Source organism: Electrophorus electricus, chromosome 8 (assembly GCF_013358815.1).
Source record: "Electrophorus electricus isolate fEleEle1 chromosome 8, fEleEle1.pri, whole genome shotgun sequence".
NCBI lineage: Eukaryota > Metazoa > Chordata > Actinopteri > Gymnotiformes > Gymnotidae > Electrophorus > Electrophorus electricus.
In genome coordinates, this window is record NC_049542.1 from 23,338,749 (window position 1) to 23,409,125 (window position 70,377).

The 70,377-nt window shown below is 41.3% G+C and overlaps 5 protein-coding genes across 10 annotated transcripts; 3 read left to right on the top strand and 2 right to left on the bottom strand.

Moving 5' to 3' along the window:
• The first annotated feature begins 6,732 nt into the window (after window positions 1-6,732).
• On the top strand, window positions 6,733-25,580 carry fndc5b (fibronectin type III domain containing 5b). Of its 2 annotated transcripts, none has more exons than XM_027020003.2 (6): window positions 6,733-7,222; window positions 12,930-13,045; window positions 17,851-18,049; window positions 20,871-20,960; window positions 21,730-21,905; window positions 23,900-25,580. In XM_027020003.2, the coding sequence occupies exons 1-5, from the start codon at window positions 7,153-7,155 to the stop codon at window positions 21,867-21,869; spliced, it is 615 nt and encodes a 204-aa protein (XP_026875804.2). In that variant the 5' UTR covers window positions 6,733-7,152; the 3' UTR covers window positions 21,870-21,905; window positions 23,900-25,580. The 2 variants fall into 2 exon arrangements, with proteins under 2 accessions (XP_026875804.2, XP_026875803.2); XM_027020002.2 differs by lacking the exon at window positions 23,900-25,580 and adding an exon at window positions 22,123-23,022.
• A 2,793-nt stretch (window positions 25,581-28,373) lies between these two features.
• Window positions 28,374-39,268, bottom strand: ldlrap1a (low density lipoprotein receptor adaptor protein 1a). Of its 3 annotated transcripts, XR_003411313.2 has the most exons (11): window positions 39,066-39,151; window positions 38,090-38,166; window positions 33,872-34,014; window positions 33,578-33,690; window positions 33,259-33,373; window positions 32,885-32,957; window positions 32,391-32,486; window positions 31,715-31,794; window positions 31,297-31,331; window positions 29,848-30,390; window positions 29,025-29,071 (listed from the first exon to the last, which is right to left on the bottom strand). XR_003411313.2 is itself a non-coding variant. In XM_027019990.2 (9 exons), exons 1-9 carry the CDS (start codon window positions 39,145-39,147, stop codon window positions 28,957-28,959), a joined length of 852 nt encoding a protein of 283 aa, XP_026875791.2. In that variant the 5' UTR covers window positions 39,148-39,268; the 3' UTR covers window positions 28,374-28,956. The 3 variants fall into 3 exon arrangements, 1 of the variants encoding a protein (XP_026875791.2); XR_003411312.2 differs by lacking the exon at window positions 38,090-38,166 and having other exon boundaries at window positions 39,066-39,268; XM_027019990.2 differs by lacking the exons at window positions 29,848-30,390; window positions 38,090-38,166 and having other exon boundaries at window positions 28,374-29,071; window positions 39,066-39,268.
• A 975-nt stretch (window positions 39,269-40,243) lies between these two features.
• Window positions 40,244-47,713, bottom strand: maco1a (macoilin 1a). The gene is made up of 11 exons (XM_027020004.2): window positions 47,504-47,713; window positions 46,373-46,514; window positions 45,958-46,084; window positions 45,040-45,163; window positions 44,684-44,862; window positions 43,573-44,083; window positions 43,272-43,430; window positions 42,612-42,794; window positions 42,053-42,173; window positions 41,533-41,707; window positions 40,244-41,403 (listed from the first exon to the last, which is right to left on the bottom strand). Exons 1-11 carry the CDS (start codon window positions 47,581-47,583, stop codon window positions 41,201-41,203), a joined length of 2,004 nt encoding a protein of 667 aa, XP_026875805.2. The 5' UTR covers window positions 47,584-47,713; the 3' UTR covers window positions 40,244-41,200.
• Window positions 47,714-47,808: 95 nt separating this feature from the next.
• On the top strand, window positions 47,809-51,904 carry srfbp1 (serum response factor binding protein 1). 2 transcript variants are annotated; one of them, XM_027019988.2, is made up of 3 exons: window positions 47,809-47,894; window positions 48,629-49,227; window positions 49,463-51,904. In XM_027019988.2, exons 2-3 carry the CDS (start codon window positions 48,643-48,645, stop codon window positions 50,966-50,968), a joined length of 2,091 nt encoding a protein of 696 aa, XP_026875789.2. In that variant the 5' UTR covers window positions 47,809-47,894; window positions 48,629-48,642; the 3' UTR covers window positions 50,969-51,904. The 2 variants fall into 2 exon arrangements, with proteins under 2 accessions (XP_026875789.2, XP_026875790.2); XM_027019989.2 differs by lacking the exon at window positions 47,809-47,894 and adding an exon at window positions 47,905-48,204.
• Window positions 51,905-52,565: 661 nt separating this feature from the next.
• On the top strand, window positions 52,566-59,092 carry e2f3 (E2F transcription factor 3). Of its 2 annotated transcripts, none has more exons than XM_027019995.2 (7): window positions 52,566-53,111; window positions 54,512-54,614; window positions 55,794-56,013; window positions 56,359-56,526; window positions 57,471-57,585; window positions 57,730-57,859; window positions 57,960-59,092. In XM_027019995.2, the coding sequence occupies exons 1-7, from the start codon at window positions 52,821-52,823 to the stop codon at window positions 58,241-58,243; spliced, it is 1,311 nt and encodes a 436-aa protein (XP_026875796.2). In that variant the 5' UTR covers window positions 52,566-52,820; the 3' UTR covers window positions 58,244-59,092. The 2 variants fall into 2 exon arrangements, with proteins under 2 accessions (XP_026875796.2, XP_026875797.2); XM_027019996.2 differs by having other exon boundaries at window positions 52,566-53,102.
• Window positions 59,093-70,377: the final 11,285 nt, after the last annotated feature.

The window sequence follows — 70,377 nt, forward strand, 5'->3', positions numbered from 1 at the left end:
CAGTACAGGACTGTGATGTTTGTTTCTTCTTCTATTTGCACATATCTCATAGATGCCTGTCTCTCTGTGTGTATAGTGTGTGCTGCCCACACATATTTGTGTGCGGCCAGAGGAGGATGATCCCCCCCCTGACTCTTGGTTCCTCTCAAAGTTTTTTCCTCATGTTCTTTTTAACTTGTTTTTTCTTTCTACTGTTGCCTTTGACTTGTTCACTGGGGGCTCGGACATGTGTAAAGTTGCTTTGTGACAATGGCTGATGTAAAGAGTGCTATAAATAAATTTGACATTGACTTTGAGATATTTGGGCGAGTCCATGCCTGCTAGGGGGAATCCAAGTTTACACTTACTTGGTGGAGTCTTTGCATATTTAGTGGAGTCTTTGCATACATGAAGGAGAGAAAGAGAGTGAGTCCTCGCTTACTTGAGGGAGTCCTCACATATTTGAGGAGTCCACACATAGCTGGGGGGGTCCATGCATATTGGGGGCGTCTATGCAAAATTTGGGGGCAGGTTAATGAGGGCAGGCACTGGGTTTTTGCAGGAAGAGTGTGAATCAGCCCATCCAGACAGCGCTGCTGCAGTGGCTACAGCGAGGGCGCTTGGCCCTGCTTCCCGACAGGTAACCTTGCAGCGACTAAGCAAAATGGCTGACCACAGATGCAGTTTGCAGTTCCTCTTCTAGCTCCTCTCCCCTCTTTCTATCAGCCTGTAGGAGATTCAGTGAATGCCGGTGAGGCCGCAACCACAGATGAAGGGCGGCAGAGAGAACATTCGTCTACTTCTCTTGAGATGAACAAAGTGAAGCTCCAGGGAGGGAGAATGGAGGTCAGTAGTGATGTCAGCACGAGGCTGAACCCAGTGTTGTCTCAGCATTATTGGTGACGTCAAAAGGACAGCAGCTGATGAGGTGAGCTGAAAGCAGGTGGCAACGACTCACTGAGAACACATGCCGTCTCGACCTTGAACACCCGGCCCAGATCTGGCACCTACGTACTTCTCTCTCTCTCTCTCTCTCTCTCTCTCTTTCTCTGTCGCTCTCATCCTGAATTCCTTTCCCTCCAGCTGTCTTACCTGCTTCATTCTTCTTCCGGTTACATCTCAGTCATGCTCTGCTGCATTCACCACAATGGCTATGAAGGCCATTCTAGCTTTTAGCAAGTATTATATCGAATATGGAAAACTAAATTATTCCATAATTGAAATATATTACTAGTATAGATGCTACTATAGATTATAGATATATAACAACACTTAAAATTACCGTTATTACTATTACTATTATAAAACCATGTGACAATGAAACAGATATATGTTGTAGTTTCAGTTGGCATAGCTTCTCTTCAGGACAAAGAGTACTCAAAACTAAAAACCACTATAAGAGGCACTCACAAGCACCAGTTCCTATGGGGAAGTTTCATTGGAATGGAAATAAAAGACTTATTTAGACATCAGTATATGACCTTTAAATTTTATTCAAGAGCAACAGGAAGCAATTATATTATGTTGCCACGGTTGTGTGATGAACTTAATTACCTTACTGATTAGAGCACAGTTTTAATCAGGTAATCAGTGTAGTTCTGAATGTTTTGAAAATAACCTTCCAAGAATCTCAAATGAGGTTTGCTCTAGGCTAAAACCATGAAGTATGACAAGCATGACCAATCTCAGCATGCTTTCACAAGCATATACAAACTCACTGTCTGATCAAATGTGTTCCACTGACAAGGTGTGAAGGCGTGAACATTACAGCGAGTCCTCTTCCACTCTTCACAGCATTACTCAGTGAAACGCTTCAAATGGCTGCTTAACATAACACTTAATGGTTCATTATTAGCATAATTCCTGTCACAGTATCACAGCCATTTCAAAACAATAGAAGTATTGGATCTCCCTTCATCTAGTCATTCCAAGCAGTGATGCTTAATGAGGGAAATGTATAGAATCAGTATTCTGCCATCAGTTAGTGCTAGACTGACCAAGGGGAGGAACATGTTGTTATGCCACAGAAGAAACCCACATCTCTTAATATCACAGGTTTGACTGAATGGCAGTAAGATGCTAGAAAACATAAATATTATATAGTTCAGACAGGACACATTCATTAAAGTGTTCACGTTGTTCTCTGTTGTCATTACAATCACTCAGAGTCTCACGGTAGACTGGTACCCAAAAGGGGGGGACACGCACCCGCAGGACCAGGACCATGTCACGCACTTTCCTCGCTCACAATCACCTGTCTTCTCACAGGAGACACCTGCACCTCATTGACCTGCACGCGTATTTATACACCCACAGGTTCGGAAGGATGGCATTGCACATTAGTAGCCAAACTACGAGAGCCTACTGGAGAGAAGCTACTCCGCACCTAACTATCCACTAGACTCGGTGATGCAACGTGGAAAAGTATGAACAATCAAGAACTTGTAAATGGAACTTCGCCTCTCGCTTCCTCTCTGCCGCCCCAGTCACACAGAGACCCTGCATTTTCAGAGAAACTCATCATTTATTATGACAATATCATCTTATCATCTTATCTCTTATTATTTTTGTTGTTTGCTTATATTTTAATAGCTACTGTCAGTAAACATACAAAGTTTAGTATTAAATCTATTTCTAGCCATAATATAGTTACTTAACTTGGACCACACTGAATCACAACAGTTGGCTAATGCAGCTTGGTCATCTGACATAAGATAGACAATACATTGTTATTTTCCTTGAGGTTTTTTTTTGCATTCATTTCAGTTTTCAGATTTTAGCTGGTGGAGTTGAAAAGCTGAGTTCAGGCAGCTAAGCATCACTTTCTCCTAAGTGATGTAAGTTGCTAAAACTTGCAAGATTGGCTTCTTCTAAGTGTTCTTCTGAGAAGCACATCTCAGCGTGAATCTGAAGTGTATCATTTGCCATCATGATCCAGGGAGAATGCATCTGGCATTGGCTCTGGAGAAGGTATGCAGGGCTCACTGCCATCTCACTGACCACATGGTCCCATAGAACACAGCATGATTAGGATGCCTCCTCCAAGCATAAACCACAGGACATGGTTATAACATGTCGTAATGAATATCATGACAACTATGCTCTCTTATAAGAAGTTAACTTGTACTCAATGCAGTTTTTTTAAGTGATAAAATTATAAAATGCACCATTTGAGGTACTTCTGTGGTACTGAAGGAGGAAGCTGAGCAGAATGCAATGAGAAGAAACAAGAATGAAGAGAAGCAGTTTCAAAAGAAACATGCTGTTGTGAAACCTCAGACCTCTTTGTCTGGAAAGCATTCTAGTAAAAGCTCTAAACTGGTGGTAAGTCAGACAGATGAAAAACCTTCTTTCAGTCAGCAAGATGGGACATTATCACAGGGTTGACAGCTTAAAATCAGAAATATTAAAACCCATTTTAGAAAAAGACCTTTCACCTGTTCTCAGTGTGGGAAGAGTTTCTCTGTTAAGGAAAACCTTAATCAGCACCTAATAATTCATAGCAGTGAGAAACCACTATGGAAAAGTTTTAGAGAAGCAAGCAATCTTGAAGATCACCTGATCATTCATTCAGGTCAGAGCCCATTTGTCTGTGATAAATGTGGCAAGAGGTTCATTTTGGCATATCATCTTAAGAGATGCTTACAAGGAATTTTTCACAAGAAGATTACTTCAGAGATCATCTGAAATTACACACTGGACAAAGGGCTCATATGTGCCATCAGTAAGGGAAGACCATTACTAATGCCAGACATCTAAAAGAGCACCTACAGATTCATACTGGATAAAAAGCCTTATCTGTGTACTGTGTGAGGAAAGAGTTTTAACAAATTAGGATCACTGAAAAAACATGAAAGAGTGCACACTGGAGAAAAACCTTTGCTTTCACTTTGGGAAAAGCTTCAGCCAATTGAATGGGCTCAGAAGCCATCTGGAATGGCAGAATCCAAAATTAACACTTACAAGAAGAAACTTGACATCTTAAGTTTAATAGCAACCCAATCTGATGGCAGCCAAGCCCAGAAAAAAAAAAAGTAATAACATGCTTTCTTGAAAGACTTCCTTCTTATAACGGTTAAGTGTTGGAAAAAGATAGCTTTGATACCTGTTCCACAGCTGAATGATAAACCTACTTGGAACTGCAAAACTAAAGATATCATTATGACTGAAAGTGAAAAGCTGGTAAGTAGAATATGTGTTTGTTTGTTAGGTCTTTATATATGAAGGCTCACAAAAAGGCATTGGCATCTTACATTTAATAGGAGCTGTAGTGCCACCATTTTTAATGCACTGAAAGATATTCCTTCTGACAGTGTGTCCAGTGAATGTATAAGTGACAGAAAGGGATATCATTGACAACTGTCAAGTGTGCAGGTGTCAAGTAATTATACCGTAGGCATTATACTGAGCTATAAACTGAATAAATGCAGTTTTTTTAAATGCTTACCCCTCAGCCAAATCAAGAGGGCAGACCTATGCTAGATGTTAGATTTAGAATTATAGTAACATTAAGAGCTGACACACTGTATTAAAAGGCATCAGACAAGAAACAGTTGCTAGACTAATATGATGCTTGACTATAAAATATATAATACGTTCTGTATTCATGGAAGCTCTGTGTTAACTAAGTGTTTTTAGTTAATTCTACCAGAATGTGTGAATTTCTCACTGAATCCCCTGAAGCACATCCAAGAAGAACTTGTAAGTGATTTATGAGGTTCTAAAAAGAGAGGAACAGAACAATGATTTATTTCTCACAACACTAATATCTCAAGCTGTCAGTATTGTTACTGCAGATATCCTGAAGCAATAAGAAAATAATTTAATCTAGTCACACACACACACACACACACACACACACAAATATATATATATATATATATATATATATATATATATATATATATATATATATATATATATATATATATATATATATGCATGCTGATTGCTATGCATTCAGAAAACTAGTTAAAGAAACTTAGAAGATCAGTGTAACAGGGTGGGGGGGGGACTTATAAACAAAACACAAATGTATACTAACCATCTTGTGTTCAATAAACTGCTGTGCTACCACTGAGTATATTTTGTTGAATAGTCACTGCTATTTTGGCAAATGCAGCTGTGATCTAGGTGCTGCAGACATAACAAGAATGGTTTCCTTACAACATGTAATGAGAAAATCACACAACATATTGTAAAACATTTTTTATTAAGATTTGTTATACATACATATGAAGTTTAGATACATTATAACACAAGACACCTTTGTAGGATGTTAAAAGCAATAACATTGATTTTGTCACAGGTGGCCAGCCTCCCAGCAGGAGGAACACGCCCACTCACTGGGAGGACCACAGTACACACCTACCCCGCTCCCAATCACCAGCCTACTAACCATGTGTATCTGTCCGTTGTTTCTCCCTTCAACTATTTCAACCCGCAGGTCAGCAGGGACGGCGCTGCGCATTAGTGGATTACCTGTTGGGGAACCGACGCAGAGAACCACGACTTGCACTTACCTTTTGTTTCATTTTTGTTGCTATACACTAGTGCCTTTAGTTATGGAAAATAAAGAGCACCTTCTAGTAACCACGCCTCTTGCTCCCTCTGTGCTGCCAGCATCACAGATTTAAACGGTTCCAATGCCAAGAGGTGAATTCCTTAAAATGTGTCAGCATGAGTCAGAGTAGCAAAGGGACAGTGGTCACATGCTTTAAGAATGAGAGTCTAAGGCTCTCTCTGGTGCAGACACGTCAGCCGGGTAACACAGATTCATCTTCCACACTGCAGCACAAAAACACACTGCCTACTCTGCGCTACTTAGCAAAGTGAACGAAGCACTGGGCCTTTCTTTCAGTAAAAGAAGAGATTAAACCAAAGACAGATGAACTTACATGCATGCAGAGAGGTATGCTAACTGAAGGAAAAGCACATGATGTTTAGGCAGGGGCCACTGGGTGCCCATGTGTGACATCAGCCATATGATAATCACACTGCACATACATCTGAATCACTGGAGATGATGCATCATGGCCGGCTTCCACTTCGCAGACTGCAACCTCTGGTACAGGGACCATACTGGAGCGCATGCTGAATATTGTCGAGTGTGCTATGGAGTGCACTTGTCAGAGCTAGTTCCCCTGACAACAGAGCATGGCCCGAGGGCATTCTCCCTGCAGTATGCTATGCTCTTCTTATGTCCAGCTCTGCATGTCAGCCATGCAAGTGTGATTAATTTGCTTGTTTCTACAGGAAACAAAGATAACATTATTGTACAATGATCAGGTTATAAATTCACGGTTACTCAGGTCTGAATCCATACCCCATTAAGCACCAAACTGCAATAGTAGGCCATTTTCCTTTTATTGAAAATATGTGGGCTATATAACACGGAGTAACATAAAAAGTCATTAAGCTAGTGATAATTAGATAATTAATTAAACTGTGAAGTGATTGCATTGTGAAAAGGTAGATCTGTGCAACTCATGTAAGAGCACATGCCTCATTGTGTGTGGGGTACGGTCTGGCCCAGATACGTTGGAATAACGAGAGTTGGAAAGGCCCCCTGGCTGTAACCATAAAATTTTGTGGTTCCCCTCTGAAGGCGTAGAGAGAGAGAGAGAGAGAGAGAGAGAGAGAGAGAGAGAGAGAGAGAGAGAGAGAGAGAGAGAGAGAGAGAGAGAGCATGAATTGACTAGAATCTAGATTAAGAACATTTGATGATAAGAGTGCTTTCAGTCTGAGGTCGGGCTAGCGTTTGGATCTGAAACAGAGCATGGTTTTAATAGCAGTCTACAATCCGCGTTTAACGAGAACCAGAATTTTAAGTACTTAAACTGCTGTCATCACATCTCGGACAAATTTTTTTTTTTTTTTTTTGGGTTTGTACTCCACGTCACTCTGAAAACCGCTGGTGCGTAAAATAGCCCTAAATGCCATGCGCGCGTCTCGAATGCAGAGCTAGATGTTCTGTCCCAGGTAGGCTACACAGTCCTCTGATGTGGCGTGTCTGCGGCAACTGTGGAGTTTTGATCTGCGCTGTTCAGAATGAGAAAAACGCGCAAAAGACGACAAGCTGTTATGAGTGTTGAGTAAAAGCGGGTAGAAGCCTTACTGCGAGTAAATGGGATTCAACGTCATCCGAACAGAATGTAAAGAATTTTTTGAAGGATGGGAGGAAAAGGCATCTCTGCCGCGTTGCTGTTTCTGGGATACATCTCCGTATCTTCGGTTAATGCAGGTAAGTTTGCATATTTAGCGTGTCGGTGAACGCATCATCATTATTTGTCTCGCTCCTAACACGCCGCACAGCAGGAGAGCGCGTTGAAGCGCCGTTACTCTCGGGTGATGTGTGCGGTTTCACACATTTAGTTTTAAACCGCAGTGGTTATTAAAGGAACCAAACAGACACATGTTCACTGGGGGTGCTGGCTGAATAAAGGGTTCAGCACAACCTGTTCATCACAGCCACCGAGCAACAGTATATTCAACCGTCTGTCTCCTACTGTGCATAGCCTATTTAACCAGAGGGGCAGCAAAATTATTAGAACTTGGGCCCGAACCTTGCTTGTTGTTGTTTTCCCATTTATCCTATTTTGATTGTCATTTTGACAAGAGTAAAACACGTTTCTCCGCGACAAACAGTAAAAAAAAAAAAAGCTTGAAAGTTTACTGGGTCAAAATTAGGTCTCGTTCGAGGAGTCTCCTGTAAATAGACGTGCACCCTATGGTAGACTACTGCAAGCGCGGTCACAGTGAAAGCTTTCCATGTAAATAACCGGCTACAAATGCATTAGACAGAAAATGTTTCGATAGTCAATTACCTGTGAATTTAACGCGTTAAAAGACATAATCCAGTGCTTTGCAGCTTTGTATCCAGTGCTTTGCAGTCATTATGATGCTCTGTGTGTTATTGTTTTGAACACAGGCATAGTGGGTGTGTGGGTCTGGTAACCTGTAATATTCCTTGCAGACTAACTCAGCAGGTCTCATCCCACCCTCCCACGCTTCATTATCCACACATACTGAAGGAGATTCACTCTCAGTTGTATGCATATGTGGACATCCATAGGTGTAATAGTTAAAGAGTAGTGGATCGGAGGTTAGGCACGCAAATAGGGTTATGGACATCAAATCCCACAACTGAAAACAACCCATAAATGGGGGGATTTTTTTGTGTACAATGTTCTACCTCAACATCTGAGAATGTAAACAAAAGGAAAAGAAAAGCAAAAATAACACATGGATGTAAAGCAAGTCGTGCATTTACCTGAGCCAACATTCTTGTCTTTTATCTTAAAAATCAGCAAACAGAGAAAAACTGAAAAGCAATGAAAAGTAAATCTAAACATAATAGTCTAAAATAGATAATGAACAAATGGGTTCACCGTGATTGCCTCAACCTGTCAGGCACAGCAGCCCAACACACTGAACAAGCGCGTTCCAGTTTTCCCTTTCATGTGCACAGGAGAGGCTGCACAAAGCCGTGGCCTGTATCAGCTCTCCAATCAGGTTATGCATTAGAAAGCAGCCGACTGGGGCATTCACCAGTGACTAAGGGAATAACCCAGTTTACAGATGCTTTACTATAGAGGAATCCGCTGGGGTGGCAGGGGCTGGCAACAGGAGTGCTAGGAGGCTGAGTAACTGCTCCAGTACTGTGACAGACTTTATCACATGAGCCTGCAGTGATGAGCGTGAGTGATGGGAGACAGAGGCATAGTACTCAACTCCTCGCCCTGGTTTGCTAGATGACTGCTCTGTCTGACAGTCGTGGGAGCATGTCGTGAATATTGTATAAGTGAGAGATTGTTCTGAGAAAGATTTGCGTGGTTCTAATCCCTGTGGCCTGAGCACAGAATGACAAGACAAATCTGAATATCACACTGGCATTTTTGTGTGTGTCAAACATACGTGATAATACATAAGGCAACAAACCCTCAAGGTTTACTTGCTATTAATTTATGCGTTCATTCAATTTGAGATTTAACCCCCCCCCCCCCCCCCGCTGACTTAAGACCACTAGAAAAATGTGACTAATGCCATCGCTAGCCCGTAACCAAAGACACAAGAGCCAGGAGCACGGGGGGGGTCATTCAGCTCTAGAAAGACTCCACTGTGGAGTCGCACTGTCAGACCTGAGAGACAAGGCAGGACAGAGCTGTGGGGGCTGAAGCCACCCCTCCTGGCCTGCATCCAGTTTGAAGTGCCGCTCATGCTGACTGCTCCACCACGTGTGGCAATGACACCGGATGTCTGCTGGGCAGATATCAAGTATCAAGAAGCCTGATGACTTCCAGGAAGACGGAATTCTGTTTTGTTTGTCAGTCAACACAGAATATGGAATAACACAGTAGTCCAGGCTGTGAGTGTTTTCTTAGTTCAGTAGGATGAGATCAGAGATCAGTTGGCTTCTGAACTTGACTTTGCTGAAGTCCTCTCTTACAGTTGCAGAGAGAAATGAAAAATGATCACAGGTGGATTCGTGGGCTTGCTGAGGACTCTGTGCTCTATGAATGTACAGTGTCTTAGAAACAGAGACATAACTGAGCAGGCACAGGTACTTTGATTATTACCGTAGAGTGGGTCCATAATTACTTTTCACTTTTTCAGATCACTTCAAAGCCAATTCTTGTTTTCCATCTAGGGTTTATTCATGGTATAATAATAATAAATGTCAGAACTGCTGCTAGGAAACTTTGAGAGCAAAGCCATCTCTGTGAAGCTACTTCTCTTTCACTGCACTCCTGTTTGAGGATAATGATCTTGATTATTGCCTGTGAGTGATGGTTGGACAAAATCTGTTTCCGCAGTAACTGAATTGACATGATTTATTACCAGATTTCATGCAGATCTGTGCACATGCACATTTATTTGAGTTGATTCTATAACCACCACATCCTGGAAATCTGGTTTATTCATGGCATGTCAATCAGATGATATGCACAGAGTCTACATCATGCCTCATTCACATACAGCTTGACTAATGCTTTCTTTGAAGCCTACCAAACTATAGGAACTAGTTCAGTTTGTTTTTTTCCTTTCCACTGGAAAAAAACAAAACAAAATAGAGATGTCATATTTGCAAAAACAGAGCATTATGGGAAATCAACACCATGAGCTAAATCATGCCCATAAGCCTGCAGTGCTCAGGCTGTAGACTCCAGTCACAGCTGCATACCCGCTGATCAGATGGGGCCCCCACACACCTACCCTCTTAACGAATTAATTTAAGATAATTGTTCACAAACCTTAATGAAAAGCGGCTTGCAATCAGAAGCTAACATATGAACAATGGAAAACACCACAGCTAAGAATAGTGGTGTTACCCTGCATCTGCACTGTTGCACTGAATCTGTAATTTTCAGAAAATGTCAAACAGTCTGTGTGTGTGTGTGTATATATATATATATAGAATGTTACATTTTGGTTTCTGGATTGAAAGGTGCTGCAGTAAATACACCCTTTAGACAGATATGGAAGGCATGTGTATTTATATGGCCTGGTAAGGCTGAGGGACGAAGAAGCAGCAGACCCGTGCCAGGTTCCTCGGCTCTCAGCCGTGATGGAGTAAATCACTGAACCACACGCAGGTGTGTGGCCAGGAAGTGGGATCAGCTGTGTATCCTCACCAGCCCACACATGCATTGCCACTATAAAGCCTGCAGAAGGAATTCTGGAACTGTGCACAAAATCCTGGAGCTGTTATTAAATCGTTCGCGGAGCGATTTTTTGGCCCTGTGTTTGACCCCCTGGTGAGACAGTAAACAAAGTCCAGTGCATTTCCCACCTCATGAAGAGGCTGGTGAGGACTCTACACGAGCACAGAGTTAAAATACCAAAGCAAGAAATTACACTACAAGGAAGGGAAGCTGCTCAACATCACAACTTAGCAGGACACTTTAAAAGAGGCTTAAAAGTGGTAGAAATTTCAGCCTGACTTTTTCATTGCACATTAAGGTGAGCCATGTATTCAATTTTACTAACGCCATCCATTTCTGAGCACCAGAGTCCTAAGGTTACCATCATTGTGAGGTATGATGGTAACCTTACCATTGTAAGGTTCAAAGGTATGATCTAGAAATTCAAGCAATGCTTCACTGCAATTAACTGCATACACTCAGAAGCAGCAGTAAGCAGACAGAATATGGGGTCAAGTAGTTGGCTAGGAATCGATCAATAAGCTCAAAACACAGTTAAGTCTGAGGCCGGCCCAGACCTGATATTGCCTAGACATAATCTGTGGGGAATTCAGATCCCTCAAGCAAGTACAATAAGGCAAGCTATTACTAGGGAATGGGATCTGATTAAACTAATTAAACACACTGGGACATCATTCTACTCCTAACAAGGAACAACATGATATGTCGCAACCACAGATTTGTACTCTGGTTTCCAGTAAAATATATAATTTGTATAAAAAGAGTTTATATTTGAGGGAGGGGGTTACAAGCCAGTTGTTTTCCTCCAGATACCCCCGGAAAGTCCAGAGACCCCCACATTTGAACTCTGTCCCAGCTCCAGATACAACCAATAAAGGATAAAGTGCCCTTGTTTGTCAGTTCTGGGTGTGCAGGGATCTTGAATGATGTAGACTGTTTAGGCGTCCAAGGGGACTAGGTTGGGAAACACTGTTCTAGGGAAACAAATAATCACAGATTAGTAATATGGTGGGGTTTACTTTCTTTCTACACATCAGGTTGCATATTCAAGCATTTTGTCTTTCCTCTGTTCCATCGTGAAATTGCTACCACACAGACATAATCACAGATGTCATGATTAATATGACAGTATTTGTGATGATTAAGTTTGACAGCTCCACCCCCCTCATTTTTGAGAGTTTTTTTTTTTTTTTGCTAGATGTCCTATACAAATACCTTGTGTACTATGGATCAGGTTAGATTGATGATGCGTTAGATTGACAGTAAAGTTAGACTGATGATACAGTAGGCAGTGGTAGCTCAGTAGTTAAGGTACTTGACTTGTAATTATAAGGTTGCCAGTTCAAGCCCCACTACTGCTAAGCTGCCACTGTTGGGCCCCTGAGCAAGGCCCTTAACCCTCAACTGCTGAAGTTGTATTCAGTCATAATTGTAAGTTGCTTTGGATAAAAGCCATAAATGGAATGATGTGTTATTACTGGCTATTGAGACATATGTATAAGGACATAGGAGCTTACATCATAAGGTTACTATTAGGCAAAGAAAATACAGATGTTTTTTAGCCCCAAATATAGAACTTTATGTAGGAATCCAGAGAAAAGCAGAGGACCCCTCGAAGCTGATCCGTTATTAACTGTTTGGCGATGACTCTCTCTTTAAATTGTGCTATCAAAATAGATTTCACATATAAGAACTGGAAAATTGTGGTATTTTAATAGCTGGCACATGGAAGCCACTATCCTGCTCTGCTGTCTGGGCTCGTTAGTGGTGGCTAGGTGTTAACAGCAATGGTTTATGTGTCCCTGAATTACAAGGCAGTGGATGACAAAGCAGTCATAGTTTCTGAGGACTCTGCATGATTTAATTCATGAGAGCAAAATGTTACAGCTATGGAGCAGCATGCACTGGCATCTTTGTTTTGTTTGTTTGCTATTAAAGACACTGAGGCGAATTCAGCTAACCGTCCAAGAGCTCCCACATGAGTAATAAAAGTAAAAATATAATGGACCTATTGAGTGACAGTGACCTCAAAACAGGCTGACCAGCCGAGGGTTTCTACCAACTGAAACTTAGAACATTCTGCCCTATATAGGCATTAGAAATAAGGCTTAGAACATTTGTGTGAAAAGCAGTCTGTCGTCCCTTGCAGCCATCCTTTCCCACAAAAAAAGATGTTCTCTGCCATCTCCTGTGTGCCTCGGGTTAAAGCTGCTGAAAGCAAATGTGATACGATGCCTTCTCAGGATGTTTCTTCTCTGTCTCTCCTTTTGTGCCTTTCGTTTTCAGATAGTTTGTCTGCTCCGCTCAATGTGACCATCAAAACCTTAGAGGGCAACTCAGCAGTGGTCACATGGGACATTCTGGAAGGGGATCCTGTCATCGGCTTTGCAATCACGCAACAGGTACCGGCATATCAACCGCATTAAAAATGGGCAGCGGTGACTCTCACCACAGACAATGGACTGTGTGGGTGATGCATGTGTGGTGCATGCATGTAGGTCCATTGGACATGCACCTATGCTAATGCCATTTGAGATGCTCTGTAGCAGATTGTGAGTTTCTGCACAATGTGTGTGGGTGTGTTTCTGTACAGGATGAGGTCTGGGGAGATTTGCGTGTACACTGTGGAGCAGAATGACGAGAGGAAATCATATTATATTTTATATATGACTATGTTTTTAATATAAAATACCATGAATGAATTAAAAAAAACCAATTATAATTTGTATATATGAAATTTATATATGCTAGTTCTTAAGTACTAGTTTTAAGTATAATTTATGGTATATGTGATTTTTGTAGAATTTTTACAGACTTTGCCTGGCAGTCATTGTCATTGAAGGCAACTATTGTGTAGCTTTTTAGCTGGAAATCTGGGCAGGCAATACTGTGAAGACACCCTGTGCACATGACATATGTTAATTCACAGTCATTTTCTAAACCCCCAGATTCTGAACTAGAAGCACATTTCCTAGTGTTTACATTGCTGTGGGAATTGATCATAATTGGCTAACGAAGAACATTATCTACTCTGACAGGTCACATTACATTCTAAATGTAACCAACAGAAAAAAAAAACAAACAAAAAAAAACTTATAGCATTCCATGAACACAAACATGACTTCTAATTAAAACAGCAAAAAAATATATCAGCTACGAGACAGGCACCCATCTTACATTTGTAAATGTATTGCTCATTCAGAACTGTGTGATTGCCTTTGCCAAGGACATATGCAATGTTGCCTTTAATTTGGCAAAAATATCTTCACAGACTGCTTCATATGCTGTCTTCTAAGTGCAACATTTTTTTATATCAAGAGCATGCGCTAACGTTGCCCATAAATGCTGTCTGTTAGTTAAGCAGCTGTCTCCAGAGTGGAACACAGAACATGTAGGTCTGCAATATATTAACCAAACAACTGTGTGTGCACTGTTTTTCATTTCACTGTGTCTGATATTATTAAAACACAGCTGCACAGCAGCTTCTCCTATAGACATGAGTCATAGCAACCTTTAGTGAACAATCGACAGCAATAATATTTTTGTTGTTTTGTATTTCATCACAAGGAATTTAAATAATGACTGTGGTAAAAATGCAGAACATCAGCCTTAATTCAGTTTTTACAAACATATTACTACACAGGGACAAAGCCCTTTTTATACACAGTCCCCTGGTTTTAGTGGACCATATGCAGGTTTACTATTAAATTATTATAATCTTAAACAAAGCTATCACATTGCAAATACTTGGCAATCATTGAGTAGCTGAAGGCCACAAATACCACTCGATCTAATGACGTGGCAGGCCTGTGTTGAAGCCATTTTCAGTTCCTTATTGTTTTGTAGGTGTTACTCTTCTGTGGGTTTACATTTATGGAATTTAGCTGAAACCTTTTTCCAAAGAAACTTACAACTATGACTAAGTATAACTTGAGCAATTGAGGTTTAAGGGTCTTGCTCAGAGGACAACAGTGAGGCTTGAACTGACAACATTCTGATTATTAGCCCAGTACCATAAGCACTGAGCTACCACATGAAAAATCTTGTCTTTGGCCCTGAAGAACTATTTTATTCCCATTAAGAAGGTTTTTAGGGTGATCATACATCCTCTTTTTAGCCAGTATTTTTAAAATGCTTATGATTTGGCCTTTCTTTCATGCTAACATTTGTTTAATGACATTTATGCCATTTATGATTTCTGACATAAATCATGTATTTGTATATACACACACGCCAACACCTGCAATCCAATTACATGACTTTTTAGGTTTGTAAGCATGATAAAACAGAAATAAATCTATAGAAATTAAATATAATAAATCATGTAAAATGGCATTTTTGTATCTAAAACAGATGAATCTTCAGGAAAGTATACCTGGTACATCAGAACTACTGAAAAGTAATATGTAGTGAAGTAGTGGATTTTTATGGCAACTGATTTTCATTAATCATATGAAAATAAATTTATTTATATATTATGTGCATTTTTATATGCATTTCAAAAATGTATTATATTTGTAAGGAACAGCTGAATGGAGAGAAATAAGATTATTTGTCCATATAGGCTCTGAAGGCAGTTGTTATTGGTGAGATCAGGATGGGCATTCTCTCATCCCCTGCCCACAGACAGGAACCATGACTCCTCTGGCGCCATGATGCCATGCAACAAAGCATAAACTGATCATGCTGGCCTGGCTTTCTGACCCTTCCCACTCTTGTTAGGTGTCATAAATCCACAGATTGGAATGCAGGAACCTCTTACCAGCCTGGTTATACTTTAAGGAACCATGACTATAAATTCCATCAGACTCAAAAACTTACCAGGACAGCCAGCTTTTCTCAACCAACCATCATCTCAACATTTTTCATGTTCACACAAGTAAATGTTTCTTATCCCACAGCTTCACAAAGTAATAACATGCATTTGTAACCTATTGTTATGCCAAATGGTAATCAGCCAGTAATGTATGGCTATCTTAATATAATCTTCAAACTGTGATGTTTGGTTCTATCGTTTGATAATTGATAGATGTTTACTAGAAATCATATATGATCTTATATGAACCAATTAGACAAAATATAGTAAAGTCAGTAGTTTGCAACTACAGCAAAATAGGAAAGGAATTAGATTGACTCTACAATCACCTCACCTGTTTTAAACTCTGATACTTTGTAAAATTCATTCTAGGATCATGCAAGTACAATATTGTTTAAGGAATATGTTGTTATTTTCTTTTGATTTGTGGTGAAACTTACTAGAATGTCTTACCGTAGTTCTTTCTTCGAATCATGAAAAAAAGGCTATTGAATATGCATGAACTAACACATGCCATTTCCCCAACATATAGCTGATAAAGTTATGACCCCACTGGTCATTGCAGATTGCAGAGTGGAATAGAGGAGAGGGCCCACAGAAAGGGGGGAGGGGGGGTTATATGTGAGTGGACCCCCCCCCCCCCCCCCACAAGGGGAGATCAAGACTCAAATCTTTCTTTTGAGTCAATAGCCTCTTGCTAAGTGGTTAATTTCATGTTACCTTATTTTACTTTATTTATTTATTATTATTTTTTGCTTCTGCTTATTCTCATGTCTTTAGTTTGTGTTTGTTGGAATTCACTCATCACAGCTTATTTCAAGACAGTTTGTGTTGATTGAGACTGAAGTTTCATTGTATGGCTGGTGATGAATCATTCCAAAATTGTCATCAAAAGCGAGGACAGGACGCATGACCACTGATACCCAAAACTCCTACCTCTGAAGGCCAACCCAAAAAGACCTAGGACTCTCTAACTGAGCCAGCTTTGAAAATCCAATCCTGCGGATGAAGAAGCCTAGTCATCTCATCATCATCGGCCTACATTGCTTGTGCAGGGTCGAGCCAGCAATGCGATGGAAACAGACTCTCTCTGTAAGTGTCATCCAGACGCTAGACGTGGCCAAGCCCAACTGATTGTAAAGACAGGCTTTTCACTTTTGACAATACCAGTTGGTTTAAATAGTAATGCTACTATTTATATATCAAAACTACATCAGTTAACTCGTTCCTCCCATCTGGGATGCAGCCTCCTCAGTCCTATAATTATATCTTCCTCTGGCTGTTCCACAACAGTTCCTCCTTCTCTTCAAAGTCTTCCTGGTATAAATTTGAGTCAAGCTCTCTTTACACTAATTTGGTTAATGTTTCCTTTGGTCAGTTGTTTACTTTGATAAGGAGACTGCCTGGTTGAATTCTCCCTGTAATCAGTGTGGTACACCAATTTATCTTATCAATCATTATTTTTCAGTTTATAAAAGTGTTAAAACAGCTACACTTGTAATTCTGTAAGTGAAATAAATTGGTCAAATGTGCTTATATATATATATATATATATATATATATATATATATATATATATATATATATATATACCTCTTTTTTGAAAACCAAAATATGGTATGCTTCAGAATCCATATCATCAGCAAATTCACATCATCTGACAGCCATACAGATGCATGCTTTCCATATTTCCATGTCATCACAGATGAGGCTGCAGGTCCTGAGCTTTCTATCATGAATATTTACATTTCCCTGTCACACTGTCTCCCTGTTATACCCAGTGAGGCCTGCCTTACTGCTACTGTTTCAGTCTTCCCACAAACACATCACAGCAACACACTCCAGGTGCAAATGCCATATCCAACTTTTGATTGCTCTCATCCACTAGCAATGCTATTACACACCACGGGCCAAAAAACAATCCAACAGCCCACTGCCCAGTGGTCCTGTACATGTGAAAAGTAAAAGAATTGCAATTCCTGTATGGTTCACCAATGTAAATTAAACTGCTGGTGCAATAAAGTTGACATTTGTCCCCTTTAATAGTCCTCATAGACCTTGTTTCATTTAAAATCCAATTTCATCCAATTCCAAATACATTTTAAGCAGAAAAAATCTTGGTCCATATTTAATAAAAACGTTTCTTAACATCAAACCACTGGTACTTTATCTTATTTTCTTTCTCTTTTATGTAAAATGTACAAATTGCAGGACTCACAAAAATCCATAATAAAACTGATAAACTAGGGCACTTTATAGCATACTAACAGGATTGTAATATTCTGTTGATTTCTTGTGTGGGTTTAAATCCACATTACCCTAATATAGGCATGGAAATGGAAGTGGCGCATTCAGTGTATGGGTCTCTTTTGTGTGTCCTGTCTAATCCAGAAGAAAGATGTGCACATGATGCGCTTCATTCGGGAGGTGAACACCACTACTCGCTCCTGTGCATTGTGGGATTTGGAGGCAGACACAGAATATATTGTCCATGTACAGTCCATCAGCATGAGTGGGACCAGCCCTCCCAGTGACCCTATCCTCTTCCGCACCCCAAAAGAGTCTGAGAAACTGGCCTCCAAAAGTCCTGGTAAGTGAAGGATATGAATTTTGCAATACCTGGTATTTTAGACTCAATATAACCTCTTAAAATGTAACCAAAGTGAACTTATTTGCAAAGACAGAATATTGACCATAATACATTAAACTAAATCTTATAGTCAGCTCATGGAAAGATTTGCCTGAAAGATCATTTGCAGCTAAATAATTCCCATTAAATTATGTTTACATGGGGGAATAAACACTACAGGGTGAATGTTAGATTCTAAAAATACACTGTAACTCAATGTGAAATTGCTTGCATTTGCACATTTTCAACTTAATAATTCTTTATTGCAGGACACTGTGTCTTTTCTAGAACAACCCACATGTCCAGTGTTATAACCCATTTAGTGACCCACTCATTTAGACAAACTTCGGTGGGGCAGCCATTTAATTACACAGCCCAGGTATACATTACCAGAAAACTAGGAATAACTGGTGCTGGCATTGGCTCCATGCCTTTGTCATGCAGCAAAGGACACTGTGATGGTTTCCGTCATGCTATGTCTGACGTGAGGCAGACAGCAATGGGAAATTGCTTCTCCGTGGAGCTGGGTTGCTTTCGGCTGCCAGCACTTCTCCCGACTCACACACCCAGAATGACCCAGTGTTTTTGGTTTTGTTTTTCTCGTCCCAGAACCCTCTAGTATGAGAGATGCAACCTCTGACAAACAGATTAAGTTTTCAGGAGAACATCTCAAGGGCAGGGGAAGCAAATGGGAAAAACAGAAAATGATGTCGTTAAAGATTTATTTCAGATGGCAAAATTATCTCCGAAATAATAAATGAGTGGTTGGTTTTAAAATTGACTATAGTATTGACTGTGTATATAAACGATAAAACTGTCATAAATGATAAAACTTTCATTTATGCTAATAGTTTGTGGCAACAATCTCAAACTCATAAATGTCGGACCGCTAAAGCAACATCCATGTCCATGGACTTAAACACACATCTGTACAGAACAGGTTTGGCTACAGGTTTGGCTACAGAGCAGCTCTGAATCTGGTTTATTCTCAGCTGATGCCACACGTCAGCCACGACAGGCAGATAACAGGAGCATTTACTAAAAACACTGTTTCATAATCAGCCATTAGCACTCAAGTTACTCTCCAATTAATCATTCAGGCAGCATTACGCTTCACTTAATTTCGCATGACTCAAGGGTGACTAATGAACACGGACAGCTAATCCTTCTCTCTGCACGCCTCCCCTTCTCCTTGCTTCAGGGTGGCTTCATGTTGTTTTTCTTACTGAACTCATGACATGTATCGACTTTGATAGGGAGCTGAAAAATGCCCAGACTTTCACGGCTCAGAAGCCCGAAATAACATTTCAGTTTTACCTGAAGGGTATCGACGTTTCCATCCAAGCGGCGAAGGAGCATAAAGAGACAAGTGGAACCTCTTCCATTTATCACAAAACACTGCTGCTCTATCATTCCAACAGGCCACTGCAGAGCTCCTACCCTCATAGGCTAGTCTTAGGCTAATCAGTGAACACAAGCAGAAAACTCACAAATTAGCTTGATTACCATCAGCCCCTAAATGTGTAGCCAAGAGGAGTGGGGTGGGCTCTTTTCCTGGTGATGTGAAGCATCACTTGTCGATCAGGGAGGATGGAAGCTTATCCTGAGGGGGAAGCTCTGAGACGTCTACACTGATGGAGGATGTGGATGTGGGCTCTGATTCTTCATCAGCAACCTTCATCATCATCAACACCACCACAAAATGGCCACTACTCATTTCGGTCTGGGCAAATAAATGTTCTGTTTTATTAGGAAAACCATCACACAAAAATATCAGGGATTAGCATTCTTTGGGCCTCATTAATGAAACCTTCATAAAAAATATGAACAAACTGTAACTAAGTTACAAGTAAAATCCCAAAAACTTGCCAAAAGAATCAGAAACACTGCATAAACCACAGTTTTATTTGTAGAACGTGTGTATGTTAATAAATACCAAACTTCACAAATTGGCAGTGCATGCTTATTCATTTACAATAAAAATATAATTACCATAATTCACACCCATGAATGACAGATCACCACCTTATAAGTCAGCCCTTGGACTGAGGATTCTCAACAGAAACCTTTAAAAATGTCTCAGAAAAAGCAAAATAAAAAAGAAAAACTATTCTAATGAGGAAGCAGACATTTTATTAAATGAAATGCACTAAAATCAAAACCTTTTATTTTCGAGTGCCCAAAGTTGTTTCAGTAGCCAAAACAGATTCCACCTGTACAGGTACGGGAATAGTATGGGATCTGTTGCACTCCCTTCTCAAATTTGGCTCTAAAATATTGGATAAATACAAAATAAGGGGTCTCAGTAAACAAAAGTGTCCAACCGGCCAGTCATTACTCTCAGATAATGCGATCTCTAAAGACCCATTTGCCCTGCAGAGTTCTGTCAACTAAATCCAGCAGCAGTGCAAGATCAGCCATTTCCACAGGTGACCGCTATAGACCTTAAACTCTTTTATAGTGAAATAGTGAAATTATATACATTAATTAAGTAACTAATTGGCCACTAATTGCTCTGTACAGGCTACTGGAAGTTGAATAACAGGCTATATAAGGTTTTGGTTGTTTTTTTTTGCATTATTTATATATATTTAATTCTTTAGTTAATACTTGATTTATGGCACAGTCATGTCCAATGATATTTTCAGTGTCTACACGTGGTTAGGACTATGAACACTTTAATGAATGCAGGCATTTACAGAAATTGACAATTCTATACTGTGTTTGTGATGTTTGAAAATTGATGAACTACCAAAGTTTTTTTTCTCTTCTTCTTCATCAGATGAGGTGACTATGAAAGAGGTCGGTGAGGCAGCCCAGCTGAGGGCTGGAGAACTCATCATTATAGTGGTGGTCCTGATCATGTGGGCAGGTAAGACATTTACACTCAAACACTGGGTTTCTTCTTTTTTCTTCTTTTCCATGCAGTAACTGCAGCAAGAAACAGCCTATAGCTAAAACATCCAGTATAGGTATAATTTTCATCACTCTCCCATCATATCTGCGGATAGGGTTTAGTACACATCCAAATTAGATTTCACATGCAGCAAATAGTGTCACAGCCCCCTGTTTAATAGGTGTGTGAGCAGTATCAAAACATGTTTATGAATTGCTGATCAGGGTGCTGAGATAGATTGGATTCAGCAATAGGTGCATTTTCCTGCTGCAAACAAGGGATGTTTGAATGACCACCTGCTGGATGGTGTACTGGTGTACAGAGTGGCTAGATGTAATGGGAAAAATCTCTTTAAAAACTCTCTCAATTGTGCGTGTGCGTGTGTGTGTGTGTGTGTGTGTGTGTGTGTGGTGGGGAGGTTTTTATGTCTAATTGGACCTCGGGATTTATAAACATGGCCTAGTGTCTATCAAGCTTTTGAGAAGATTATAAATCATAAAAATGACAGTTGTGGCACAGCTCAGAAAAACAAAACACCTCATCACATTTCTTGAGTTCGTATGTAATTGTAGTGTCTAACAAACTTTTTTTTTTTTTTTTTTTTTTTTTTTTGCACCACAAACACACGGTGATCCATCATCAGGTTTTCTTTTATCTTCTTCTTGCCCATGACATCCTTCATCCATCACTTTCCATCTCTCCTATATTGTCCAACTTAGTTTCTAACTCTTTCTCTCTGCCCTAGGAGTGATCGCTCTCTTCTGCCGCCAGTATGACATCATCAAAGACAATGAGCCCAACAATAACAAGGACAAAGCCAAGAACTCATCAGAGTGCAGTACCCCTGAACACCCTACAGGGGGCCTTCTGCGTAGCAAGGTCTAATCACACAGGCAATAATGGGCTTCAGCCTCAGGACATGTAAGTCATGCAGTATATTAATGCCCAAATTCCTGTTACATTATAATTTTTTGCCAGAAACAATAAGTTTAAACAGATTATTTCTTGTGATAAGAGCATGCGGTGCTTAATCATTTATTTATTTATTTTTGCGGTCCAGTTCTGATCAATTCTAGCTACATTCCACCCCAATATCATTTCCTTTCAGCTTCAGCATTGTTTATGATTCCTTCCACAGAGCTCTGAGACATACTAGAAAGCCATTAACTGACATTGTTGTGAAACTGACTGCCCATGCACATTTAAAAGACTTTAATATTCCATCATCTCAACAAACGTGGACCCCCTTGGTGCTTATCTGCGAAGGGCACCTAAACAGCTTCCCACTTGAGCACAAATGAGTGAAGTGGTCATGTGAAGAGGAACATGTGCACAAGCACAATCTCATCATCGGGTTATACCCCCCCCCCACCCCGGCTTCCATTCCGAACACTTCAGAGACGACACCCCAGGAGGATGTCCTAGCCTGCCGTAATCTGGAAAAGCAGTAGAAATCGTACCTCCTGAGGTGCACACCATTGCTGTTAGCTTGGCCTTGCACATATAAGGGCAAAATGTGTCCTTTCCTTTGAGGCAGATGCTAAATAAACCATGACTATGGCTGTGCTAGGAAAAGACCCCCCCCCCCCCCCAATCCTTCTACCATAGTCAGTCCTGAAACAGGATCTTTATGCTAGAGTTACTGGGGAAGGTGACAAACTAAACAGATATCCCACATCTGGGAAATATCCATTCTCACTCCATACCCCCTATTTCTAGAACATTTTGTTCTTGTGGTTTTTTTTTTTTATTATTCATTTATCATGCCTTGTTTTTGTTTTCTGAATTCCCATTACTATCAAATTCCACCATCTTAACAGGAGTCACAACTGTAAATTTGATAAGGTTTATTGGTGCAGTGGGATTTCTTTCCATAAGCACTTGCTTGCTCTCAGGGCACCCAAGAAAACATCCAAAAGATAAATTACACAGTAACTGGCTGTGAACTTCATCTGGCATATTTCAGCTGAATCACATCATTCAAACCAGTGTCTCTCACCCAAACACAATACATTTAAAGTGTATTCATGTATTAATACAGTGATAATATATATATATATATATATATATATATATATATATATATATATATATATATATATATATAAAACATGTCTAAATCAACTTATTGTATCTGATGAGAATATACATCACACGCTGGACACTATAATGTACAGTATAATGTGCAGTACAAGTTATTTTGATCCTCATGGTTTAGTACAGTCAATAGCATAACATATCATTGCTATTATGCTTCTGCTGTAATGGTGTGGCTACAATAGAAAACCAGGTGCCTTTGCTCCAGGCATTATTGTTCCAACTAGTGTCTACTTTAAAGCCTTCACTCTTCAATTCCCTTGCCACTCATTTAGAAGTTCTTATGTACCATTTTGTTTTTGCTTTTGACAGTTTAAGTGAGCTATGTGAGATAGGGGAGTAGTCTGGGGCAGACTGTCAGTACTCCATGCACAGATGGGCTTATCAGTTACAGCACAGTCTCTGATGGGACCACTGTCCCTAACAGCAAGACTCCAGGGTGAATAGGGCAGGTCGTCAGTCATTAGGCAGCAATAACTAGACATGTTTAACACAACTCCAGAGGCCCAGAAGGCACCAATTGGACTCGTTAAAGACACTGCACATACATATTGTATGTTCAGAAAATTCCCAACCTTAACACTGTGTTATTAGAACCCTAAGATTCATATACACATTTAGCCTCAGTATAAATGACTCTATTTAGATTGTAGGCTTAAAATTGTTAAATAAAAGCTTTTTTTTGTCAATATGTAACACACCAAACTCAAAGGATAGTAAATAATTATGAATGTTGGATCTATAGTAAACATATATGTCTTTGTTTGCATAGGAGGTATTCTGAACGGCTTGGTAGTGATTTGTATTCTGTTCCCTAGTAGCTTGGCTAGATGGCGGTGTTAATCAAGAGAGCTGAAGGGTACCTGAAGGAATCGCAGGGCAATTAAACATCCCCCTGTCCACACTGATGGCCATTAGCTCCTCGTCTCCATCTCCATGGTGACAGCCTAACAGACTGCCCTTTCACTCTGTCACCATCTCTGAGTAAACCGCACCTCCGCGTTTCATGCTACTACGCTGACAGTGCCGGAGACCCGATCCTTCTGCTTTAATGACTCGTGATTAACCTTGGCCACCGGGGAAGAAGCGGGTGGGGCTGCTGTGTGAAAAATAGCAGGTGTCAATACTGGGTCGAGGTAGCTTACATCACAGAACAGAAGAGACGGAGGAGGGTGGAAGTTGGTTCACACTGGTGAGGGTTATACTCCCTTCTTCACAGCTGGTTCCGGCATCAGCGGATACGGCGAGGCACAGGGGCACTTAGTGACAGAGAGGGTGCAGCTGTCTGTGTGTCTCAGCCCGCAAGCAGTGCTCCAAAGCAGTGTTACGCTGACCGCTGACCTTGTCAGTCTGCCATGCCAGCTCATGACCCACACACAGAGAGCAGGGCAGTAGCTTGCACCACCCACAATACCTACATGCAAGGTCCCTATGTTACATTTCAAACCTGGTCTGCAAAACAACAACACTCACATATATCATTCTGTACTTCTACAGTAGATTCCGAACTTATCCAGCTCTTCTAAAAGCCTTCCACAGTAGGAATATCAAAATCAAGAGAAAAAAATGCTTTCTGGTGCTTAGAAAGTGGAGAAGAAAATTCTCCCTTCAATGCCAGTGATTCCTAAGCAGCACAAATTCAAAGTTTCTGCAGAGGTAAGGGGATGTCCTCGAGAATGCTCCTGTTTGGCCCTGTATTTCAGCATTTTCAAATATCCAGTGTGACCGATTTATTTTTGCGACTGTACTTGAATTTTTTAGTTACATTTTTAAATTTGTAAATATGCATATTTAAACAGTTATTTTGTTACTGTCCAACAGTACAACCCACAGAAAAAAATGTAACTGAAAGTTGTGAATAGAATTAAATAATCATATCATCATATCTATGATGTCTAGCAACTTTACAACTGTCTAGCAACTATTACAGAGCATAACATCCATCACTATATAAATGAAATACTTTATATATGCCATAGATACATCTACAATTAGAAATGTTCTGTAATTTAGAGAGATTTATGAATCTGTCATGCACATCAAGTAAATCAACATGGAGTGAATTACTATATCATGAGAGCTGTAATAAAGGAAAACAAAAAACATTCATCATTTTGGAGGCAAAATGAAATGTAGCAATGCGTGGTTATGTTATATAAAGAAAATCTCTCTTGCTAACAAAATTCACATTAAAAGTATAAGCAGTCATACTAAGCTACTTGTCCATTCAAAATCATGGCCAATATCTAATAACATTGGTATCTATGAGCCAACTAGCAGTCTAGTTATGTGCACAAACACCACAGGCCTGCATACATTGAGGCTTTCACATTAATGGACTTGCATTTTGAAGATGGTTTGGTGACTAGTGTAAAGTACACATCTGACTTTGATTTTGTGCTTTCAATTATTGCTTTATACATTAATTTGAGTTTAACATGTTAAAACTACAATCAGAGATGCCCAACAAAACAATTTAGCAACAAAAAGATTAGGACCCCCCCCCCCCCCCCCCCCCAAAAAAAAAAAAACCCCAAAACAAAACAAAACCAAAAACAAAAAAAACCACCAAGCAAGAGTTGTGAATGCAAGAACATTGCTGACACTTTCAGTTTTTAATCACTTAGAAACCACAGTGCCAAAAGCCTTTCTGCTTTTTGTTTTCAAGTTTTCAAATAAGTAAAACATGGGCTACTGTCATACCAAATGGCTCTAATAAATCCCTCATTATGGCTTTTAATAATACATTTCTTGTACATATATCTGTGTTAAGCAGTATCTGTGTGGCTACCTGTGTAGCATTCCCAATAGCCCAATAGGCCAACTGTTAAGCTAGGAGACCAAGCCTTAATGCACCTAAAAGAGGGTGATGCTAATAGCGCAAAAGATGGAATTTACCCAAGTTGCATATTTAGCATAAGTGAAATGATCATTAATTTCCTATGTTCCACCGATCTACTAGGCCGCATGGACATAAGAACAGGTGGAATGTTTAATGTAAATCATATGTCTTTGAGTCTATGTTAATTGTTGTTCTTAAATCAATGCTTCATGAGGGCTAGCATGTTTCTGCTATTCTATACAAAGTTATACAATTTATATGGACTAAAAATATAAATGTCTACTTATGTACTGCCACAACAACAATAAAATACTTAATATTTTCCAAAGGGTCGAGTCCAGTTGTTTTCTTGTTTTTTTGTTTTTTTGTTTATTGAACATACAGAATTATTATACAGTACAAATGCCATCCCTCAGCTCCTCCAAACCCAACTAAGTTATGCTCTCTGTTCATTACTAACAGAACAGACAGGGCACGTGGAGAGAAGAGAGGGGATTAAATTAGATTTTTTAAGGGATAAAAATACCTCTTACATCATTGCACCTTTTATTGTACAGTACAGTTCTACTTTTCAAACTAATATTCATGTCATACTATAGGACATAATTGCTTGACAGAGTCAGGTGACTTGGATAAGATTTAGCAGGTGCCCAGTTCCAAGCAGCACTACAGCAGGCCGAGAGAAGCAGCACCTAGAGAGCACAGCCTTGGATGACTGTGACCACATAATGAAAACTACAACTGCAGACAAATATTATTTTTTAGACCTCAGTCTGTGCAAGCACGTGTGATGCACATCCGGGTTCGGCACATTCACAAAAGGATGGCTAGAAAATCTGATGGATTAAAAACAGGTCAAAAGGCTCTGGCTTCTCTGGTCAGTTGGTGAGTGAGTGAGGGTGAAACATTAATAGAAAAATGAAAGAAAAGACAAACATTATTTCAGCCATTGTGAGGACACACAAAAACTGGGAGGTTGAGTAGTCTCTCTCCACCTTGCTTTATTGGAACATATGAGGTTTTGTGTTCTTCCTGTATCACAGACATTTATCTCTCTATCCCATCACTGCCAGAAGAAGGGGAAATGGTTTTCCTAAAGCAAACATTAGACATTGCGCTGTGAGATTGTGATTGATGTGGTAAAGATTTGCATTTAAGGCATGCTTACGCGCAAGAATCATCATCCTTGCAGCATCAATAAAGCCTGCCCTTCAGCTCTGCATGGAGATCAAAGTCATCCATTTGCCTGTTACACACACACACACACAGCATGCATTTATATCAGATTTGTAGCCTACATGGGTAACCATGTGACAGTAGAAAAATAAAAAATAAATTAAAAATTATGCAAATAAGTGTGGAGAGTGCCCTTAAAGGAGAACAGTGATGGGCGATGCATCCTTCAATAAACAACTGGAGTCATCCATCATTAGTCCAACCTTGACCACTCAGTCTGTCAAAATATTATAGAACCACAGGACAGGAGGTCTGCATGCATACAAACAAACACAAACAGATACATGCACTCGGATCATCCTCTTTAGGTCTGATTTGTTTTTCTGCATCATTCCACCATTGCCTGAGATGTCTCTGCTGCAATGTCAGCGGTGGCTGTGCAGGTGTCCTCAACACCAGCGCTGGACCTGGCATGAGCTGCATGCTATACAATTCTGTAAGTGGCTAATTCCATTACATGCACCTCATAGTTGATCCTCAAAAAGCTCTGCTCAGATTTGATCATCAAGCTGCGGGTGCAGGTTTCTAATAACAAGTATGACAAAAATACTGAAAGCAGATTAACTGTGATAAGCAATACAGTGTGTAGATGGATGTTTGCAAAGGCGTGCAGCTGATCTGGGGGCATGCGCCTCCCACATTTAGACACATTATATTGTTGATGTGTGTGTGTGTGTGTGTGCAAAAGACAATGTGCCAAGAGTCCTCCAGAGGGACACACATCAATTGATTCAACCCCCCTGCACTGGGCTTAAACACATGCCAACACACACATCTTGTGGACTTGTGAGATGCATCCTGACGACTTACTTAGATAACATGCACTATTTAATATGACTATTCCAGAGTCAGGTCTGTCTACTACTGAAAGAGCATGTAATGAACATGCTGAATTAGGAGGAAATAAATGACTTAGCAATTTATGTCATCACAAAATATACAGAGTACAAATATATACATAAACACACTGTATTTATATTACCATACAGGTTATAGTCAACACAGTCATGTCTAACAGTGCCATGAAATGGAAACCTTTATTGCTTTATAGGCACTGCGAATATTGCACAGTAAAGCATGTTACTACATCATACACATACTGTATTGAGTGCTGTATATTAAGCAGAACACACACACACACACACACACACAGGTTGACTGTGAAAGTGCTGCCCTCTCCTGGTTTGAAAATGCACCCCAAAAACACACACACGGATGATTCTTACGTTTATTACATTTCCATACAAACATTACTCCACATCTGGAAGGGTCACTGAAGAAAGTAATCATCATAAACACCTCCTAATGAGTCTAATGGAGGGGAGAGTGGGAGTTTTAGCTTGTTCATCTCGACTAAAACTACCCCCCCCATCCTTATTTTAAATCAATCAATCATTCAATTGTACAAATCATTTCATATCATTGCAATTTCATGTGTCTGTTCAAGATGGACAAAACCCGCTCAAATATACAGAGGAAATTTGGCCATTTTGAGAACCATGGAAATAATTTAAATTCTGAAGGCTATACATTAGATACAAAGCAAATTGAACAAATGTGGAAAAAAAAAAAGTGAAAAACGAATATGCTCTGTGAATATAGAATAAACTATACGAAAATCCTATAGTATTGTTTTGTTACTGGAGAGGTTGCTGTGGCTTGATTACTAGAGGGATTGAGACAAGTTCAAATGTGGTCAGTTTGTCTATCTAAAGCTGTGATCCTGTAATAGTTTATGGATGAAAACCCTGACTTGTCATCCAGCAGGTGCCATCCTAGTAGTCACACAATCCTCTCTCAAGGGCAAATGTGGTCATCAGCTCTAGAATCGTTACTGTTGGTTTCTGGGTCAGAGCAGTGTTCAAGAGGGGTCAGCCCAATGTCCAGGACCTGAGTACGGGCCTCTGCAAATCTAAGACAGACAGACAGACAGACAGACAGACAGACACTAAGGACATTCTCCACTGACGGTGGTACAAATGTGAATGACTGGTAATGCTAAAAGGAACATTCCAACAGCTATTATTAACAAAATCATTAATGAATACAGCTATATCATTATTGCTACATTATTCACTAAGGTTAATGTAATCACATTGTTTCTAATAAAGTGGGTTGTGTGATGGTGCTGGGATAGCGTATATTCTACAGTCTTAAATGCAGGGTGACTGGAGGCAACAGTCTCATTACTGCTTCTTTATTACATGTTCTAGCATGAGAACACACAAAAATAAACATTTGCTGAATAAAATGAGTGACACACCCTTAATCACAATCACACCTACAAAACATTTTTGTGCGTAACAGCAATCTGAGGAGACCATTATGCAACTGACAGTAACAATAAAAAAATAAATTAAAAATAAAATAAAAAAGACTCTAGGTGTATAACGTAACAGGACGTGACCGAGGCCTTTGTAACAAATGCAAAATGGAAAAAAATGGAGCTTGATCCAGAAAACTTTGGAACTGGAAAATTAGGAAAGGGGATGGGACGCGTGCTAGAATGACAGAACACACGGACAACGGACAAGGGCGGATTATGTCAGTGGGTAAACGGTGAGGCGGGACTGGACCGGGTAAGATTAGAGGATTACCTGGAGAAAACTCAAAGTTAGCCATACTGCAACTACAGAGGGAGTAAAACAATACTGGCTTTAGTAGTGCATATAAAATCATGGTCCTTACCGTCACAATCTTCTTAAAATAGCTCATAGAAAGAGAGTAAATAAATAATAAATGAAGGAGAAAATTGCAACATTTTAAAGAAGGAAGAAAAAAGGCTCTGTGGGTCATTACGGCCTCCAACAACTGATACAGTACAAGTAGATGGCACTGCTAAAAGGGCTTGCATTCAATAGCCACTTCATTACGAGTACCTTACATCTTTAAGTGTAGTCTATTTACTCATACAAGCCTATAGGTGTATTGTATACCCATGTACAAGTTCAGAGCGTATATGTTGCCAACCACATTGTCAGCCACCCTCTACTGCTTTAACTACTAGTGAGTCTCTGACTACAGAACCACTGAACACACCAATGAGATGCAGTTGTCGCAGAAAGGTAGTGGGGGCTTTGTGCAAGTATCAGTACGCCAAGAACAGAGTTTGAGTGTTTACACATGCCTGAGTCACTGTGGAGCTGAGAGTGGACTGCCATCCAAAACATATCCAGGCAGGAGTATAGCTGGAGATGCAGTGGTTCTACTGTCAGACTAAGGGAAGGGAAGCTGATAAACAAGGTTACAGACTGTAACTGCAGGTATATTCACCTAGTGTGGGTATACCCATTACAGTGCATGTTGCTGCAAGGTGGCTGGTCCTAATAAAATGAATTTTACAAAATAAGACATTGGATGATGGTTTTCTTCTATCATGTGTCATATTAAGAGGAAATAGTAAATACACTGGCCCGCTAGTATAAGTGGTAATCAAGCTACATGTGAGCCGTTTCTGGTAGAGACAGAAATATTTATAATGCTGGTTTAAAAACATCCAAATTATTTACATAATGTTTCTTCTACTTCTGGCTCTTTGGAATATTATACAGAATTAAAATATTATGTCATAAAGTAGCAATCTTTTTTTTTTCATTTTTGGAATAAATATTTCCAGTTTTGTTGGTTTTGAAACGTTTCAGAAACTGCTTTCATCAAACTTGCCACAGAGTCACTGTAATCTAACATATATTTACTTCATGTCACGCTGGTTAGGTAAGGTTCCTTGTCAAAATGTCAGTGGCCCTCTAAGCAGACTTTTGTTTTGATTGAGAGAATGAACCCAAAATAACACAGACTTCTAGTTTGTACTCACTGACAAACATCACACTGGGTCGATTAACCAATGGCCTCAGAAAGCTACATAGCACAAACCCAGACATACATTTCAAAAGCGACATTTCTGTTTAAGATCCATGAAGCCCTATCTGAGTGTCACTGGAACCCTGTAGTCAAATCTCTGCAATATAGGCGAGTTTATCTGTATGCCCTTTCATTCTGCTGTTGTGCTGAAAGAATGTGCTTTTCCAGCCTTCAGTACAGCAAGATAGTGAGGACACTACAGAGGAGATTGTGGCAGGACAAGAAATTATGAGACAGGAAGAGTGAGGCTTTGAGAGCTCTTTTTTTTTTTTTTACCTTGAAAAGGCTTCATCCAGGCCATCATCCATCTCCTGTTAAAATTGACAAAAGCAAATGTTAAATTATGTGGTAGCTCCATTGCTTCAAAGTTGCACGTTCTCCCTGCTGTTCTAGCACACCTGATCCGCCTGCTTACAGACTGGAGAATTAGCTCATGAGCGTGTGTTAGAACAGACTTGAGTGTGAGGCAGCACAGAGAGGAGTTGAAAACCCCCACTGAAAAACAGCGACTTTGGTTACCATTTAGGATTACTCTTCACAGTCAGATACAAGGTGATCATGAAGTAAACACATTCAAAGCTGTTACAGTATACCAATGTTCCGTGGAGCAACTGGGGAAACAGTTTGTAAGTAATGAAACTATGAGGAGCTTTACCCAGATGGAACTGTTGTCAGGATCAGTGCAGTTACTCACAAGGTTCGCTTGACTGTCTGTATTATCCATCACTGTGTCTTGAGATTCAGCAAAATCCAAGAGGTTTCCTGTTGCTCCATCTAGAACCAGCAGATGATGGACATTTTAAAAGGGATAGTAACAGGGTAGAAATTGGATAGGAACCACATACAGACTTTCACGGCACTTAACAATGGGTCATAAAAACCCCAGTTCAACTTCTGTTCAGTGACCACATCCTTAAGTAGTGGAATATATCTGATTAACATTTTCTAGAGAAAATTTTGCTATTGAGAACTGAATTCTTGCTTAGTATTAGCTGTCTACAAGCAAATAAGTTAGGTTGACTAGGTGAATAATACATTTACCATTTATTTATTGGGAGTACTCAAATAAAACGCTTGGTGTAATCATCCAAGCAGATGAAACACAAAGAATTAAGGAAGTAATTCTTCCACTGTTGATAAAGTAAACTAAACTTTGTGAAAGGTTAAAATTTAAAGAAAGCATGTTTGTTTTTTGAATCTAGCTAGTGCATTTCCAACCGTATTAAAAAAAAAAAAAGATCAAAACATTTTCCTTGAATCTGAGAAGAATGATACAAAAGTGCTTGCTTACAAACAATATTAATAACATTAGTCAATATTAATAACTAATGTACAATGCATATAATGTATTGTTTGTGTGTGGTCAGTACCAGCCCCTTTTAGGTTGACCATGTTGACTGATGTGTCAAGATTCATGCTACTATCGGTTTCCAAAGCACACGCCGACTTCACTTGCTGTTCTTTGTCTGAAAGAGGTCAGAGGAGAAGGAAGATGCAGAGCATGAAACAGACTGCAAACATGTAAAGGAGAAAACAGATCAGAAAATGTGAGCATATTACAGACAACTTCAAAGGGGTTCCAATAAAAAAAAAAAAAGCATCCACAGTGGAGAGAATCCAAGTGTACCTCTAACAAGCAAACCAGATCTCAGTAGGCTGGCTACAAGCCTCTTAAAAGCTCAACAACATCTTCATATCAAAAGGTTCCCTTAGGAGGACACGCATTGCTTCTGTCCTGTCCAATAAGACTTTTAAATGATTGGCTACTGGGCTTTCGGCAGTCTGAGATCCTGTGAGCCCTGCCTGAGACTGGGGCTGGTGTGGATAGTAGTCACTCTGAGATGCGTGGTATAGTATGGTATACCTTCTTTGGCAACCTGCCAGAAATCAAAGGCCACTCTGAAAGCCTGGGCTACAGTAAGCGTTACTGCTTGGGCCTGCAAGAACAAGAAAGGGAAGGCAACGGTGCTATAAGACAGACAATTAGGCCACTGTTTTTCCCAGACTGAACAGTCGGATGATAAACGTGTTACACAAATGATGATATCACAGAAGGAGGAGACAGCATCCTGAAATAGGCAAAATTGAAGTTCATGTAACCATAACAAAGCATGCAGTCCCACCTGTTTGTGATATGACTCTGCAACTTGGGAATGACCAAACCTTCCTCTGGAAAGATGTATTGGGTTCACAGGAAAAGCCACACTATACAACCAAACAAAACACTGCCCAACTCACCACTTTCCTCTTGGCACAGAGGAACGCATGGCACTCAAGCGTCTCATTGTGTTGGTTCTGAGCGATGTAAGCAAACACCTTGTCATGTATTTTGTCTGCTGTGCAATATGATATTCTGTAAGACATGGGGCACCACAAAACGTAAAAAAAAATAAAAATAAATAAAATAAAAATCTATATTGAAATAAAACTTATGCTACGTACCCAATTGGTATTAGCAGTGAACTAGTCTCATGCGAGGCAATATTTCAAGATGTCATGCACATGAGGTTGCTTTTCATGGAAAGGCAGAGACAGAGACAGAGACAGAGACATTCACCTGTATATAGAGATGCTCTCCAGCAGTTGATTGGACCCAACACTGAACAGCAGAATTCCCTGAGGGGAGACCTTCAGAGCCACTTTGGGAGGCTTCCTTCCACTCGCTTTAGCCTAGGAACATACATATGTGCCGAAAGAAAAGATTAATTAAAAAAAACCTGACAGATGGAATATAATGTGACATGACAAACAGGATTATTAGCAATAGCTACTGTACTGCGACCAATCCAAGAACAGTTTACATCTACTGGAATTTGAAAATGCAAATTGAAGGATGCAGCTCTGAACTTACTGTAGCAATAATCCTCTTGACAGCAGCAGCTGACAGGTCCTCGCCTTTGGGCTGGTCGACAAGAGTCATTCCCAAGTGTCGTAGGTTAAAGGTCATGCCCTCCAAGAGGGTCTCCCTGGTGTCTGTCCAGTCCTCTGGAAGCTCTGGGAAAATATAGCAAGGACAAAAGTTTATGAGGCAAAGTTAACCAGCTGCACAAACAACCCTTACACTAATGCACAAGGTAGACCAAGGCAACATGGACCAGCACCTTATGAAACACAGTATTGACAGCTTAATGTATGCACAGTTTTAAGTGCATGGCTTTGTGTAAACATGTGGGTCAGACCATACTGGTGGAAAAACACTACACATCAAACAGATCAGCCTCCTACAGCTCAAACATATTCATAGGCAATACACTGATGTCCTTGAGGTCTTCAATCCAGTCCCCTTATTAGAAATTATGTTACAAAGCTGAAGGTCAGAGATACATAGCAGTAGGCACACCAACAGCAATTCAAAACCTGCAAGGATGAACGTTCTGCTGAACTCAGGTCTGAGTTGCTGAGCCTGTGATTATGAGACAGAATGGAACGTTCTGATAAGCCTTGATAAAAATCATAAGACATGACCTCATTTTCCTGTGCTGCCAGTGAAGCTACTTCTCTGCTACATCTTTTTGCAATTCTAATTTCTGTGTTTTTAACTTCAGGCATTAATTATACAGTAGGCAAACAAATACCAGTTTAAAACCAGTTTGAAAACCAGAACAAAATCACAACAGGCAAATCCACAAATCCACAGACCAGTTGACCTACTTAAAGTCAAAGTGGAAGTAAACAATGGGACTAGTTAATAATTGGACTAGAGTGGATTGGTGAAACAATGCGCCTATTTTTGGCTCATACTCACAGGAGTTTAACAATCTTAAACAGACAATGTTTTATATAAATTCATGGTAGGATAACAGCAGAATAATATTGAATTTTATAATAATAATCCTGACAACCTATTGGATTTAATTAACTTGGTAAAGTATTAGCTAGTTTCAAACCACTTTCAGTCGCATTTATTCAAAGTTTTAAGTCGTACACAAAAATTAGGGGTGAAACCAGGATGAGCTGCATTATGGTTAATAATACCTACTACACTTCAAAGTACTGACTGAATGACTGCTGCTCATTCTGCCTCCTACTAAATACAGATAAAGAAAGAGCATAAAAGAAAATTTAACTTTACACAGGATTTACAACCCTCCACCTGCACCAAAACTTTTCCTAACATTCTAAGGACAGGGAGGGAAGACTATCCTGTATAATTTACTGGCCAACAGCTCCTGGAAAAATACACCTTGAAGACTTTATTCATGATCATCCTCGACACCTCAGAAAGCTCTCAGAACCACATAAATAAAAGGGAGGCAACCATAATGGCACAGGCCGGGTAATGGGCAATCTCACCAAAACACTGATTAGTGAGATGCACAGAGGCCCTTATTCACCGTGGAAACTTTACTTGAATGAGGCTCTCCGACAGCTAGGAGCTCATGCCTGTGCTGAACTCTACACTGTGCACTGAAATGGAGGATGAGATGACAGTACACCAGAAATTATGTTCCTGTGCCATAGATGGTATCCATCAAAGTTGTGCATCTACTGGTGCCGGCACAATTTTTAATTGGTTTTTACCTGTTCAGTTGTCTCAGTCTATATCAGACAAAACAGGAAGTGATTGTAACAACTACAAGAGATTAGTTACCCAGAAACTTAACACTTAAGAGTATTTGGCCTGACAGCTCACGATACAGAACCAGGTGAGGGACTAAAGGTCATGCTTTGTGCATTCTGCTCTAGGAAAGGGAAGCACTGAGCTAATGTGAGTTTTAAAAACGTCCACCAAATTACTATGGGCATTAAATTTACTGCACTGAACAACTTAATAGTACAGAAGAGTCTTACCTTACAAAATAATACTTTCAAATCTCAATAGCAGATTAATTCCAGTTACAAATTCACTGCATGTACCTATGTGAAAATATATCTATATAATACCCAGACTGTCTTAAAACAAAACCTTACAGAAGCATGAGCTTGTCAGTAATTTCAAGTATCTAAAACTTGAGTGAATTACTGAATGGCCTCTTTACTAAATGAACCTGTTGGAAAAGACAGAACAGGTGTTTCTGGTGCACAGCTCCTATATGCACCAAGCTGTCTACTTAGCAGGACACTGGCACAAGAGATGCAGAGCATTGGCTGTAAATTGTACCTCTCCAAAGCACCATAAAACCCCATTTGAGCCATTCCAAAAGCATTCTACATTCGCTGCAAGCGATATAGTTTGAAGTGTGTGACTTTGGTGCTTTGGAAGGGCAAACACTACCTCCCTCCACCTTAACGAGAAATCATTTCTAGAAGACAGCGGACGAACGGCACATTAAACAGGGAGGGACACGGCTTGAAAGAATGCCCAGGTGAATCAGGAGCAACAGGGCATGAGGTGCCATTTGGCCTTCTCTTTGACATGAAGAGTGATGGGACAGTACTCTTATTGGTACAGCCTGTCCACATGCACTGAAAGATCATTGCAGTTCTGTATGGTTTTGAAAAGAAAAAAAAAAGGCATGTCTAGAGGTAGAGGGGTAAACACAAGGGACTTAAAAAATAAGACAGCTCTGTGAAAAGAGCAGGTTTTTTTTTTTTTTTTTTTTTTTTTTTAAGAAAAAAAATGAAACCAAGACCATCATGAGATTTTTTCAAACTTGAATGTGAAATGGCTACCTACAAAATACCCACAAACAACAACCCCCTGCCCCCCTTTTTTACAATAACCTGGTTGCATGAGTGTACAGACTCCTTTATAAAAGGAGATGTCACTTTGCTGACAATAGACCAATCACATTTAAACTCAAGGCAAATGGTAGTTTACACCTGCCATCAATTTAAATTATTCCCATACATTAACTCCAAATAAGTTCACCTACAAGTTCAGCTGTTCTGCCAAGATGCTCCTGACAACTTCTTGGTTTCATTTGAGTGCAAAACCAAGGTTCACAAAAGAGCATAAATGAATCCATTTGTTGTCAAAGGTACTAATCAAGAGAGGGTTACAAAAGAATGTCCATGGCATTAGATATACCATGGACCACAGTGACATTACTAAAAACAGGACAGCCCTAAAATTCCATGAGAAGGCCACTAGAAAGCTGGTTAGGATGGCTGCCAAGAGGTTTATGGAAATGTTCAAGGATCTGCATGAACTCCTGCCAAGGCGAAGTGGGAAAGTGCATGATGCGATCCTCTCACCCCCCACAAGAAGGTCATACAAAACTGGATAAACTTCGGACAGCACCTGCAGTTTCCCAAAACTATGGTAAAAACTTTATGGCCTGATGAGACCATGGTTGAACTTATTGACCATAATTCGAACACAGATTTTTTTGATGCCGAAGAGACGCCACATAACCAAAAGAACCCCACAGCCACAGTGAAGCATGATGAAGTGACTGAGGTGGCCTCAAGAGGGCAGTGCACAGGAGATTTATTTGATGGCTCTATAAAGTTTCTGCAAAGAACAGTGAGAGAAAATATTGCTGAATCAAGATGTCGCAAGCTAATAAAGTACTCTTACCTGAAAAGTGCTGTAATGATTCAGATTTGGTGCTTCAAAAAAGCATTGGTTTAGGGTGGCATAAATTTATGCAAGGCTCTTGCAAGTCATTTTTGTACCCACATGTTCTCACTTTATTATATAGATAACAATTTCACATTAAAAGCTTAAAAATCTGACATTTAATTTTACATAAACTACCATTTTTACAGGTGTGTGTAGATTTTAAAACTGAAAAGAGGAGCAGTACATTTTCTTTGAAAACAGCCTACCAGTTCACCCATTTGACATACAGTGGATAAAAAGAAAGCTGCCTTGCTTAAGAATATTTAGGGAACTGCACACAATTATAGGTGCTCCAGTGAGTTTGAACTTGGTTGCAAGCTTGAACGACAGGCCCAAAATGCCATGTCCAGGCATTCCAGGCTTGTTGTCATGGCATTAAAGTAGTGCTCCCAACCACTAAATAGCTCTTGTGTGGTTAAAAGAACTATGAAGTTCCCACTGTTGGGGGTGGGGGTGTCACAAATAGGTTCAGGAGGTTACAGGCACTCAGCACTGGCGTAGTTATACAGTAACTGAGGTGAGGGTATAAATCAATCAATATATGATGTCTTATAGGTTTACATGTCCAGCAATCTTCAGGTCTTTTGTAAGTGGACCAGCTGAATTTCTTGTTTATGTTGCTTGTTGAATGTTTTCCCCTAGAAAAAAAACAGGAAAGTGACCACAAAAAAAAACAAAACAAAAAAAAAAACCAGCTGCTGGAAAAAACAGCAAGATAACAAACTAAGTGAACTGCCTTTAAGCTTTACAGTAAGAAATTTGTGTGTGTGTGTGTGTGTGGGGGGGGGGGGGGGGGGAATAACCTTTCTGAGCTTGTTTAAAGTACAGTTAGTTTGAGGTTAGTGTACTAACATTTCAACCAAACAAGCCAAAGGTTTCCCTGTATGCCCAGAGATAAAATGCACTTGTATAGATTAAGCTACAAGAAGCTGGCAGGTGACAAACTGCCACTAGCATATTTGGTTTAAATACAAGTTTCTAAGACAAAGAAGAATTTTGTAAAACATCAGTTGCCCTTCTCATAACTCTCTCAAACACAATCCCCCAACCAAGAACTGACAGTGAGCACCTGGTATTAGAAGCAGTGATGTAAAATTTCTGGCCTAAATGGTGGGCTTGTATTTGCTTGTAAACAACGACATTAAAACGACAGTGTTTCGAAATGGTCATTTGGGAGCAATTAAAATATGTAAGGTAATTTTAAAGTGTTAAAAAGAGACCACGTCTTCGATACTGAGTGTTAATTCAACAAGACTCAAACGTCTGAAGGAGTTTTATCTCGCTCATGTGAAGCGATATCACAGTTAAACGAAATGTCCAGGGAAGCCCATGTAACTAATGATGATAACTGTCAACACTTATACTGAAGGAAAAAGAACACGCAGCAAGCAAACATGAAAAAATAGTTTATACCTTAGCCAGTTAACTACACCGACTAAGTTACTGTGGCTCGACCCAGTATGTGGACCCAGTATGCGGTCAAGTTTTGGAGGGGCAAGAAACACTGATCCGAGGTACAGACCAAAATTATACTCACTTTGGTGTTTACCAGCGCTCCACGACTGTTGGCCAAGACCTGGACTGCGAATAGCCCTTTTGGCTGACTTCAGGACGTCCATACTGAGTTCTCGTTACAATACAGCCAATATATACCCTAAAGGGCTAAGAGCTGTCTTGGAAAGCGAACGCTCCTTGGCTTACTCTCGCGTCCTCAGCTCCAAAGTTTGTTGCTGATATCTGTTGCGGTTCTTCTTCCAGCATCCGACTGGGCGGGGTTATATCCATGAAACCCACAAAAAGGGGCGGAGTTATACCTGTGACTCCCCCAAATGGGGCGGGGTTATATCTGTGACTCCCAAAAATGTAAACGTGTCGGGGTACCGTCCTTGACCCATTTTTGAAAAGCGATTTCTAATGTTTAAGCATAATACGCATGCGTTGCTTGAATGTTTTCTATTATTTGCTGCATACCTCAAGCATCACATTTTAACACAGCCGGAACCATATAGCGATTGCCCTTAACTCGATTTATATCGCCCCACATGACTAGAGAACATCGCATGGTTTGCCTATTTACCGACGAAGAAGTCACAAGTAGCCAAAACCGCATGTGGGATGTTATTATGTATCATTATTAACCAGGTTGCATAGTACATATGCACAGCTCATCCTATGAATCTACTGCCAAAGCTTTCCTTTCAGGCGTACAGAATGTCAAGTAGATTTTATCTTTTCAGCTGAACTTTTATAAGTTTACAGAGTACTCACCATGTTTAACTATGCACTAACATTTTCTTAAAAAAAAGAAAATGGAGGACAAAATAAGAACTGATTTTTTTACTCTCCACAAAAATGACCAAAAAAAAGACCCAATACACCACCATTGTAATCCACTGAAACAATTTTCAAAAACAAGAGGAAAAAAGGGGAACACTAGAGTATTCAACATTTTTCAAATTACTCCTGTTGCAAAACCAGGTCACATTTAAACATGTTTGCTGTTATTCATGTCAGAGCAACTGCTTAAGAAAATGCAAGATACAACCATCATAAAACAGGCTGATTTTTTTTGTTGTTGTTGTTAGTAATAGGTGCTAGGCCATTCTTGCTAGCACTAATAATATAACACATGTACACAGTGCATTAGTCAAGTGGCTCCTCAATTTGCCAACTTCTGTGGCAATCACTATCACTTAAACGATTATGGGGGGGGGGGGGGGGGGGGGGGGCAGGAGAACGGTCATGTAACCTACTCTGATTGAGAGAGAACATCCAGGTCGTAAGTGAGGTATTAAAACAGAAAAGCTTCAAGGCACTGTGTAAAACGACTGGAAAATATCAGCTACTCACACTTTGTAGGTTCACCATTTCTGTATATTATCTAAATTCTACTGCCATTTGGTCCAGTAATAAAGAGGATTTGCACTGACCGCAAAATACAACATTCCCAAATATTTATGCAGCATATAATTAACAAATACAGTATACAGATCAGTTTGTAAACCTCATCCTATACTTCAGTATCATCCTACATGGAACACAGGTGAACTCGGGAGTTGTTAAAATTGTGACAGCATTGGGGAAGAACCAATTCCATATCTGTATATGTCTCAAGGAAGATAAATTACAATACTGTGGTCATAACTGAACTGAAACATGCTCTTTAAACAGGCACAATATCTGAATAAACAAATTATCATCACAAATACTCTCATCGTAAAGAACCAAACATGAACCAATATTTCCTCTTGTACATTCTTTAAACTCATCCTGGATGTTTAAAAATGCCTTCATCCTGGCATTAATTCCTTGCATTTAACACAAAGGTAGGGAGGAAAGAAGCCTCTGTTCATTAAAGGTAGTATGCGCTCATAAGAGCGAGACTCAAAGGCCAGATAAGCACCACAGGCAGTAGTGCCTTAAAGAGGAAGATAAAGATAAAAAAAAAAAAAAAAAAAAGAGTTTGGCTGAGCTTGGTGAGAGCTTTACAAAAATATTCATGAAATCCAAGCTGGGTGGTTTTGGTCAGTGTGACATCCCTTTACTACCACTCTGAGCCAAAAACAAGGTAGACTATTTGGGGTAGAGGTGTAAGAACACTCTTAAGAGGTACATATACTGAGCTTGGTCAATTTAAAGAACCAAAACAGGAGAATCCGGAAAAGCGAGCCTTCACTTGTTCAGGGGCTGGTACACAGAAGCATTGGGATCCAGACTAGAGGGGCTGGTGTCCATGAACTTGGACGAATAGTGGGGCGCCACAGGACTCATGCTGTTGGCCTCAGCCGAATAGGCGATACTGGGCATCACAGCCATGACCTCAGCTATCTTCTGTTTCAGCTCCTTTATCTCCTGTTCCTTGTGAAGGATCTGACCTGCACACAGATGCATTAAAAAAGGAACCATGAATGTGTGTGTGTGTGTGTATATATACACGTGTGAGATGCATCAAGAAAAAACAGGATTAAGTGACACTGAAATGTTCAACAAGGGAGAGGAGTGACCTTGTGCAATCTCTAGCTGCCTTTTGGCGTCGCCCAGTGCTGAGAAGAGATCCAGCTTGATCCTGGTCTCAGCACTCAGGCTGTTCTCCAGGTGCTGGGTTTTATCCTGCATGGCTGACAGCGCAGACATAAGGACCTCTGTATCCTTCTCATTCTCTTTATACTTGTGCAACTCCTGCCAAGCAGAACAGAAAGAAGAGACACAGAGAGATGGGGGAAAACACATGACCATTTCTTATGTTTTAGCACCCACCTCCTATTCTCATCCATTAACTCCATCAGGCTGCATCAACCTTCAGATATGCAAGGTCTATTGCTACATCTTCTCAAGTTACATAGCACTGCCATATACTTCAACAGTCTGGGAGGGGAATGCTATTCACCTGACCTGGATGCCAAGGAAGTTACTGTATGGATGAGTTAGCCCTACTAATCAGTGTCTTTCCTGAAAGGAGTACAGGTAGTATACTACATTAGGAACGGTGAATGAGAAATGAGGCTCCTGTGGTGAAACTCTCACCTGCGCTTTGCCCTCCAGCTCTCGGAGATGCTCTTCTTTAAACTTAACATCCTGGGAGAGCTTCTTGCAGTCAGACTCCAGCTCACGTATGCGACTCCTAAGGGAGTCTGTGCACTCCCCTCTGCAGAGTTAGAAGACAATGAGTCTCCCAGAAGTTAAAACAAGAAACAGTGGGCATGACTGAAGAGATAAACTGAAAGGCTCCAGACAGGGTATTGTGTGTTGGGGTGGAGGCAGTATCAGCTTTTAGAGGAGTAGTAGGTTTCAGAGGTGTTCCCTAAACTCATGAAAGGTTAAGACACATGTATGCTTGTATTAGAATTGTCTAAAAAGTAGCCTTGCATTAGTTACACTTAGTACCCTCTCGTTGTTAGTTTTTATTTTTAGTAAAGACCCTGTATCCCCCACTGAACATTCAAAAACCCCTGAGATTTATGCTGAAATTCAAAAATGACTAGTTTATACTTGCTGTCAGTGAACAGCCAATTTGTAGGTGGCAGAAAATATGAACTCCTACAAGAGCCGAGGTCTGCTATGCTGTGCTGTGCGTGGGCCCTACCTGGAGGCGGCGGCCAGGGCAACAGCACGGGCTGTAGTGGCCTCCTCTAGCTTCTTCCTCTTCTTCTCCTCTGCCAGCTGCTTCTCCGCCACTGCACGAGCCTCCTGCTCCAACTTCAGACGCTTCTCCAGCTGAGCAATCATCTGCCTGTCCTTTTGCTTGGCCTGCACTGCGTTATGAAGCCTGACACACACACACATCCAAAAGGATCTTCCTGAATCGAGATTACATAGAAAGGATCGACCACTATTAGACACTGCCAAAGAATTTTATTTAGAAACTGTCAAATTTTATTAGTCAAAAATTTGTAAAAAAAAATAAAAAATATTAAATCAAAGCTGGCAAGTAAATTTCTCCACAAGCTTTGCCAGTAAACTTCAGCATGTCAAAGCATTCTGAATGTAAAGAAAAATTCAGAGCATGATAAATTTAAAAAGCACTTTAGTTCAGGGGTGCTGACTTCCAGTCCTGGAAATCTACCACCCTGCAGAGTTTATTTCCCACGCTAACCTAAATGCACCTGCTCTAATATAGCAGACATTGTCATTAGGGTTGGTACTAAACTCTACACCGTGGAAAATCTCTAGTACCAGACTCAGGCAATCAGGCTTTTGAGCAGAGTGAACAGGAAGAGCCCTCCAGAGTATGCTCAAGTCTCACTTGCTCTGTAGCAACTCATTCTCCTGGCGGAGCTGGCTGAGCTCGGAGCGCATACTCCTCTCCACGCTGCCCAGTGAGCCGATCTGACTGCGCAGGTCCTGCTCCAGCTGACGGCTGGCCTGCAGGTCTGCCTTCAGCTTCTTCACGTCCTGCTCCAGACTGAACCGGCACACAGCACAACACGGTCCGGTCACAACCACAGCACGGCCCGGTCACAACCACAGCCACCGATAAACACAGCCTTTTACGCATATATCACGCAAGTTTGTGATCTGGTGGGACCAGGTAGGAAGCCGCTTACCGCACCAAAGCGTCCGGCTTACTAAGCTGGTTGTTGGGTATGCAGTTCTCCATCAGATCTCGATGGCTGGCAGCAGTTTTCCCTACTCCCTTCTGCTTTTTCTCATTTTTATTGGACAAGGATGAGGAGGGCACGCTGCCATTGGTGGAACTGTGGCTGTGAGGAGAGGAATTTTTGCAATGTTTGGAAGAGGAGGAAGCTCCTGCCATGCTGCCCATGTCCTCTTTAAGCAGTATGCTCTCAGCACTGCCTCCAAGCTCATTATTCAGTCTCTTGCTGCTCAAATGATTTTCCATGTATTCAATGTCCTGCAGCTTAGAGTCCACAGTCTGTAAGATATTGTTGTTTATTCCTATGCTGTGCTGTTGCTGTTTCTTGGCCTCTCTCACACCCTCCCTGCCCCTATCTCGGGGCTCCAGCTCTGGGAAGGAGATAGGCAGTTTTTTAGTGGTTGGGGTGCCATTTTGAGCCACCAGTGTTGCATCAGCCTCCAACATGCTTTTAGAAGCAGCTGCAGAGAGACAGAGGGACAGATTAGTCTGGAGAGACATGTTCCCGCTGTTTTATTTTTCTCCACCCAATTATCAGTGTATTATGATTGTAGCCCTGAAATAAGCACTCATGCAAGCACACACACACTTTTTAAAAATCTGTGTCCAGTGAATAATCTTTACTTTGAGAGATACTGGCAAGTGTATTAATGACAATGAGGCCAAGGAGTAAAAACAGGGTGCTTGAAGAATAGATTGTTTAAAAGTCTCCACAAGCCTGCTTTAAAAAAAAAAAAAAAAAAAGTTTTAAATCCATGGCCCTGACTGGCCGAGTGGTCAACATCCCTGTAGCTCTGGCCTCTGTGCCAACTCTGAGTCACACTTCTTCCCACTACATTGATAATGGGCATTCAAGTCTTAATCACTGGCTATACAGATAACAATCACACCTACAATTTTAATACAACACGAAAAATCCATGTAAAATAATTGTCCATGTCAGTGACAGTAGTGCATTTACCTAATTCCACTGCAGTTTATCATAAACAGAGAGCGACCCAAGTTCGGTTCAGAAGGTTAATACGCAACGAGGCCCACGCGTCTGTCCACCCGCTGCTCACCTTCCTCTGCCTCTCTCTCCTGCCTCTGAAGCATCTGTTGCTCAGGAGGCAGTGCTTGCTGCAGCAGCTGCATGTAGAACTCGTTCTCCTTCTGCACCTCCTTCTGCTTCCGCAAGCGCATCTTGTAGCTCACGTAGCTCTTGAAGCCGAAGCCCAGCGTCACCACAGGGTAGCCGATGCTGCCATGCGAAAGAGAGAGATGCATCAGGGACTCCGCTTTCTAAACCAGACTTTTCAAAATAAAAAAGGGAACGGTTGTGTGTGTGAAGTTCTAAAATACACACATTGCATGCACAAGCATATTAAATGTGGTTCAGTAGCAAAATAAATAACCCCACTGCCTCAGAACAGCATACCAGTGAGCAGCGAACGGACGACACAGGCCAATGTGGAAATTTTTCAGGTCTTTGAATCTGATGGCTGCTTCAATATAGACGAAAAGGATCCACAAAGAGACTGTGGGCAGACACACTCCTCGCTCTGAGGAGGCAGACACACACAGGCCACTTTTACATTCCCTGCATTATCAAAGATTTTAATTTCCTAATAGTGGCCATGCATTCTTACTACACTGACAATGTTAGGAACCCTTTGGACAACACAGAACAATTTGCTAAGCTCTTCATTTGCTGTTTTTTTTTTTCCACTTTAAAATAAACTGGAGACAAGTACCCTTCCTCATATAGATAACTGCCTTTCTAGGACACAGGAGATATGCAAGAAAAACACTTTCAGATTCCTAATCTTGGTAACAAACCCTCAGGCATCCTGCCTTGCTGAGTCTCGCTAGGTGCAATAGATCAACAGCAGCCAACGCTGCTGTAGCCGAGCCAAGTGGAAGGTGTCCGCAAACTGGGAAACTATTACTCCACCTCAGCACTTCATTAAACCCTATCCTGAAGAACCCTAACGAACAAGAAGGGCATTGATAAAATTAATCTACCCTTCATCCAGAAAAGATTTTGTAGAGGAATTCTCATTATGCTGCTTCTAATTATAGGCTAAACACACAAGCACAATAAATATTTTATAGGCAGTTTGGAGGTAGATCTAATATAAAAGCATTTTATATAAATACTAGGGTTAAATGTATCAGGACAATTTTAATAAATTCTTTAAAGAACTTTTTAATTTTTTTTACAGTTAGCTTTGCAATCAGGGCTTCCTGAAATAACAAAAAACAGTTATACTATTTACAATTAGACTATTTATTTATATTTATCATTTACATTCTTAAAAATAAATTAAAATCAAAGTTTGATTCCTTTGCTTACCCGTGTGCCATACATACTGCACCCAAACATAAGTGCTGGCAGCAAAAAACAGCCACTGCATAGGGATGAACAGGAGGCATATGATGTCTGATGTGAATGCAACGCAAACAAAGAACACGGAGAACGCCTGAAGAGCAGAGAGAGAGAGAGAGAGAGAGAGAGAGAGAGAGAGAGAGAGAGAGAGAGAGAGAGAGAGAGAGAGAGAGAGAGAGAGAGATATACATGTAAACTACTGATATGCACCCACTATAGGGCACTTGACACCTTTAATGGAGGGGGAAAAGGCTTTGCACCTATTCACATTTATAAAACAAGCTCTGTACAGGTGTGTCATATCTTCAGCCATTAATTGTGAGTTTAATGAACTAAACATCCTACTGATGGCTGAGTATTTAGCTAAGGGGGCAATACTTACCAGTCCCTGGTATCTAAAGGAGTCATACACACTCCTGATGAAGAGCCAGAATGGCCATAAGTATTCAAACCGGAACTCCAGCACAAAATCTGCAAGCAGTACCAGGGCCCACACCAGCAGGAATTTTAGGTAGAGGAAGGTACTGCCAGAAACAAGGTCGTTGATGGATCAGTTATACTTGCAGTAACAGAAAATTGCCTTGTAAAACCATAATAAAACGGTATTAATAAAACATGTGCATACATCACCATGGCACAGGGAGAACATTTTTTTGTAGTGGAAGAACCATGAAGTTGACATGCATGCTTACCGGGGAGGATTTACATATCGATTGTATCGGCCCAGCCTCGCCAGTTAATAAGCTTTTAGAATGGCGGGAATAATTTCTGATTCATATCACGACCAACAGCCAAAACACGCGTAGGAACCTAGCAGCAGAGAAGTTCAACACATCTGAAGTTCACTGCTAGGCATATTCTTAACACCTCTGAGGATGTCCTTTACAATCTCAGATGACTAGCTCGCTTGCAATTCTGAGGAAATCGACACTTTAGATACTGCAGATAGCCAGGTAGATGTAAAAAATTAACGGTGCCAAGTATCTGTGCAAATGTACTTGTTACGGGAGACAGCAGCAATATGTGCTGGTGATCAAAAACGTTGAGCGATGAAAGTGTCATTAAAATCCAATGCAACAATTATTTCTGACTGGAAAAGTAACTTAAGATAGATAAGATAGCGACGGTGACTAGTGGTAAAGGTACATAACATACGTGTACCCACATATGGCAGGCAGCTATCGTAGCCATCCATAAATGGCCGAGGTAGCTAGCAAGCAAAGCTACATAACTGGACGGGTTGACTGGACTAAGATAGCCCCGGCGTAACTACCGTTAGCTCCGTAGCTAAGACGGCCGTCAGAGATTTTTAGATGTAACGACAGGGTTGATCTTGCACGGACCCTCCTCAGCTACAACCAGCGAAGCGAAGAGCCTAACGCTAGCTGAGATAGCTGTGACAGGCCAGGCTGCATAAAACAGATGACGAGGTGGGCATTAAAGATGGACAGGACAATATCCGGACGCCGTTATACTGCAGTAGTTGGTCTGGGGGAGCCGATTTTCTCCGTACCTGCTGTGAATCCCCTCGGTGATACGATTCCGTTTTAACGGGCGACGGAGTTTACTGCAGTCCGCATTGCGCCGCTTCATTCTCCCCCTTTGATTCGAATATATATTTTCTACCTGTTACTATGAACAAAACTGTGTGCTGGGCCTAAAACCGACGCGCATCACTCCTCGAATGCAACGATGCCATCATTATTTTTTTTTTTTTTTTTTCCTCAGCTAGAAACAAAGAAATAAATAAAAATAGTCCGCAAAAACCCCGCCCCTTTCATATTAGACGTTTCCTGACGCTCTGACGTCAAGACGTCTTTTTTTTTTGCGTGCACCGAGTGTAAGAATGGCGGCGTCTTGGACAAACATTTTTATTGCGTAAATTTAACGCTTTTACTTTAAAGGTAGGTCGAATTTTAAGTGGCAACTGTAACCATTCGTGGGCATTTATAATTTATTGTCTGAATCACTGCTATTCAACCGTGCGATTTAAGACAAACTTGGACTGGCCAAACTGCCATGCCTTTTCTCTGCCATGCTGATAAACACCAGCACTATAGCTCGCTAGCTAACTTGCTAACGTGGACAGCTAGCTAGCGAATGCTTAGGTAACTGTCTTACCTAACAATATACTTGAAGAAAGAGTACATTTTGATTAATCTTCCCGCTATTAATCGTAATCCACAACAATTAACTGGACGAGATCCAATTAAGGTTCGTATCTGATATCCCCCATTTCTTGGATAAATTCACGGTCGGAGTAAAACAATTGCTTACAAAGAACACGAAAAAAAATGCCACAGGGCCTTTTATTTGTCGTTGTATTTTTTAAATATTGTTTTAAAAAATTAATAAATAAAATAAAAATAAAGTTTGAATTATCCCCGCACAATCCACACGTGCAGCCCTGTAATTTGAGATTTGTGATCATAAACAAGTCAGGTATGGCCGGTACTTGTGAAGCATTTTATTGGAATCAAATTTAAAAAATCAATCTTTTGCACACAGGCACAGATGTATTAATCTGAGATTACAGTTTCTGTACAACTGCACTAATTTTGGAGAACTTTAACCTCCCTGCGCTGTCATGTGTGGCTTTAATGGTTCTGGCTTTAACACTTCATCTGTTCATCTGCAGAAAATTGAAGAAAGATGCCAGCAGCACTAAACCTCAGCAACGAGGTGGTCAAAATGAGGGCCGAGGTGAAGAGGGTCAAGGTGTTGGTTCGCCGGAAGCTCACGAGACAGATTGCAGCTCTGAAGAGAAAGAAAGGAACGCAGGCTGACTTGGAGAGATATCAGAGGCGTGCTGCGCGCTTGCTTGAGGAGATGCATGAGCTAAAGGCCCTTGCTCCGGACAACATCACCAAGACAGCCCTGCAGCAGGACATCAGCTTCCAGAAGGTGTGCCAGAACAAAGCTGCGAGCCTGTCAGAACGCGCCACTGCTCGCGTTGCCACACACCCAGACTTCAGCAGGAGAATCCAGAGCCTCAAGGATGCTGTCAAAGCTTTCAGTGCCGAAAGGCTGAATGCTGTGGAGGCCCAGACAACAGCTGAGCTGGAATCTGGAGGCAGTGTCCTGCAGCTGAACGATTCCGAGCTCGAGAGTGATGGTGATGAGGGGTTGAAGGAAGAGCTCATAAAAGGGAAGAACAAGGAGCATGAGGGAGATGATGTGCAGGGATTCAATAAAATGATCAATCAGGATCAGTGTGTTTCAGTCACAACAAAAGAGGTTTGTGCATTTAGAAATGCTATTATTATTCAACATTGAGCCATTAAGGATTACAACCATTTTCCTTAGACTAACCTAAATGGCTAAAAATGTAAAATGCTACTTTACTGTATTTTTACATGTTGGTGGATTATATTTTATAGACCATAATTCCTAATTAAGGATAGATATCCAGTGAAATTTATACTACCATGATTGACATTTTAGTTGTTTTTGAACAATGTTTTTCTTGCAGAAATCCTTAGAGGCAGACATCATACCCACTGAGGTGGTAAGGATGAGGAAACAAGTGAAGAAATTGAGGATGCTGCTTATTCATAAGGTGACCCAGAAGATTACCAGCCTGAGGAGGGAGAAGGACAAAGATCTGAAAGTCAATCAGCAATGCATAACAAGTCTTCAAAAGGAAGTCCAGGTTTTGAGGGATCTTTTACCTGACCATGTTACTATAACAGCGCTTCAGGGGAAAATGGATCTTGAATATGTTCTGCAGGACCCAAAGTCCAGCTCGCTGGAGAGAGCCACTGCCCAGATTGCCACACATCCACGCTTTGTCAAGAAGCTTCAGGATGTCCGTAAGGCCATTGAAGAGGAAAGGACAAAGGTGGCATCAGCTAAGCAAAGAAATGTGGGCAAGGAGGATTTCAGTGAAGTGAAAAAGGATGAAGATAGCGATGGTGAGGAGGAGGAGGAGGAGGAGGTTGAAGATAAGGCTGATGAGGATATGATGGTTACTGATGACAGTGATGACGACGACGACGACAAAACAGAAGATAAAAGAAAGAAAGATCAACCCTTGAAGGATGAAGTAATTAAAAACTATAATGCTATAAAGCTGTCAGAAGATACCAAACTGCATACTGTGAACGAGACAGCAGCCTCAATATCAAAAGAAGGAGTGACTGAAAAAGATGTAGAGAGTTCAGTCCATCTAAAAAGTGATTCTGAAATAGCTGTTACAGTGGGCGTTGTCAAGAGCATGCATTGTCAAGAAACACCAGTGATGAGTGCACCACCACCAGGAAGAAATGAACTCATAACTGAGACCAAGAAGCCAGAGAACAGAGGTAGCAAGGAAGAGAATGACTCAGATCTGTCAGATGGTGAAGAAGAGAGAGAATATTTTGATGACAGTACCGAAGAGCGTTTCCACAAGCAGTCTTCTCAGTCCGAGGAGAGCGATGATGATGATTTCTTCCTTGGCAAAGTGAGCAAACTTAAGAAAAAGAAAAGTGATGGAGCAGCTGAGAAGGAGAAAAAGAGCGACCCTACCAAGGTAGCCAGATTGCAGAAAGCTAAGGAGGCCGGTGATGCACGTCAAGAATTCAAAATGCAATCAGTATTCTGTTCCACCCTGTCCAAATCTAGTGATGCCTATCAGAAGGGGAAAGACTGTAATTCAAAGCCACTGCGCTTACAGAACCAGAAAAAATGTTCTGATGGTAATGCAAAACCAACTTGGTTCAAAAGCCAAGACCCCAGGAATGACAGAAGGCGTGTAGCCTTTAATAAACTGGCAGCTGGACCCAAAGGTCCTGGTCCAGGGACGAGGATTACCACAGAAGCACGGTTTGGGAGGAATCCAGCCCAGGGTAGTAAAGGTGGACCTGGTAAGGTTAACCGTCCCCAACATTCCCAGCAAACGCTGCATCCCTCGTGGGAAGCCAGCAGAAAGAGGAAAGAGCAGCAGGCGCAAATCACAGGTTTCCAGGGGAAAAAGATTAAATTTGATGACAATTAAAATTGATGATGATAATATGTTTCAAGTTTTACCTCCCACACCCACAAAGGACCTATGGGTTTCTAGTGGTGTCTTCTATATGTTAAGGCATCAGAAAGAAATACAAAAATGTCTACATAAAGAGATTCCTTCTGTACTAATGCAGACATCAAAAACAAGTCAGTTATTTGCTTTCAACACATTTTTCTAATTAGGAATAATAGTCCTTAAATCATATTAACATATTAATATGTTAAGGCTGTTTATGGAGCTTTGTTTGCAGTTGTTTGTGTGTATGCAAAATAAAATGTATGTAATGTGTTTTCATTGTATTTCTGCTAGATGTGAAGACCAAAGTGTTACTCAGGACCATTTACTCCACTGTTGTATATGTGGTTACAATATTATGTACTTTTTTCTAGAACATGCTTATAATCATTTAAATAGGTTGAGGTTGGCCACAGATGGAAGATAACATCGATAGTCATAGAATAAAGTAGTCAAGGAATCAGTGTCATTGCCCAGCATCAGAGGTTAAGATCATTGTCTTATGATTATTATGGCTCAGAGACAGTAAGTGTTTGTGCTGGCTTTACAAGTTATTACTATTAATGACCATTTTAAAAATGATATGGTACCCTTGGTTAGTTATTTTTAAGATGGAGTAATATATAAAATAATTAACATTACAATTCTACAACAATAAGGATCACTGTTTAAATCATTTATTGCTATTTAATTTTTTTTTTTTTTTTTTTTTTTTTTTTTTTTTTTTTTTTTTTTTTTTGCGATTGCTTACAGACTTGTTGCATAATTTGGTTCAGTGTAACAAAATTTCACACAATCCAGAGAAGATACTTGGAGATAAACATCTTACTTCTGTGTAAAAATGAAAGTACAATCAAAACCAAACAATCCTGCAATTTCTGCAATAAATCACTATCATTTTAATCACTATCAAAGCAGCAAAAGTGTTGTACTTTATGCTAAACTATGCTGTCTTTAGTAATTTGCATACCCTTTTTAGTTTTATGCAAGCTTCTGTGAAAGATTGCTGCAGTTCAGTACAAATACTAACATTTCTGTGAATACACAAATGGAAAGCTTCAGAAAACAGATTGCGGTTTGCAATAAAAGTACCTAACCTAACAAAAGTATATAATGCAGAAATGTGTTTGTACGTTTGGTGTTACAAAAGTTAAACTTTTGATGATTAAATCGTTCACTTTAAGCAAGCGTCAGAAACTAACTATGCAGAACATTTCGGATTAACTTTTCAATTTTCTTATATGTATAATGAACATTTTTAAAATAATATTTTGCCCTTATTATTTAATTGTATTTATTTATTTGCGTTCTTCGAAAGAATTTGATTTCAGAATTATTTAATTTTAGCTCATACTATTCATATCACTTAGCACTAGAGGGCATTGGCCACCCGACGTTTCCCTGAAGCTGCTGGTGCAGTCTAGGTCTTCTACGTTTTCATTGGTTTACCTACGAGGAATGTCATCCAATGGCGGCAGAAAGTGTATTGATAACGGCCAATGGTTTTAAATATGTAAATTTGTTTCAAATACATCCCGGGAAATCCGAGTTTCGCGGGAGGGCCTTTCGCGCGTAAACCGTATCCCTTCATTCATTGTCCGCTTCCTGGAGCCATTTTTTAAGCGGATAGGAGCGAATTCGCTTCTTATTTTAATCGTTTCCATCAGCTGTTTTTACTCATCGATATTTTACCTTTTCGAATCAGTCCGATTAATAAGAGTTTCCTTTATCAGTCCTGGTGATTATTTTAGGTCTTCGTTTGAGTAATTTGCAGAATAAGACCCTCAAAGAACCAAAGACACAAAGGGATCCCGAATCTCTGAAGATGAGAAAAGGGGTTTCCTCGGTTAAAGATAGATTGATAATATCGGGGGTTGGTGGCACTACCCTTGAACAAAATACAGGTTTGAGTACACTGGCTGATCGGCGTTCTTCGTCGCATTCTACTGCGACCTACATGCAACTTAAAACACCACCGTCTTGTGCTTCCCAGCCTACGAATGTCCGTGTGGCTGATCATTCAGTTGGCAGCTTATACACAACTCCTTTCCAAGGACCTAACCTTACAAACGGCACGAGGTTGCGACCAGCTTCAGGACGTCCCCCGGTAATAAATGTAACTACATTTTGTTCATTTATACTAATTTGTACATTTCTAAAGCTTTAAACTAGCTATTCCCTTAACCAGCTAGGCTAATGCGGCTGTGACGGCTAACTTGCAGCTAGCTAGTAATGTGATAAAAAGAAGTTATATAGCTGGATACCGAGCTACAGTCGAATAATTCTTACTATTGAATTACGTGTTGGTCCACTTTAGCTCGATAGCTAGTGCGGTTTTTAGCCTGGATGCAGGAGCTGCACCCCGGATCCAGCTGGCTAGTTCCGCGCTTCCTTATTAGTAAACACTGGGTTGCAAATTTCAGTAAGATTCAAAAACTGAGGTGTTGAAACTTTTATATCGCAAAGATGCAACTTGTGTTGTTATGAAAATTGATAGATAAATGCTTTTGCGAACTGCACAACTGCGAATTACAGTAGAGTGCCTCAAATGTTTCTATTTTCCTATAAAGCTGCTCACTGGTGGCTTTGCACAGTGGTGCGCACTAAGAAGAGGAATGAGTTCGCTAAACTCGTCGTTTACATCTGTTAGCTAAACCAGCTAGCTTCCGAGTAGGCCCGAACTTATTTGTCGAAAACACATGGTCAGCCTCCGCGTTCTTTCATTATCGTAGAAGATGGCTCGATAGCCCGCTAGCTGCTTCTTATCGGGATTACGTGACTAAAAACCAGGCCTCGGCTTGTTAGGAGCTTTTTGTTCCCCCGACTCTTTTTCTAGGGCATAAGAAGATACCTAGCTAACTAACGCTGTCTAATCTAGTTGTTTCTTGGTCCATTTAATCTGTTGTTGTACAGTTGTCTTGTTCGGTGGAGGGCGACGTGTTTTTTACCCGCTTCCTTTAAGCATGCAGCCAGGCTGTATTTAAACGTGCATAAAGCCCAACTTTTCCAGCACTAGTTTGAGACACGGCCTTTTCATTCAGACATTAAAAAAATCTCAGAATGTGACCATTAACTCATTTGTAGACCGTTGCATTTATTGAAGTCGAACAAGGAATTTTTTCTTTCTCTTCTAAATGTCGTTTTGATTATGTAAAGCTAAATGCACATGTTGTGCTCAGTGAAACTGGTGGTGAATGTAGGTGCATTATAATGTAGACAACGCTTGATTAGCTGTATTCACATGAAATTCTGTTCAGGCTGTAGATGTAGTGTATTATAGTGACACTGGCCTTAATCTACTATAGTGTAGGCTAGTCACCGTTGAGAGCTGGGTAAATTGTATTGATTTCCACTCAAGATTAATCATTGAAGACTTTACTGTGTTAAATAAAAACTAGTTCCAGGACAGTCATTACACAGCATTGCTTTGTTTGCACCTCAGCTAGGACTATTTTCACACCTTGTTCTCATATTGAAGTCTGGGCATAATTTGTAATATTTTGAATATCTGCTCAGGCTAAACGCCGTTTGGATTTGGACATCACGGACCACCAATACAGTGAACCAGCTCAGACATCCAGGGGTCGCAGGACAGCTCTTGGGGTGAAGAGCCCCAAAGGTATTACCATCAACTAAAGCAGACTGGACATGAAACTCACCCAAGTGCAAAGTCACCACGATGGGAATCTAGTTGTATTTTCCTGGGGCAGTTGGATTGGCAAGGCTTGTTGCTCTCAAACTTCCTATATCTTCTGGCTATTTACATATACTTCACATGATGATGGAAGCCATTCTGGCTGCATTGTAAAAACTCACTTAATGCCCAACATAAATCAAGTGTAAATAAACTGATGCAGTATGCATTTAATGACTGTTGGCTCTTGTTTATTTGAGACATTTTATGTGAAGGTAGTCTCCGATTTTGAAGCCGAGGAGCTCACCATCTTAAATTAACCATTTTTGTTAAGCACCGAGTCATAATTCACCATGACCAGAGGGCTGTTGGTTAAATTTGTAGCTTTTATGGCATTGTGTGTTTGGCATGAAGTCAGCTACCCTTTCCCCTTCTCTTGGTTTTAAGTTGGTGCTTCAGAGAAGCTACTGGAATGACTGCTCAGAGAATTTTTTTAAGCAAGTATTTGTCATTGTCGGAAGTCATTTGAGTTTGCAACAACTGCATGAAATGACCTGGAATGTTGTTCATTGAGCATTTTGGAATCGCCTGATTATTACTAGGTGTTGGCCTGTTCAGTCTTTCTACCAGAGTGCATCATCACTACATGCTTTAAATCTGTAGTCTGTTCAGATGATATTATTGACATTGCATTTTTATTTAGTCTGCCGCCGTTCATAATATCCTTCCATGTTTAATGGGAAATGTACTAAACATATTTACAAGGTTTAAACTGAAATGTACCAAACTTAAGTGTTTCTTGTGTTCTGATATAGTGGATGTAGTCATGCAATCCTCACTGGTCAACACTGACAATCATGGCTCAACTGCAGAAACCATGATGTTAAGAACATCAAAGTATATGGTACAATTTTATAACCATAGGCCAGTACCTGATTGCCTTAGGCACCTGAATAATCCTGTGAAAGATGCCCAACTCAAACATTTAGTTTATTACCAGGTTTAGAATGTGTTGGTACCATTTGGTACTATTCTGGCCACTGGAACCTAAGAGTCTGAACTTAACAGACTAGTAGCCCTAATAAAGATCATCTTCCTCCTGCATATTTAAATATAGCTGGTGGAGGTGTTTGGATCTTTGCTTAACTGCATTTGATGCCCCAGGTACTAAAACTCCACCCGAGAGGTCACGCTACGACACATCCCTGGGCCTCCTGACCAAAAAGTTCTGTCAGCTACTGGCGCAGTCCGCTGACGGCGTGCTGGACCTGAACCAGGCTGCCGACACTCTCAACGTTCAGAAGAGGCGTCTTTATGACATCACCAACGTGCTGGAGGGCGTACGCCTCATCAAGAAGAAGTCCAAGAACAACATCCAGTGGCTGTGAGTGTGTGCTTGGGGTCTGAGGGAGTGAGGCTTGAATAGCGCAAGCATCTAAAAATGATTTCCAAGCCTGTGGCGCTACTTTTTTTTACTACTCTTTGATATCTGTGCCCATAGCCGAAACACCATCAGGCGTGCATCTTGGGTTTTAGAAATGACTGTTTGGAAGCAGTTAATACCTTATTATGAACATGCTTTTTGAGATTCTTTTTTTTTTGTTAGGTTTTTAGTGACATTATTATGTAGTGTCCTTAAAGGGGGCTCTTTGCTTGGGGTTGATCAGTGTAGGGTAGAGCTGTCATGGGTAAGGCTAAAGTGGGCAACTGGGGGGCTTTTTCTTTCCAGGGGCTCCAGCCTGCCTTCAGAGGTAGGGCCACTGTCTGTGCAGGTGGCAGGGCAGAGCCTGGGCAGAGAGATGCTGGCCCTCCGAGAGGAGGAGACGCATCTGGATGAGCTCATTCAGACGTGCACTACCCACGTCCAGCAGATGACTGAAGAGATGCATAGTCAGAAATATCCTTTTCTGCTCCACATTATCTCCATCTCTCTTCTATTTAGGTATGGTCTGCAGTAAGCTGTCCTTAAAGTCTTTTTAAAATGCTTGGAAAGTAACACTGTTTTGGCTACAGATTTCATGGGGCCTCATTTTTAAAATGGTTGCCAGTAAGGAAGTTCAGCTTTTATTGGACTCTTAAAATACTGGCTTCCACTGTGCCTGGGGGATAACCACAGCTGTCTGCCTCATTGGACTGAATTCTAAGTGATGAGGTAACCAATAGATTGTTAGAGTGACTACTGTTTGAGCGCAGGCCACTGCTGTTGAACTGCGCTTGTGGGAGTGGTTCTGATTGAGCAGATTTCTGATTTATGCTGTTGTCCTGTAACCTGTGGTGGGCAGCAAATACTGTCTAGAATTCAGAGCCTTCACATCGGTCATGCCTCTTCAGGGAAACTCGGTTTGTTGGTTGGCGGTATGTTGTAAATGGTCCAGTGAATGCCTGTGAGATGGTTTTTACTTTCTTAAACTGGTCCTGGAGGATTCACACTTTCATGTTGTACTCATTTGAATGTTTTGATCAGGTCTAAAGTGTCTGCGTATCAGCAGTGCTGTGCTGGGATGATGCATTTGGACCAAATGCTTTCTTTATTACAATACACACAATGAGTCACTTGGTACCATAGCATGTTGATTGCATTTAAATAACAAATTATTATTATAGGCATCTTTGTCCTTGTGTTTAATCATTTAAAAAGCTATCATTTGCTTTAGTAAAGACTCCTTTACCTGCCCTACCTCTTTTGGCATGTTTGTGTTATCAAATTTGCCCCTTCTTTCTACAGCCATAAGTGGCACTTTTTGGTGCTTTTCTAGCTGCTGGGCTTTAAATCCCAAGCAGGTTTTGTCATCTTCCAACTTGGATGTCCTCCTACTTCTTGTGTTCCTTATCTGCTCCCACATTTGCCTACATCACATACCAGGACATCCGAAGAATCCAAAGTTTGCAGGACCAAACTGTAATTGCTGTCAAAGCACCATTGGAAACCAAGCTGGAGGTGCCCGATCCAAAAGAGGTGAAACCCTTGACTCTCGTACTAACTTCCACTTACTCCTATGCTTTTGGCTTCAGTTAACAGGTTCTTCAACCTATTAACCTGTATACAAGGTATCATGTGTGTTCTGTTAAATGTGTAAACTTTTTCCTTCACTGTGGGTAGAGTTTACAGGTCCACTTGAGTAGCTCAAAAGGCCCCATAGATGTGTTCCTCTGTGCTGACCGCAGTGGACCTTTGAATAACAGTGTGGATTTGAATGGAAATGACACTACCTTCCACAGAGTGTCCAAAGGTGAGCCAGTCTGTGTGTGTGTATGTATGTATGCACGTGTAAGTAAGAGAAAAGGGCATTTGTCTTCGGAGAAGCCTGTCAGTGTTTAATTATTTTGCAGAAGGCAGCAAAGCCAAAGCAACCGATGCCAGCCAGTTGAGCAGTGTCAACGGCAACGCTGTTGTCTGCGGCATGCAGACAGGCAGCCCCTGCTTGACGGCCCTCACCTCCTCGCTGACCTGTGTGCGCCAGCCGCCACCAGAGCCGGCCCTGTTCGCCACCCTGTCTCCCGCACTCCTCGGGGAGGACTACGTGCTGGCTCTGGATGATGAGCAGGGTATCAGTGATCTGTTTGACTCCTGCGATCTTGATGCACTGCCCCTGGACGACCTGCTCATCATGTGAGCCCTGCTGGGACCCTAGGAGGGCAAGAAAGATAGTCGTGTGTGAAATGAAGTTGCGTTTCATAGGGAGAAGCACTGCACCAAGACAGGATCAGTTGGGGTTTTTGAAGAGCATATGAGCATATATCATTATACCCGGCAAACATGGGTTTCTGGAAGTCTGTTTCAGCCATGTGCCCTCTGTGTTAGCTGGTCCATGGACATGGTGTCTCTGAATGACCTACAAAGCTGAAGCTGTTCTTCCTAGTCCTTCTGAAGTTTCTGCTCTGCTGTGTTTGGGTCAGCAGTGTGTCCAGCATGGCAAGCAGAGCGATACCACTCTGCAACTGACCAGTGGGACACAAGGGTAGCTTGTAGTGTCTGATGAATAAAAATCCCAAAAGTAGTACATATATTTTGATGGGAGTTTCCAGATCTTGGTCCTCAAGAAGTGTGTTGAGGATGTTTGTCTTTTTTTTTTTTTTTTTTTTTTTTTTTTTGGAAAGGGGGGGGGGAGTTAAGTCAGTGGTAAATTAGTTTGCCATGAAAATGTACGTGTGCTTAGAGTAGTTTATTACTTTGCTAGCTGGCCAAACCTTACATAGATTTGTAACAATTATTCATTGGCTACTCTAGCTAGCATTTCTTCTTTGAAAGAGGCTTGTACAATTTTAATATGGAGCATATACTAACATTAGTATATTTGGTCATTCATTTCCTACCCGTTTCGTGGTTCTTGTTCAGTACTGTAGAGACTGTACTGTACAGATTTTCTCTGATGGTTGCCAGTATGTGGTCTCACTGGAAAGGTTTGTTTAATACTCAGTCTGATTGATTGATAGAATATGGCAAATAAATAGGTAAATTCTTACATCCTGTGGACATGGGTTTCAGATTGATACATCTGTGCACAAGTGTGTGTCTCTGTGTGTGTATACTGTGTTTCAGCCACAGCACAAATTTTCTCAGGGCTATTACCAGTGTTCCTGTAGTCAAATTTGATGTAAATTCATAAACTGTATGTATTTAACACAAGTATTTAACCACTTTGCTTCATTCTTAAGTATATGGCTTTCTTGAGAGGTCTTTTAAAGCTTCTTGCGCCCTTTGGGAGGGGGTAGGGCTCCACTCTGAACCGTATGTTGGATTAACCGTTTAGCTCCATCATATAAAGCACTATGCCAACACCTGCTTATGAAGGAGCCTTGATGGATTTTGTTTGTATGTTGTTGAAATAGGAAAAATGACTTTTTAGTACAGTAAATTAACAGTTTAGGCTATGATGCATATTCCCTTTCATTGAGCACATTTGTAAGTCATGGACAAATACCAGTTGGGCGAGTCTAAGTCGTTGGCTATTAGGCTCAGATGTATCAAAGTTTGTGTGGAAAAATGTGTTCTGTATATATGGTTTGATTCTTAAATCTTTTGCACTGATAATATATTGTCAAATATAGGGCTTAGGGACACTGGGTATATCTTGTTTCTTCGTGGATTATATGATCAATAATAGGATGAATTGATGAGAAATTTCTGCGTTCTGATGAATTGGCGCATGTACCTGTAAGCCCTGGCTGATTGCCATTTTATTTTGTGAGGACAGGCTTCACACTTTACCGTTCTGTGACATCAGTCATTTTGTTATGTTAGTCTAAACATGTCTTGACTTCTCAAACTAAGAAGACTATCTTCCTTTAAAACAAAAAGCACTGGCCAAACACTCAGACTAACCAAATGCCTCAGATTATGCATCTCACTGCAGTATGTTTGTATGTTTTACTGTGTTTGAATTTGCGGTATTCTGAAGGTGTTTCAGAAAGAGAAGTTTTTAATTACATTGCAAGGACATTGCTTGATTTTTAAGAGAGCAGAGGGTAGTGAATCCATTTGTTTTTGTATTAAAGCATAAGTCATCAATTTGAATGCATCCCCAGTACAGAGGTTGCTGCTCTGTGCCAGCTGTAGAGGAACCCGCCACACTTGTTCTGGCCCAGCCTTGGCGTCCCGCCACACGCTTACGGCCTGTCCCGTCCGTAGTGTCCCGCTTCACACATGCAGCGCGTCCTGCTTCATTCTTGCAGTAGAGTGGATTCTTTCATATAAATGTATTGATATGAGGTGAGTCATACAAACTGTGGAAGACTAACCTAAGCGGCATTTCTCCATTTCATGTTCAGGTACTAATAGACAGCTTACTAAATTAATGTAGCTTTGACTAATCCGTTCTTTAATTGTCACTTAAAATTGCCTTAATGTTTTGGCACCGCTGAACTTTGGCATTGGCTTATTATAAAATGTTTCCTTTTTTTAAAAAAAACAACATTTTTTAATTTAACGTGTAGTTTCTTGAGCCATTAGAAAGTTTTTTGACTGCCCTGATGTTCTATATTCTGCCTGCTTAAGTTTTGAGAGCTAAATCCATTCCTCGGTCCTACCAGGCTGAAGAACATGTCAAGCTCTTATTGTAGACCCAGCCAGGATGTCATTGGAGCAAAAAGAAAAGTATATGTCTAGTGTTTTTTTTCCCCCACAAGCTGAGCAGGTTGAAAAGAGTAAACGTTTGATCTGCTTGTTTTTGGATTTACTTCGTTCATGTGTGTTCAGCACATGGCCATATTCATCACCTCCACCTCTTCTTGAATATCTTGGGCTGCAAACATGTGGTGGGGGTTACATGTTTACACTGGTGGGTAATGCCCCCAGCCTCAGCTGTATATGTATATGACCCTGGTCTGCAAATGCACCCATGATCCAAGTGTGTAAAGGGAAGAGGGATTTTGGAGTTAAGCCATGTGCACTACCTTTTTTCATAAGTCTCAACATTTGAAGCGTTAGTTTTTCTGTCCTGGTTGAGGCATGTTTAAAATAAGCTTATTAGGGATTCAGGAGAAATGCAGGGTTGGACCTTAAATGTTCCAAACCATTTTGTATGTGGTGTGCTCTGTACATGTTTTTAATAAAGATTTGAATGTTGACTTTGTATACCACATGCTTCCAGATCTTGAAGAGAAACTGAATGTGATAAACCCAGCATGTCATGTATGGGTGATTAAAGGGCTTTCTCTTCTTTACAACGTCTGTTTGGCTTGCTGTGCATTATACTCGGATAATTATAGATTTGCTAAGTTTTTTATTTACCCTGGAAATGGAGCTAATTAGAGTAATGGACATTTAATTCATTAAGTCTCCCAACGGCCTGCGTTTGTGCATGTAAGCGCGAGGGCAAATGTTTGTGAGCGTGCTGGGGTTAGCAGTGACGTCACCTCAGTAGGTTTGGGGCAGGATGCTCTGGCGCGGTGCTGCAGCCCATACAAACGTCAGCGAGGGAGTCGCTTGCTGTGTTGCTCACCGGCATGCCTGAGTCCGCCAACTCTGCTGAAGGATGCCTGCCTTCTTTCGTTAAGCGTCCTGGACCTTCACACTTCGGAATTTCCGTGCTAGCTGTTTTTAATGTTGGAATGTCTTTGGCACTGTCAAGTTGGTGTACTACATACATCTTGCATGCACTCTCTTGAAAATTCATTTAACGTTAGTGAGTAGTAAGTAGGGCTACACAATATGGTGCCGATTGTGGATATTCCGACCTTTCCAGTGCTGATATTGCGGGAGGCAGTGTTATTCAAATGAGCGCTGCCAATGACAGGAGCGTTGTGCCACTCGCGTCCCACGCGCACGCTCGCGCGGGTGTCTGGGACGAGGCCTGGCGTTCGCGAGCTCTGCACCTGGATTTCAGTGGCGCGCCCTTGATGCGACGTCTGTTGGGAAAAGCCATCAATGAGTTTGGAGGCATTTTGGTGGAACTAAAGCAGATCAGCCCCTTGTCATGTGACATGTTCAGCAGAAGGTTTCAGCCCACTGCAAGGCATAATGCAATACGCAACTGTCTTGTCTGCGTGGTGAGCGGGAAACTAAGGAGTTCCTTGGCTTCATCACCCAGAAGCGTCGTAGTGCAGAAGTGATGCTGTTATGGTAGTGTCCTTTTGCTCCCGTACGTTTTCTCCCTGCTGTTATTCATAAGGTAGACTGCTTAGCAAGGATTAACTTTTAATCATCTTGTTTGCTCTTGCTTTGTCAGTCTGAAGTGTGGGGGTACCAGACATAATCATGAGTGATGAAGGCTATTCTTAAACCCACTGCTTGTAAATATGACTCCTTTCCACATTATAAAAAAGAGGGGGAGGGTCATTGATTCTCTTGGCTTACGTGTGTTTACACGGGCGGTTTGTTCCTTCTGGAAGATTATTTGGAAATTCATACATTTTTAGGCCAGAAAGAAATTGTGCACATTTAACAGTGAAGCATTAAAAAAAAAAAAGTAAAACCCTTATCTTAGTTCTGGCAGGTAATTTCTGTACCCCAGGTAGATTCTGTACCCCAGTCAGCTCTGTGCTAATTAGATAAATAACCTGCCCAGTGGCTGATAACCCTTACTGTCTGTAAAGTGACTGGAAGGGTATATGGTCATGCTTGAGAAAAAAAATGGTAGCGTTAGTGTAGGAGTGGTGTTTCAGTTTGACTGCACAAACTGCTGCAGAAATAACGTACATGGAGATGGGGTACGGAAAACATTAGTCAGCAGTGGCCATCTGAACATTCTCTCCTCATGGAAAATGTATTGTCAGGAAACATTCCCTACATATATATTTGTTTAACAGAGACTATTTTAAGTTTTTGTGATTTTTGATTAATCATTTTTAACTCACATGGAATATTGTTCTTAAGAGTTGACCTTCCTGTACTTGCCACTAGATGGCAGTGACTCCATATGAACGTGACATGAACTCCTTGAACCACTTTATGAAATATGCACCTAAAAGAGTGCCATGCCATAGTGTTTATAAGGTGTACTGTTAAACATTGAGGAATGGTTTCACACGTGCTAGCTAGCTGATTGTTTTGCTTCATGTTTTCAGTTAGACAAATAACATGAATACAGCCACGATGTCTCTTCCGGTGGTGTTTCCTGAACATAGGTTGTGGAGTGGCAGCAGTCTTCTCATTGTGAGTCAGGACACATGGGCAGACAGTGCAATTAGAGCGGGGCAGACTGGCTGGCTTATTGGACCGCCTCCTCTTATCTTCCCAAGCACTGAATAATGTGCCTCTGCTCCCCAACTACCTGCTCTTTGTCTGAGAGAGTGCTAGAGTGAATGGGCAGGGAATCTGTGATGTAATTCCCTTGGAGTTGTACCCTCCCTGTCTGCACATAGGTGGCACTGTTGACACACCAAAGCGAACCCTGAGCACACTTAACCCATTTCCCCAGTTTTACTTGCCAGACTGAAAGTTCATGGGAAGTGCTAGGTTTCAGGCATCAGTCTTGCAGCTCATAATGTGAGAGCTCATTCAAAATTGGGAGGATTGTTGCGAATATCAAACCTAGTACATGCGATTAGCTCTTTGTTAAAACCATCACTGCTTCTGTCGTTGTTCCCGGATCCCATCAGTGACAGAGTGTCCCCGTTTTAGACGTACTGCTGGCTTTCTCAGCTGGGAATTTCTAATTTGTAATGTTCCTTTTTTTTGGTTCTACATTGATCTGAAGCACTGTGCGTTTATGCCTACAGCTTTTGACTGCAGGTGTGTTTGTGTAATGAGTTTCAGATCACGTGTATTCCGGGTGTGGAAATGCATTCGCTTGCTGACTGAATCAGAGGGCGCAACGCCGTTTGGGGAAGCGGTACACACCCATGCTGCGAGACCTCGGTGTACACGTGAGCACGCCTTGCTCCATTCATAAAAGCACCCGGTGTGTTTTGATCGAAGCCGGTTGGCTGAGGGAGAGGCTGCGCCGTGATTAGAAGCCCGCAGCCTATCGGAGCGAGGCAGTGCTCCTCCCTGCGCGCTCACTGCCTCGGAGCAGAGGCTGTAGGAGTAGAGGGCACTGGCGGGCTGCTCGCTCGGGACCAGACCCCCTGCGCAGGCCAGCGGTTCGCCTCCGCAGCAATCTGTGGTCCAAGGAGGATGTGTACCGCCCTGACAGCAAGCTGAAGTGAACTTCACCGGTTGCTACCTTGACCTGATCTGAAGCCAGGGTACGGCAGGGCCTGATGTGGTAGAGGAAGGTAGAAGCATGGCAGAGGGTGTGTTTTAAACAGAGTTGTATGTCTGTATGTGAAAGACAAATATCTCTAGGGAGACAGAGCCTGTGTGTGTAAATTCCATCAGTTAAGTCTTCTTAAACAACTTCAAATTAAAGATGGTATGTTCATGTTAAGAAATGTCAGTGTATTGTGATGGGTTTTGTTAAAAAAAAAAGAAAGAAGAAAAGAAAGACATATTCCCTTCTCATTGGACAATGACATGTAAACTGCCCCTGTGCTATGCTGTGTCCCTCAACTCCTCACTGAGCTTGTGGAATGGCTGCAGAAAGTAGGCAGTATAAGAAAAGAGGAAATGAGAGCCCATTTCTGCCCTTGGGTGCGTGACATCATTCCCATCGCTTCATTTTATTCGTTAAACTGCTGAAAAACGCAGACGAACTGACAGGCAGTTTGATTAATGAACCAATCAGACACATTTGCCTCTTGTCAATGTGATGTGATTGATGGAGCTGTTTCTGGGAAAAGTGGACCTTTTAATGTCGGCATGTGGGGAAAATGCCTTCTCTAAGACAGTTTCCCCTTCTTTTAAATCTCTGTGGTGCTAAACATCAAATGTTTATATAAATAATAATAATAACTATTATTATTATTATTATTATTATTATTATTTTCATGACAAAAAACAGTGTCCACACTTGTTTCCCTTCCACTTTTATATTTTACTGAATGAATATAATATACTACAGGCTAATTGTCTGTCTTGAATGATGATTGATACCTCCAAAATGATCTTGCTGAACCTGTGGGAGTTTGGTTTAACCGTTTTTTCTCTCTAATGATTTAGTATTTCTCTGCTAATAGAAAATGACTGACGAGGCCAGTGAGCTATTCTCAAATTCTGATGTGTGGAAATTCCTATCGTGTCCTGTTGGTGGACTTTTAAGGGCACTTATGGATGAACGTCCTTTGGGTGTGAGGCTTTGAACTTGGTCACAATGGCTTCCTCTCATGGACTCATGCTTTGACCCCTGCCTCTCACCCAGGTGACCAAGGCCTGTGTGGATGAGGTGATGTGTGGCCCCCTGCTTTGTGGGCAGCTGCCTTTAGGATGGTGTAAATTGGCGTGCCGCTGACTCACGCGGCCATCCCGTCACCAGGCCTGCTTGCGGGCCTGAAGCCCTACCTGCTCTTTGTCACTGTGTGGTGGCCTGATAGGTCAGAGACTCCTGAGCCATGAATGCTGATCTTTTTCACAGATTGCTGTTGAAATCACAAGCACTCCTGCAAGGCTGTTTCAGCTGCGCCAGCTGTCGTCTGCTATTGTGTTTCGATCTGAGTTCTCTGTGCCGCACATTTATATTCTCTCCTCCCCTACCTGTCACCTACGTAGAAAAGAGCTCCACCCCCCCCTCACCTTTTTTTTTCTTTTTTTTTTTGAGAAAACAGCATTTACGTATAATTTGCATACAGTTGCCCCCTCCCCTACGAGCCAGTTGGGAATGTCAAGAGGCCAAATTAACTAGTTTTCAGTTTGCATCTCATTTGCATAAGAACTGTTTCATTGAGGTTACTCCAATGCGTGACCTTAATTGCCTTCGTCCTTGTCAGGGAGAAGCGAGGCTCTGATTACAATTAATTTCATTAAGCAAAGTATCAATATGACCAAGAGAGTATATTTGCCTGCTGTAAGGATGAAGATATGCAAGCTGTTTCCAATCAAGGATCTTTCTGTGCGTTTACATGTTCTGTCATACTTTCTGTAAGGATGAAAAATTGGATTTGGCTATGATGGGTGCGCAGCTCCTCAGCATGATCAATCTCACTCAGGAACCCAACGAAGATGCACTGGTTACGTTAGCAGCAGGTTCAGAGATGAGCCTTGTTAAACAGTTTGGGTTTTAGTGTGGGTTAATGTTGGGGACTTGGCACACCCTACTGTTGGTGTCTGAAGGGAGTGGAGCGAGCCCTCAGTCAAAACAGGATTTTGTTTTAAAAGACTAAACAACAGCTGACAACTCGCCTTGAAAATTTTATCTGTTGATGTTTTTCTACTTAACGGATAGTAAAGGAATTTGGGGAGAGTGCTTGATGTGATGATGTATTTTCTGAAGTTTAAGCAACAAACATGGTGAAAACTGATTGCATGGATGTCATTGCTGTCTATTCTTCTGGCTGTGGAAAAATGCTGGAAAATACGGTATGGGCTGTAAAAACTGCTGAAATTTAATTTCATGTCACTAACCCATGGTTTAATAAAAATGATATTTATTCAGCTAGGTTTAGCTGAATCTCCCCATAATATTAATACCCACAGACGGTAAATAGGACCACACTCGCTGTCTAGCTTGTGTTGTCCTCAGTCTACGGCATCAATACAATAAACCCGATAAATCCAGTGCTTTGTTTGAGGATAGCTTTTCTGCTAGCTCTCTGTTCTGTGGTGGAAGTTTGGTCATTTATATGAAATTTTAAAGGGTCTTTTATGTTATATCTTACCACATTTGATCAGTGTACAATGATAATGAACATATTTGTCTGAGGTTTCTGAGTTTACCTTTCTGAGAAGGTAGAAAATGAGTTTTGTTTACATTCTCACTTCTGATCGTCCTCCTCTGGCGATATTTATAATTAACCGCTGAGCTGGGAACAAGCTTCCAGAGGCTTAGGTGTGAGAGGACCCTGCTGTAATGACCTTACTCCTGGTGGCATGTGAAGTTTTGCTCCTAATCAACTGAAGAAATACAGTTTTTGAGTGCCAGGTGCCATGGTTCCCCTAAGCCTTTTAATGCACTTCCCAAGAAATCAGTTGTTTTGCATAGCAAACCATGAATCCTAATGACCTCCTTATGATACACTCAGATTGCCTCTTGGAGACCTAGTCTAGTATGAATGAGTCTCTCTTCATTTCCCGTTTACATCTTTGACATGTTAAAACCAAGCGCAGCTCACTACTCATGCACCTTGGTGCAGAGCAATGGAACTTCATTGCTAGCTTCTTCAGCCCTTGTGTCACTCTGTAGGCAGCTGTGTGGCATAAGGACTGTGTTAATGCCACTTGTTAGGGTTGCAACTCTCTCTTAGGCCCTGGTAGGCCTGGAATCTGTCAAAAACAGAGCTGCTGCCTGTGTGCGAACACAGGAAGAGGATGCACAAAATCAGGAGTGATTTATGGTACCATGCTGAAGGCCTGGAACGTTTGTGCTGAAAACAGCCGTTATAATGGCTTAACATATCTGCTTATGCCTGCTCTAATCTGCAGGGGGGCAGGGGAACATTTGCAAAGTATACACAGAGGTCATTTCCTGACTTGCGTTACAGTATCTCTATGTGTAATACCGAGATGTTTTGCTACAATGTGGCAGGACCTGTAAATCTACAAGCTTAAAGACAAGAGTTAAAGATTCCCAGATACAAAGACACCCCAAATGCCATGTCTTGCAGTGTGAGTGCAGGACTCAGCCAAAGACCGAGGATGAAATCTCTCTTCGCTCTTGTTCTAGCAGATTAGTGTTCTCTGACTGGAGTGCTGTGCCACTTTAGAATATTACAGTTTACACATTTTATTTCAATACGTTGATGTTTTTTGATCCGTCTTTGCTATGTGATGGAGTAGGACTAGCTTCAGGTGTTGAAAGCCAGACTGCCTGTGCACATGTCTTAAATGTGATCCAAGATGTGGAAGCCCTTCGGGAAACACGTGTGTGTTAACTCTTGTTTGACCAATGCTGTGTTCTATCATTCCAGGCGGGTTGCAGGTGTGCCTAGACCTGCCACATTTGACGTGACAGCTAATCTCCGTTACTGTGTGTGTATGATTCGCCTTGCTCCCCTGCTCTAAGTGTCTGTTTCCTGCCTCAGTACAAGTTGGCTTTGTTTGTTGTGACTCAGAATGGAGTGTTTGTTCTGCCCCGGGCCTCCTGTTTTTTTCGTGTTTCTCGGTTGTTGTTGTACAAATTTCCTTGTATTCAGCACTGTGTCACTGCATGCAAGTAGTGATGTCTGTAATGGGGAGCCTGGGTCAGTGGCTTCTTTGACGTTCCTGTCCTCATCACCCCTCTGAGTCAGACAAGTATAATCAACCACAGATCTTCACATAATTTTTGCTTCTTCATGTAGGTGTGTGTGAGGGTATTTGTGAGAACTGAAGCCTCTTGAATTTCCCCACTCTGTCATCGGAGCCTAAGGTGGAGGTTGGTGAGTTTACTGTGTGTGTGTGTGTGTGTGTGTGTGTGTGTGTGTGTGTGTGTGTGTGTGTGTGTGTGTGTGTGTTTCAGCTCCTGTGGTCTGGCTGCCGTGTTCAGTAAGCTGGTACAGAGGGGTTTTTCCCATGCTATCCACATGCCAAGTTCTGTGGTCACTGTGGCACGGCATGCTGTTTGTTTAACTAGAACACACTCATTGTTGAAGTGTGGCAACTGGGATGTGGCACCAACAAGGACCAAAATAGCCAAAAAATACCCCCCCTCCCAAAGAGCAGGATGGGAGGTGGTTGTTTAATCTCTCAGCCTGAAGCTCAAAGATTGTTCACATTAGAAAGAAACTGAAGAAAAACAAATTGAAAAACAAAGTGAGGGGCCAACACAGCCTCTACATCTGGTTATACTGATTTGTTTGTTTGGTTTTTATCTTTAACCGTTAGTCTAAATTAATTAATTTTTTTTTTCTCTTGTGTAAACACATAAGTAGTAAACTTAAAGGGGCTTGATCTTATTCAGTAAACCCAGAATCTGTCTGAAATGCCCACTTAAACTGAACATATAAACACTGCAGCTGTACCACACCGGGTGGCACCATGCATTCGTCACCCAGGTCTGGAACCGAGCCAGGGGCAATGGAATGCTGGTGCACCGCTGCTCCATCCACCAGCTGATTCTGGTCAAAGCAAACTGAATACCCTTTCATCAAGCCCAATCCCATTGAATATCTTATTTATGCGAACATTTACTTCATATGAGAATTGTGTTTTCTGAGTTGCGCATTGATTTATAGCTGATGAGGACAGTTGGAATGGGTAGGACTGAGTGCTCCTGGCCACTCTTTTGAATGCCTTCTCCACTGACTGTCCACTCTCTTCATGCCTTGAAGGCACCCAGACGTGCACGTGCCCATGCGGGACACTGGCATCCAAGTTACCTGCCTGCTTTGGGGACATGGCACCAGGCATGGGCATGAGGCCTGGTTCAGTGTCATTGAAATGGAGTGTCTGTGCCCATATTTGAAGGCGAGCTCTTTTGGACTCTATTCCTCTGTGTGTGTGTGTGTGTGTGTGTGTGTGTGTGTGTGTGTGTGTGTGTGTGTGTGTGTGTGTGTGTGTGTGTGTGTGTGTGTGTGTGTGTGTGTGTGTGTGTGTGAGCAATGATGTGCCAGTCAGAATGCAATAGTGTCAGCCATGCATATAACCCCTTGGCAGGGGAAAGGCCATGTATGCCTCTAAGTGCTGTGTTGCTGACAGCCACTGGAATTCCACCACCAAAAGTCTGGAGTCCAGCAAGCTTCCAAGAGGGCAAAAAAAAAATAAACATCCATACGTTACACAACGCTGAGGTGAAATAAGCTGTAACACACAGCTCGCTGTTGCGGCTACCCCGAGCTAACAGGTGCAGGAGTCCTTGGTATGCTGCTGAGCTGTGTTGAGTGTAAACAGAATATCAAAGAAATCCTTTGTCCCAAGTGCTCGTTGGTGGCAGCACTTCTGCAGGCAGAGAGCCGCCGCTAGTGAATTCGTAACACGCTGAGCACGCAGGCTGCGCTTTCCCCCAGGACTCATCAGTTACTCGTCAGCAACTGCTCTCCTTTCAAAGCAGAATGCCGTACCGGTCTGCTGTTATGAATCATCTGTTTATGCTGAGCAAGTCACTCACAACATGCGGTAAACCAGGTGGTAAGGGTGGAGCCTTTCTGCCTGCACAAATTCTCCAGCGTGACCTTCCTTCGCTGCGTTATGGGCCACCAAACGACAACAAAATCGGCTTGTGAACCGAGTCGCTGGGTGCTTCCCAGCCCAGCCGTGCTCCTGGCACCCGCATCTAAGCCCGGCCGCTGCCCGAGAGCCCGGCCAAGGTGACAGTTGCCGAGGCACTTCCAGCTCCACTGGGCGGGGCTATAACGGCCT

What these genes read in the sequence shown, in the direction of transcription:
- fndc5b (XM_027020003.2), top strand. Translation starts at nt 7,153, where the DNA reads ATGGGAGGAAAAGGCATCTCTGCCGCGTTGCTGTTTCTGGGATACATC. An exon ending in CGTATCTTCGGTTAATGCAG is followed by an intron (nt 7,223 to 12,929) that starts GTAAGTTTGCAT and finishes TTTCGTTTTCAG; the next exon opens with ATAGTTTGTCTGCTCCGCTC. An exon ending in ACTGGCCTCCAAAAGTCCTG is followed by an intron (nt 18,050 to 20,870) that starts GTAAGTGAAGGA and finishes CTTCTTCATCAG; the next exon opens with ATGAGGTGACTATGAAAGAG.
- ldlrap1a (XM_027019990.2), bottom strand. Translation starts at nt 39,147, where the DNA reads ATGGACGTCCTGAAGTCAGCCAAAAGGGCTATTCGCAGTCCAGGTCTT. An exon ending in GAGCGCTGGTAAACACCAAA is followed by an intron (nt 34,015 to 39,065) that starts GTGAGTATAATT and finishes ATATTTTCCCAG; the next exon opens with AGCTTCCAGAGGACTGGACA. An exon ending in TCTGTGCCAAGAGGAAAGTG is followed by an intron (nt 32,958 to 33,258) that starts GTGAGTTGGGCA and finishes TTGTTCTTGCAG; the next exon opens with GCCCAAGCAGTAACGCTTAC.
- maco1a (XM_027020004.2), bottom strand. Translation starts at nt 47,583, where the DNA reads ATGAAGCGGCGCAATGCGGACTGCAGTAAACTCCGTCGCCCGTTAAAA. An exon ending in ACCGAGGGGATTCACAGCAG is followed by an intron (nt 46,515 to 47,503) that starts GTACGGAGAAAA and finishes TGTTTCTGGCAG; the next exon opens with TACCTTCCTCTACCTAAAAT. An exon ending in AATGAGTTGCTACAGAGCAA is followed by an intron (nt 42,795 to 43,271) that starts GTGAGACTTGAG and finishes TGTGTGTGTCAG; the next exon opens with GCTTCATAACGCAGTGCAGG.
- srfbp1 (XM_027019988.2), top strand. Translation starts at nt 48,643, where the DNA reads ATGCCAGCAGCACTAAACCTCAGCAACGAGGTGGTCAAAATGAGGGCC. An exon ending in TTTCAGTCACAACAAAAGAG is followed by an intron (nt 49,228 to 49,462) that starts GTTTGTGCATTT and finishes TTTTTCTTGCAG; the next exon opens with AAATCCTTAGAGGCAGACAT.
- e2f3 (XM_027019995.2), top strand. Translation starts at nt 52,821, where the DNA reads ATGAGAAAAGGGGTTTCCTCGGTTAAAGATAGATTGATAATATCGGGG. An exon ending in GACGTCCCCCGGTAATAAAT is followed by an intron (nt 53,112 to 54,511) that starts GTAACTACATTT and finishes ATATCTGCTCAG; the next exon opens with GCTAAACGCCGTTTGGATTT. An exon ending in TGGGGTGAAGAGCCCCAAAG is followed by an intron (nt 54,615 to 55,793) that starts GTATTACCATCA and finishes TTGATGCCCCAG; the next exon opens with GTACTAAAACTCCACCCGAG.